Raw genomic sequence first — 58,938 nt, 5'->3', positions numbered from 1 at the left:
AGGAGCTGGGAGCGCCCTCCCCAGGTCTTCTCCAGTTGTCGCCTGGAAATCCTCAGCGGAGGAGAAAGATTCCACCCGCCACTCTCACCAACAGCCTTGGGGCTCGATTCCTTCCTTTACAAAAGGACACTGGGGCGAATAACAGCCCGGTTCTCTGGAGCTAAGGGGAAGTGAATTCTTTGGGAACGATTGCCCAGTGGGTATTTTCTGATGTCACTACAAAAGGAGTCAAGGTGGTCTTTTTCTGTGACCTCTAGAGCTCAACAACGACGTTTATGATGTTTCAATCCCCCAGCAGGTGTGTCCACCATCAGACAGATTTAGAGCATGTCATTCAGAACCCGCCATTTAATAAGTAACCATGTCCCCTGACCCAATACAATCTCGTATTACCAGAGCATCTGGGGAGGGTTTGAGCGGCTGTGGGCAGGGAGAGGGGGATACAGGGAGGAGAGAGTGTGAACCGCTCTAGAAAAATCCCAAGCCCTTGGGATCTTCATGCAGAGAGCGAGTTAATGTATCTGAATTTAAAAACAGCCCCCGGTGCACTGTGAATCAGGCACCTTCTAGGGAAAGGCAAGCCTCATTCAACAGACTTCAACATTCCAGTCCATTGAACATGACCTGCTTTCTTGGTCAATAGCCAAGACCAATAATCACCTAGTCCATCTAAAATTCATGCCCTTTGCTGGAGTCCAGGCTCACCTAGCAATGTTCTAGTCACGCACTGACCTCCCCTCTGGCTCCCCCTGTAGGGAGAGATGTGTTGACCTCATGTGGATTCAAGCTCCCAGCAGAGTTAAGAGTGCTCACTGCAAATTAATGAGTTAGCATTCTCGTCTAGACGTTAGGAAGCTAGACCTGAACGGGTGTTGCTGGGAGATGGTTGTACTCAAAAATCAGGTGATTGATTGAACTTGCAAGGGGGTCTTGGCAAATGCTCTAAGCGATGTTACTTTCTGGGATCTCTTGGAAGACAGCCGACTTGACCTCCATGGAGACACCCAAACATCACCGTTAGCTGTGTGCCCTTTCTATATATATACGCTTGCATAACTATTTATTTATCTGCTACCACAAGCGTAGGCATCCCTGTGGGCATGGAATATGGCCTTATTCATCACTGCACATCCAGAACCTGGCACAGGGTCTGCTGCAGAGCGAGGGGTCAACCAATGTCAGTAGGACGGATGGTTCAAAATGAATGAATGACTTGAGTATAAAGAGAGTGAATTAAAGAAATGCTTCTACTTTTGCTCTCATCTGAAATCCCAATAAAATAACAAGTTTTTAAACAGGCATTAACCCTTAAAGGTAAAAAGAACCAGACAGGAGACAATAAAAACAACATTTTTGAAAACCAGAAAACAGATACATTCTATGCTTGGATGGGAAAAAACCAGGACCAGCACAATTGACACGTCAGAATCCCCAGAGGTGTAGCTATTCGTAGCACAGTCTGCCTCTGGAGGTGGGGGATGAAGGAAGCAGTTAGAAGGAGGAAGATTGGTTGAGTCTGTTTAGGAAGGATCCTCTCCCTGACTTGGCCCAGGCAGGAAACCTCTCCCAGCCTCCCTGGCACAAGACTGGAGGTTTATTCTCTAGGGTAAAACAAAGGGCATCTGGATGGAGGGACGCACAGCACTATTAAGGATGGACTTTCATACCCTGAGAAAAACAAGGCTAAGTAAACATACCCATCACAGATGTCAAGGCCCCCAGATCTCGCCCCAACTTGATTCCAGAGGCTGGCAGTCAGGACTTGACCCTCCAAGCAGGAGACTGAGAGAGTTTTTCCCGAGGAATCTGAATATCCCCAAAGGAAAAATACTATCAGGGGGTGCCTGCAGTAAAATGGTCCAGACAGAGCATCTTTCAGAGTGCCTGACAGCTGTCAAGCCCCATCCTCGGGCCCAGAGCTTCCTCTTAGCAGGTTACCAGGTATCTGCGGAGCTAAAACAAACAGACATGAAAAATTGTCTTGGAGGAAACAGAGACTGCACAGGCGGAAGAAACCTTAAATGGAAAGGATGCTACCAAAATAATGAACCTTAAGAGAATAATAAAAGGAGGTTCTTGGAAATTAAAATATGGTAGCAAAACCAAAAATCTCAGTGGAACGGTTGAAAGAAAAAGTTGAGGAAATCTACTGGAACATAGAGCAAAACACAAAGAGATGAAATTGGGAGAAGATAAGGAAATGAGAGTTTTCTGAGTTCCAACATCTAAGTGACAGGAATTCCAGAGCAAGAGAATGAAGAAAATAGGAAAAGGAAACCATCGAAGAAACACAGCAAGAGAATTTCCCAGAATGGAAGGCAATGGTGAAAAGAGCTGCCTAGTGCCCAGCAACAGGTATCAATAGCCCCACACCAACCAGGTCCCATCACTGGGAAATTTCAGAACACTACGGACACACAGAGGGTCTCACTTGTTTTCAGAAAGTAAAAAGAGGACAGGTAAAAGTATCAGGCATGGAACTGGCTCTGGACATCTCAACAACATGATGGAAAGGTGGAAGAAAATGAAGACACCCCTTTAACATTCTGAAGGAAAATGATTTCCAATTTAGAATTCTATGCCTAGCCAAGCTGTCAATCAAGTAAAGTAGAGGTATTTTCAGATAAGCAAAGTCTCAGAAAATTTACCTTGAATGCTCTCTTTCCCATAAAACAACTATAGAATGTGTTCCTCCAAAGTGAGAGAGCGAACCAAGGAAGAAAAGTTCAGGAGACACAGGAAACAGAGGATGTGATACAGGAAGTGGGGGTGGTGGAGGGAAAAGAGATGCCAGAGGCCAGCTGTGCATCAGCAGAGGGCAACCTATCCAGACCAAAGGGAGTGGATGGCTCCTGGGGAGATTTCTCTAAGAGATGAAGTTAATAGGACACATTACGTACCTGGACATCTTGAGAGGAGATTGAAACCGTAGGTGGAGAATTTTCCTTGAGACTGGCGATAGAACAAAGAGAACCAAGAAAATTAGTGACTCCACGGAAAACTAAAAGTTGTGCAGGAAAGAAAAAGTAGTCTGGCTTACTGCACGGATCAGCTATGAGTAGCATTTTGTAGACTTGATAACATTAAACCTGAATATTATCCAAGGAGAATGGCGATACCTCTCCACTGGGAGAACAGAACGTGGGAAGAATGTGCACACGTGGTACGGATAGGGAAGGAAAAAGCTAAGTTCCATCTTCAGTGATAGCCTCTAAGAGCGAAGCATCTAAAAGTACGACTATAAACATGGTACTTAGACACAATGGGTAAAACCAAGGGGAAAAGATAACCGAAGAGGAAAGATGGTAGCCTCTGGAGATTGAGAGAAGGAGGAGGAGGAATTCTGACTTTTTCGCATCAAACTAGTTAGAACAATGTGACACTTTGAATAAAGGCATATGTTACTTTAATAAAACCAAAACTAAAGGTTAAGATGAATGAGTCAATAAGGTATTCTACCTACTGAGAAATCCTTTTCAGCCACTAGATGGTGCTATTGGTCACTTGTGGAAACTGCCAGAGCAAGGCCAGTGCTGGCTGGCCAGTAACGCTATGGTGTTTTCCATAAAACAGAATAAAGTGAGATTTGATCAATAAAGATAGGAAGGAAGTAAAGTTGTTTGTTTTCTTTTATCTTCAAATATTGTCCCTCTCATGGAGCAGGAAGAAAAAATTATTTGTTCCTAGTGTTGCAATAATTGAAAACTGGAATCTGGGGACAAAATCCAGAGTCCTCTGGCTGTTGGGTTTCCCCAGCCTCTAGGCGCACAGGCAGTGATTTAATAAAATCAACCGTGCAGTCGACTGTGGTTAATGTCTCCCTCCGGCACCTGGGCCCAGGCTCAGGAATAAGAGGAAACTCAGGAACGGGAAGCTGTTGTTAGAAAAGCTGAAGCTACAATTGTGCTACAGCCAGAATTCCATGAAAGTCCCTGAAAGGTGATCTGGGATCCTCTCCCAACAGGTAGATGCTTATCTACTCGGGGAAGCAGAGGCACCGGCTTGGCGATCAGGCATGAGCCCGAGGCACATTTAGCATGACCTGCGAAGTTACTAGTGACATCTGGAAAGCCGGAGCAGTGGCTTTTACCCTCAGCTCTACTGTCCCTGATTTTTCTGGCTCTGCGGGCAGCAGGAGCTGTGGGTACACGTTTCTTGCCTCCCTGCTGTGCTGAGCACAAGTCTTCGTGAGACAAGTACCATTTAGTAAATATTTTATTAGAGATGGAATCTGGTACACCACCCACTCTGAGGTCTTGCCACCTTCATCCTTTCAGGGTGGTGCCACCACACCGGTCATTCTGATCACAACACTCTGTCCCCTTCTGGACCTGCCTCCTCCTCCCTCCCCCAGGTGTGAGCATGGCCCCCAGCTCTGGCCACATCTCCTATCCCTCTCCGCCCTCCTCCGAATATCTAAACTGGCCTCAGAGTCCCAGTCTCCTCCTCTCCGTAGATGGCATCCCAAAGCCTACACCTCTGTCCCTGATTCCCTCAACCCCAGACCCCCACTCCCTCCTCTTAGACAATTCCATGTGGGCGACCCGCCCAACCTTTGGTTACCACATACTCTGTCTAAAATCACACTCTGCATCTCTGCTTTCCAAGCCCCCTGTTCCTCTTGCCTTTCGTATTCCCATCATCAGACATGCATGCATTCAGTAAGCATTTGCTGAATAAAAGAGACGGTGCCAGACTCTGCGAATTTCACAGATTTGAAAAAGCAAGGTCGTCTGCCTCAAGGAACTTAGAGATTCCAGGTAGAGGAAAGAGACAGGAAACAGACGCCCCAGCACGCGGTGATCAGAGCCGTAGTGCGGGGACAAGAAGGGGCTCCGTGTGCACAGGGGGAGGCCAGCCTCAGGGCCCCTGGGGATTCTGGGAAGCTTAGCCCAGCTCAGCAGCAAGCCCAGCTCTACTCCTCTTCTCCCTGTTCCCTGGGTGCTGTCAGGCACTGGCGTCTGCTGAGTCTCTCTCAGCTGTGTCTTCTCTCTCTCTTTCTCAAACCCCAGTGTGCGTGGGAATCACTCGGGGATCTTGTTAAAATGAAGCTTCTCTTTGAGCAGGACTAGGGCGGAGCCTGAGACTCTGCATTTCTCACAAGGGGCCTGGGATGGTGCTGACGCTGCTGGGCTGTGCCCCACACTGTGCGTCCTCAGGGTCTGTCCGCCCCCGCCCTTGTCACCGCAGGGCAGCACCAGTGCGCGGCCCACGAACACGCCCCCCTAATCCTAGACTGTGCCACATGGTGGCCACCAGCCGTCCCGCTTATTTCAATGAAAACGGAGTAAGATTTAAAATTCCGTTTGTTATCTGCAGCAGCCATAACTCAGACGTTCAAGAGCCACATGGGCCCCAGTCTACAGGACACATACCCAACGTCCCTTCATCGCCAAAGCTGTATTGGATGGTACTGCTTCATCGCGGCCCCACCTAAACTGATTAGTCTGTGGAACTAGTTATATACTCACTGCCACCCTCAGCAGACTGGGAGCTCTTTGAAGGCAAGCTCTGTGTATGCCTTTTCTCTCTCCTCAGAATCTAACCCTTCTTTCACTTGTCAAACATTTGTTTATCACCGTCTAGGTGCCAGAAGCTGTGCAAGCACCAGAGCCAGTGGTGCTCAGAGGGGGACCACACGGATACGGTCCCTGCGATGGCGGAGGTCACAAAATAGGTGCTCCTTAAAATAAGCAAATGGGTGAATAATATACAAACCACCTCCAGGAAAATCTTCAAAAATGACTTTCATAATTCTCCCCGACTCAGAAATCTTCAACATTTATTCCCATCTGTGGAAGAAAGTCTAAATTCCACAGCTTGGGGTGCAAGGTCCTTCTGAGAAGCAGAGTTCCATCCATCATGTTAGCACGTTGGTTTGCTAGAGCCCCTCTAACGAGATGGCCCAGATCTGGGGGCTTTAACAACAGAAATTTCCCACAGTTCTGGAGGCGGGAAGTCCAAGATCAAGGTGCGGGCAGGATCAGTTTCTCCTGAGGCCTCTCTCCCTGGCTTGCAGACAGCTGTCTTCTCCCTGAGTCTTCACATGGCCTTGACCCTGCGTGTGTGTCTCCCTGCTATCTCCCTGTGTGTCAATTTCCTCTCCTTAAAAAGACCCCAACCCGGTTGGATTAGGGCCTGTTACAACAGACTCATTTTAACTTAATCACTTCTCTAAAGGCCCTGTCTCTAAAGATAGTCACAGTCTGCAGGACTGGGGGTCAAGGGTTCAACATCTGAATCTGGAGCAGGGACACACCATTCAGCCCCTAGCAGTGAGGAATATGATTGTGCAATCTAACAAGACTGGGTTTGGAAATTCACTATTAATAACTGTGCCAATGAGAGGATACTTGCCTGAGCTTCCATTTTTCTCTCTGAGAAAGGGTGATGACATTACCCCCCTCACCAGGTTGCTAAGGAGCTTAAAAGCGTTGACTTCTGTGAAGCACCTGCCCAGCAGAGCTCAGCACATAGTAGGCACTGTCAGTTACAGCCACTTGTCATCACTTCTTACCCTTGACCTCCCCTTCGTCCCAGCAGCAACCCATCCCTCACTGCGGGTCCCTGAGGGCTTGCCTCCCCAAGGCTTTTTCATACAAGCCCACTCATATTCCAGTCCTAGTCTTCCTCACGCCCCACTTCTCTCTGCAGTCAGATGTCAGCCCTCGGCTCCCTCTCCAAGCTGTGTTAGCATTATTATCAACTCTGCACCACCATCCCATCAATTAGCACCTGGGAATTAAAATCCCAAGTTGTTAATTTGTCTGCTAACTTTTCTTGCACATAGGCTGACCCTCCCAATTAGACTGTTAGGGGTTTGAGATCAAAGCCCACCATTACACTTTTTAGTGCCCATCAGAGTGTCACAAACATAGCAGACCTTAACTTATATGTGGTCAATAGTCACTATTCAATATACACATTCAATATATACAAAATGTATATACATGTGGGGAGCGGTTTTAGCATAAAGAAACCATGAGAAAGAGAAGTACCACTGACTGAGACATATCTGCTGTTTACAGACGAGGTGATTAACACACACAACCAATGTATGAAGAATTCTCCTGACATGAAAAAAAATACTTAAAATATTTGTCTTAGAAGAGTTTCAGTTAGGACTTCAGAGTCTAACTCAACAAACTCTTTTAATTAATATTTTATCTGGCTCATTACCAGCCTCATAAATGCAAATGGAATTTCTATAAATAGGAGAAAAAATAATCTCCTGTGTGTCATATTCTGAAGAGAAAACTTTAATTGTGAATTCATCTCTTGCTCGATGAAGGAAGGTAAGAAGCAGGGGAGGGCGCACAGAGTCAGGGGTTCTGCGTGCTAATTACAGGTGATGACACACCTGAATTCTCCGTTGCTTTCGAGTCCCAGCCTCATCAATTTTCAGACAATGAAAGATGCACTTATACCTTCCAAGCCCCCTGAGTAGTTCTTCAATTGTGTCCCCCATGCTCAAATGTCACCTGTGATCTTTGAGGGATTTGGACATGAAAAAGTCAAGGCTCACCGAAATTTGCAAAAACCAGCCAAGAATAGAATCCTAGTTCTCATTTTTCAGGTCTAGGCGGGGAACTGGACCCAGGTTCTCTGCCTCCTGGTCCAAGGCCCAACACTGTGAGAATATTTACAGAATAACATTCTCTTACCCTACATTTTGCTTCAAAATCAGCCAGGCTCCCTCCATCACGGCAGAAGAAATGCCATGGTCTTTATACTGAACCCAAAGGCAGCTGCCACCCCAAGACAGAGCACCTCCTGGGCTCAGTAGATGCTTACAGCATGTGTCATGTGGTCCACAGACCTACACCGCCAAGGCCTCTCTGAGAACTAGGAAATGTAGGAGTCGGGAATTTTCTTCTCAGGGTGATAAACCCTAAGATCAGCCTGTGATGGATGAGCAGGAAGACAGACTACATCCCCTAAGGGGACCGAGAGATTTCCTGGTTAGTCAGAACCATTGCAGCCTCACTGGATAAAGACCCTCTGCAGAGGGAGAGGGGAGGGGCATCCAGGAGACCAACCCCGGCTGCTCTGAGCTCTATCCCCGGGGATGGTGCCTGGATGGTGGGCTGTGTACACGCTGGTCCACGGCAAGAGGAGCCCCCAGGTTGCCACCATGAGACTAAGCTGCTCGGTCACTGCCACGTTACTGTGCATGGAGGAGAGGACAGGTTTGGTGCATCTTAGCCCCAGTGACAAGCATTTGTCATCTCCTTCTAATTAATAAACCGGTTTTCTTGTTTTTGACAATGTTCACTTGATAAATATTCACTGAGCACCTGTGCTACGTGCTGAGGGCACAGCAGAGAACATGACAGCCAGGGTCCCTGCCCTGGCAGACACTGGTTTCACACGCCTGATCTGGTGTGCCTGCCCCTGAAGGGAGACAGGCTCGGGGCTTAGGGCAGGGTTGTGGATCCCCAAAGGCTGGGCAACAGGCAGAGACAGGCCAGGAAGGGCTCCCCTGATGGGCCAGTCCTCGGAGAAGCTTGCAGGCCCTGCCCAGACAGCAGCCCTCCCTTTGGAGGGGATGTGACGTTAGCAGCTGGCTTTCCTACAACTCACAGGAGTTACAGAATGAACGTAGGCACTCATCTTCCCCCAGGCAGGGAGGAGCTCAAAAAGGGAGGAAAGGGAGACGACTGCTAGGCGATGGCTCTGCATCTGGATTGCTCCGGGCTTCTCCTGGGGCAGAGGGGACACTTCCTGCTCTTCCTGCGCGGCCACAGGCCACACGCCTCTGGAGAGGATGGCCAGGGGTGAGCACAGAGCCTGGGAGCCGCAGGCCTGTTTCCTGTCTCTGGACCTGCCCCATCTCCAGCCCGTGAGTCAGGGCACCCCAGACCCTCACTCCACCCATGGGAGCAAGGTCCGTGGGGCTGGGGATGCAGCGCCAAGCCTGTGGCCCCTCCAACTTCCCAAGGAAAGCCTCTCACCTGCTGGGTTCCATCTAAGAAGCGCAACTAAATTTCGCCAACCGCCCCATCAACGCACGGCGGAGCGAAAGAGCAAGGCTCTGATCCAAGATTTCTGCTCGCCTAGTTTCTTCCTTCTTTCGGTCGGCTGCACCGCACCCCCTAAACACGCGTGCACACGCTCACACACACGCACAGGCGCGCGCGCACGGATCTCTGTCCTTGGCACCTGCACGACCAGAAGCAGCCCCGGCACCAGCGGCAGGTGCGGCAGGGAGGTGGCGGGAACCTGGGGGAGGGACGGAGGGGCGGGGCCCGCGGGGAAGGGAGCGCAGAGCCGCCGGCCCCCGCCCGCGGGGTGTCTCTCCGCCTTCCCCCTCGGATTCATTCAGAACTGACCTCGCCCCCATCACGTCGCACTGAACCCCCGCCCGGCCCCGGCCCCCTCCCCATCGCTTCGCCCGCGGTCCTTTACCTCGGTTATTACACATCAGTACACGGAGATTCATTGTACTGGGGGCAGAACGGGAGGAGAAGCAGGGGAGAGAAGAGGGCGGAGGGGAGGTAGGGAGGAGGGGACGGAGGGAGGGAGCGAGAGAGAGAGAGAGAGCGAGAGCGTGCGCCTCCTGCCACTGTCGCTGGAGAAAGGGAGTGACTAGTGGCTGGGACCGGAGGGGCTGGCGAGGGAAGGGAAAGAATGGCTTAGAAGCCTCTGCCCACCGGACCCCACGCAGGCAGAGGCTCCCGGCAGAGTCCGAGGCTGCCGTGATGGCTGGGGCTGGGATATCCCCTCCCGGGCCCTGAAAGCTCCTGCACCGCCTCGGAGGGGCACCCCAGAAGTTAGCATCAGTGTGGTGTGGAAGCTCCCATCTCAACAAGTAAGTTGTCTTCCTTCCTCCTCCGCTTCTCCCCAGCTCACCGGTTCTGGAAGGCAGGACGGGCGCTCTCAGGGTGCCCACTGCCCGAGCAGCTGGCTTTTCCCCGGCACCTGCCAGTTTGGGAGCCCTGGGGACAGGGAAGGGCTTAGGATGGGTCCAAAGTTCAGCCAGGAAATCTGAGCTCCCCGAAGCCGGTGCGCTGCCCTGGGCTGGGAGCTTAGGCTTCAGAGGGCTGTGAATGTGGCTCTTCTGTTCTAGAGCTGGGATCCTGTGGCACCAAAACCCGCATCAGGGTGGGCGAGGCCGGGGCAGTGGGGAGGGGGAATCCTTCCCCTGGGCAGCCGCTCTGCCTTCAAGTGTGGGCATGGAGAGCCGGGGCGGGCGGCCAGCCCTTTTAGCCTTAAATCCTCAGCTTAGTCTTGCTTCCTTTTAAGTCCGGCCAAATTGGCAACATGGCCTTGCTGATTCTGCCCTCCTGCCGCCCGGTCACCTCCTGCGTGCCTCCGTATCTCTTTTTAAACATCTTTCAAACTGTTCAGAAAGACCGGGGCGGGGGGGGGGCAAAGCTCCAAGGGCAGGGTTAGGGACTAGGGAATGGCACCGTTATTCCCGTGCTCCCCAAACCCACGTATCTCCCTGGAGAGCTGTGGTGCCTCCCCTCAACCAGGTCTCTCCTCCTCCCTGGACTGCGGGGCAGCCTGTGCACTGCCGGCTCCTTGGACCAGCTCTGGCCCCGAAGCTCCAGGGTTTGTGCCAAGCATCGGGTCGGACAAGGCCAGCTCAGCACCTGCTCTGAGAGTCCTTTCAAACACCAGCAGACCCACAGGCACATGAGTGGTTGTTTTGGGTCAAACCATGCCCAGCACTTTGCTGTCTTCTGAGCCTTTTAATGGAGCAGATATCACCGACCTCGTTCTACAGGGGAGAAGGTGCAGCTGAGCAAGGCGACGTCACTTGCTGGAGGTCCACAGCCTTCAAGTGAGATTCTCACCTGGGCCTGACTCCAAACCGTACCTCTTTTTCATCACTAAGCTATGCAGCGTAGGGCTTTCTGCTTCCCTAAGTACTTCTCCATGTGGGAGGGAGGCAGTGAAAAGAAGCTAATATTTATGAACCAAATACTGAGCTGGACACGCTCATGTGCGGTAATCTGGACTCCAGTCCTGTGACGTGGAGCTCATCCCACCCACGTTATAGATGAGGCTGAAGTTTGGAGAGCTCTGAGCGCTAGTAAGCAGCCATTAACTTCTAAATGCTTGTCCTCTGGCTTCAAATCCGGATTGTTTCCACTGTCAAACAGCAAGCCTGACAGGTGTTCTGGCCTTCCCATATCTATACCTTTCCTTAAAACCCAGGTGTAAATCCCATCAGCTGGCTGACAGAGGCCCTCGGGCTTCCTAAAATCTGGTGGGAGAATCTAGCAGAGCCATTGGTGTGGGCGTTAGAGAGACGGGCCCTTGGCTGGGCTCCGACATGAGAAGCCTGGTCGGCCTGTGATTTTCAGCTATTGATCCTGCCTGAGATGCCCTCACTCCAGGTAGAGGAAGGCAGGGCCCTCAGAGGAAGTGCTGGGGTGCAGGGCAGGGGTGCTTTTTGGCACTGATATCAGGGAATTGTCACTTATGAACGCTTCCTGTGTGACCTAAGGCATTTTACGTATGTAACGAGGTTGTGTTTTTCTTTTCCCATCCAGTGCTTTTCCCACCATTCCTCCCAGCCTCCCCTGACCTCACCTCATCCCGCCCCCCTACACTATCCTGTACCCACACAATCTGAAACTAAGTTCACAGAGTAGAGATTTGGAACCTAAGGCTAGAAAAAGACAAGCATCCTTTTACCTTGGAAGGAATATTTTGGGGCATTTATCGAGTGTTTACTACTTGTCAGGCTCCGTTCATTCACCACAAGATTGATAGTAAATTGTTAAAACAGCATCAATTATTAGAACAGCACCAGGGCCATCGCTGAAAGAGGAAACATCCCATAGAGAAACGGTCTGTGCTTTCCACGAAAGCACGGGGCTCCCAGTTTCCCCAAACCATATTCTAGACTCCCTGTCTAGCTCTCCAACAGGAAGGGCATCACTCAGACGCAGACTCTCCCGCAGCCTTCCTTGTTTAAGTAGCCCGCCGACAGTAAGCAGAGATGGGTGAGCTCCATGCAGCAAGCAGCGCGGCAGGAGGCAGAGGCGAGGGTGAAAAGGGAGGGGGGAGAAGGGCCCGCACCGCCCAGGGTCAGATCCCAGTGGGACTCCCCGACTTGGGTTCCCCGGAGTCTTCGGGCACATCCTGAGCCGGGCAGAGCTCTTCCCTCTATCTGTGGGTCCAGCAGAATCAGTGTGGCCCTGTCAACAGCATTCTTCCCACCCCACAGGCTGCGTAGCAAGATCCCCCTGGGACTCTCTGTCGGCACCCTCCGGGGTTTCCCATCCAGGAGACCCTAGAGGTGCCCCAGTGGCCCGTGAGAATGCTGACCAGCAGCACGAGGTGACAGCAGGGGTGCCACCCTCCCTCCTGTTTGCTCCAAATACGGCCAAGCTCTCGTTGCGTCCTGTGGTCAAAGCCACCAGCAGTGTCCTGTGCGTTCACGTACTCAAAAACTGCGTCTATGTCTGTTTTTTGTTTTTAAATCAATTCAGCAACCATCGATTTGATCTCCGAGCATGTGCCAGGAATAATTAATTTTTGAAAACCTTGGAACGTGATCATTCGGGCAGGGAGGGTTATGCTTTCCACTTAGGAGAACGTTAGCAGAAGTTTGCATTTTCTGAGCAATCCTGGTTGAATATTTAGGCTGCAGATGGGAGGATGATGGAGAGAAGGGAGTGGCCCAGGAATCCATTAGGTGGTTGGAAGGAGCCATTTTTAGATTAAATTTCCACCGTGTCTGAGCTACAGACGGGCCATTGGGAGCCGGACCTCATCATCAGTTGTCTGTAAGACCGTTGTCAGCCATGGAGGAATTGCTCTGTTTTTCCTAAAGACAAGACAAGAAGGATGGGAGAGCCAACACAAAGGACTGAAGGGAGACATTTGAAAAAAACAACAACACCTGAATGTATTTCTCTAAGAGACCTGTGGAGTGGCTTTCTCTGGAATAATTTTAAACCAGAGGGGACAGCTTCCCCTTCCGGAGCCCTGGCTGCCGAGGGACCGAGTGGTGGCCTCTGCCAGTGCAGCCCAGCTTATCTAGCGCCTCCTACCTTGACATTCTGATAAGTGAGCTATTCTAGTCCCCAGAGCCCAGGACGGCAGCTACACTGGCCAACGGCCCTGTTGAGCTAAATGTCAGAGCCAAACCTTTAACACATGACCCTGGAGATCCTGGCTTGTGCATCCATGTTAAGTTCCATCATCATTCCAGACCAGAGCAGGCTGAGGGGCAGAGGTCAGGGATATCTGACCAGTTTGGCAGGTGGCAACGGCACTTCCTGGTCACCAAGGGTCAACCCGTATGGTGGCCAGAGAAGCTGGTAGGGACACTGAAAAGGGAAGTGGAGGGGGGAGTCAGAGATCGATGGTGACAAGGACAAGCTTTTAGGTTCTCACTCTCATCTCCTGAGACTTGGTTGTTTGGGGCTGTGTGTGCCACCTGCCACTATGTCCTCTCTTACATTTCAGGCTCCCAGCGTTTAAAGTCAGGTAGGTCCTAGAGCCATCATCCTGTGTTATTTCTTGCTGCTCATAAAGGAAAAGAGGGAAAAAGGCAAGAGTGGAAACGTGTCATCCAGGGCTGAACCTGTGCCCCACGTCTTGCACTTGGAGTCTGCTCCCCCTCCCCCAAGACTGGGCTGTTGAGCATTAATCCCCAGAGCCTGGCTGGGGGGTCACAAGAGCAGCAGGGACGAGGGGCCACCCCTGCCCCAGGAAGCTGCTGTCCAGCTGGGGTAACAGGTCCACGGGGCCCAGGTCCAAGGCACCTCACAAGCAAGGCTATGACAGCCAGCGCTCCTGGGCTATCGCAGACGACCCCACTGGAGATCAGGGAACACAGTCCCGAGTCAGGTTGCCTCAGTCACTTTGGAAAGTGCCCTTTATTGGATGAACTTAAAAAGTCGCTCGCATATTCCTTCAAAAATGTGTATGGAGCTCCTACCACAGGCCAGACCTTGTGTAGGAACTTGTGATACAGGTTGGGTCATTTACACACCCTGTCTGTCCTGCCTGGAGCCTCTCCCAGGACTGACTAGGGGGAAGGCAGCCGTGCCACAGCGTCGGGGGGCGGGGAGCCTCGCCAGAGAGATGTGGGGGCCAAGGAGGTCCCACTGGACCGCAGAAGCCTTTCCAAGGGGCTTGAAAAACCACATGGTCTTGATCACTCTGCCTGTATAGTAAGTTGTGAAACTGAGTAAACTGGCTTCTTCCATCTTACTCTTTTGCAAAATTGTTTTCCCTAGTCTAGTTCCTTTGCCTTTCCATATAAATTTCAGAATAATCTTCCCTGTATCTACAAAAAAATCTTGTGGGAGGTTGATAAGAATGGCATTAAATCTATACATCAGCCTGGGGAGAGCTGACATCTTTTCTGTGTTGAGCCTTCCCATTCATGAACAGAGTATGTGTCTCCATTTTCTAGATGTTCTCTGGTTTCTTTCATTGGCATTTTGTACTTAACACGGTTCCTTTTGATCTGCCAGGAACTGTGTGACCTTGGGCGAATCACTTAGTTCCTCAGACCTTCATTTTACTTTCTGTAAAATGGGTATAATGGCATAGCAAAGGGCAAGTAAGATAGGCTTATTTCCCCTTGACTGATTCTCTTCTCTGTTCTTTCTTTTCTTTCTCCCAACTCACGTTCTGATGCCCTCACTCACTTCTCATCACTGTGTCGTTTCTTTTCATCTTGTGCTGCCTTAAGCGTCTTTCATGCTCAGCCCTTTACTCAGTCCTCTTTGCTTCCTGTTTCTCTTATATTCTCACTGCTTCTCCTGGTCACTCAGCCTCCCGTGATGTTCGTCTTCTTCCTCTTTACTGCATCACGTGGAGGCTCCCTTTTCCTCCTTTTCCGTAGATGTAGCGTGTGATGCTAGGGCCAGTCAGCCTGGGTTCAAGTCCAGACCCACGACACTAGCTTTGGGGCAGTTTACTCACTCTCTTTCTTCATCTATAAACAGGGAAAACAGTACCTATGTCACATCTTTTCTGAAATGATTAAATGAGTCAAGACATATAAATCATTTAAAACACAATCTGGGATAATAGTATTACTGTCACGCTCTGAGTCTCTGGTCCTTTCCCACTGGTTCTCTTACCTTCTTGTCACCATGCCATCTTTTCACTTGTATGTAAGTCTGTTTGTATTCACATGATCTTGCTTTCTTGCTACCATCTCTCTGCGCTACTGTATCTCATATTCTTTGATCGTCATTGATAAATTGGTACCAGCCCAGGAAATCTGTCCCTGGGGCTGTTGAGAGGAAACAAGTGGTTTTTCATTTTGATTTAATTATTAATCTGCTTTATTATTTAATGCAGGATACATACTCACAGTGGAGGGTTACAGTGAAGAGAATGTATTATAACGACTCTGCTCACTTTCAGAGAGCTAGCCGGCTTCAAAGGGAAAAGTACTGGCTGGACAGACACGAATGGGGTGAAAACGTAAAATGAATTAATTTGATTTTCATGCCCTTTTATTCGTGATTTTTTATACATCTCCTGCAGGGTGTTGGGAGGGTGCATCTGGATTGCGGCCAGTAAACCATGGCTGAGTATTAAGACGAATAGACGTAAGGACCCATGAGGGCCCGCAGCAGCCTGCCAAGGAGGGCAACAAATGTTCCATCTTAAGCAAATGGGAGCCAAACGAGTTGGGAACTTGAGTTGGGAAGTTGAGTCACAACTGCAGTTCCATAGATGCATTGCCCAACAATGAGGTGCTTACAAAACGTTAAATTGCTTGACAGGTACATGTGATTAAGCCTTTCAAATCCATAGTCCGTACCTCAAATTAAGCCTGATTTTCACCCTTTTAAAAAGTAGTGAATAGGGACTTCCCTGGTGGCACAGTGGATAAGAATCCACCTGCCAATGCAGGGGACACGGGTTCGAGTCCTGGTCAGGGAAGATCCCACATGCCGCGGAGCAACTAAGCCCATGTGCCACAACTACTGAGCCTGTGCTCTAGAGCCCGCGAGCCACAACTACTGAGCCTGCGTGACACAACTACTGAAGCCCGCACACCTAGAGCCCGAGCTCCGCAACAAGAGAAGCCACCGCAATGAGAAGCCCGCACACCGCAACGAAGAGTAGCCCCTGCTAGCCACAACTAGAAAAACCCCGCACGAAGCAATGAAGACCCAAAGCAGCCAAAAATAAATAAATAAATTTATTTTTAAAAAATTAGTGAACATATTTGGACTCACTCAGATATACTCAACTAGATCTTTTAAATACCATCAAAATGATCTTTTTGTCTGTGTTTCCTCCAAAGAATTGAACTCCACAAGCAAATGCCAGATCTGTCTGCTCTCATTTCAGATGAGAACTCTGTCTTCCTTTAAAAACCTTTCAGTGAAACACCATTTAATCCTTCTCTCTGCTTTTTATCTGTATCGCAAACTCCCCATGTTTTTGTGTCTTTAATGACAAAGTAAGCATAGGATTAGTCCACAGCACTTCAAATAAGGCTCATGTTCCTCTCCAGATACCAAAAAATAATGCAGAAGCTTTTATTCCTTCCTTGGAATCGTGGTGGAGACCCGTCCGAGGATGCAGTCTGAATGAGTGGCCTGGTCTGGGCTGCCCGAGGTTCTGAGGGCCCAGGTTCACCCTTTTGGCACTGACCAGCCCCTTCTCTGTGCGGCCAGGGGTCAAGGCCACCTGCTAGACCTATTGTTAAATCTTCCGGCATTTTTATTACCCAAAACCTCATAGTCTGTGTTTCCATGTCAAGTGTCATTGTCGTGGGAGTGATTTAACCAGCATGTGTGTGTCCTTGGACAGCTAGCCAACTACAAAGTGGGACTAAAATCATAGGATTCTCATGAGCCCAAGAGTTATGAATGGGCCCCACGGAGATGGCAATTACCATTATTATTCCATAATAATTCCATAGAGTAATAACACTGCTATTATTTCATACCTCATACCTGCCCTTATCCAGTAACAATTCGGATTAGGGGGCCAAGTGCCTTATACTGGTATTTGGTGGAGTAAAATTTTCCTGATAAAACAGCAGGTATTTCATTGACACTACGATTCCTGTGGATATTTCCATTTCTTATACAGGAAAGGGACCCAGGGTAGGGACCTGTGAAATGATGTGTAGTTCAGGGCAAGGTATGTGGCCAGGAGAGTTGGGATTATAATTCAGGATCAAGATTGCACTCTGTCTAGTGCTCCGGACTTGGGTGGATGTCAAGTGGGAGAATGGGAGAGCGTGGACCCTGTGGTCAGCCCAGTGTCAGTTCGAGCAGGTCCTGCGGCTTCCCAGCCCCGTGACCTTCCCTGAGTCTCAGTCTCCTTATCTGTATAATGGACGCATTGTGCTTTCTCCACAGTGTTGCGGAGCTGATTAGGTGAGTGAATACACATAAGGTTAATATACATCTGGTTCAGAGAAAAAAAACCACACACACACAGACATACACACATTTCACTTCCAGGGCTATTTAAATAAAAATAAGTCAGCATAACCCACTGCAGGAAGTAAACTGAACACATATTTAAAACAAAAACAAAATGAGTGCAGAGGGCATGGGGGAAGCAGCACACATGGGATAGACGCTCCCTAAAGAGCTGGCTCTGGTCAGGGCATGTCTGAGGCAAACCTAGGGACAGGTGACTTACCTAGGAGTGACCCCGGCCCTGCAGCCACACCCCTACCTTGACTTTGCTCAACAGTCCCACCCATGCTGAGGGACCAGATTCAAGGGCTCCCCTGGGAGGGACAGAGGCAGCCCCAGGAAGGAGACCCGGGAGGCCTGAGCAGGAGGGACCGGGCAGTCTGTGACAGCTCCCCAGGGAAGGTCATTCTGAGCAGTCGCAGGCAGCACAGGACGCCCATGCCCTGAGCCTCCCACACCTTACACAGCGGCCCCCCTGCCGCAGCCTCAGCAGCTCAGCAGTCAGGATGGTGGCGTGCAGGGACATCGCGGTGACCGGGGGTCCCACCCGGCAAGGCCTGTTCCTCCATCCACGTGGCCCCGGCTCCACGTTCCGCTGAAAGCCCCCCGCCCTTCTCCTGGTACATGCCCCCCTCATGCAGTCATGGGACTGTTTTATTTAATTTTTATTGAAGTATAATTGATTTACAATGTTGTGTTAGTTTCAGGTGTACAGCACAGTGGTTCAGTTATACGTATACATATATCCATTCTTTTTTTAGATTCTTTTCCCACATAGGTTATTACAGAGCATTGAGTAGAGTTCCCTGTGCTACTACAGTAGGTCCTTATTGGTTATCTTTTTTATATATAGCAGCGTGTATATGTTAATCCCAATCTCCTAATTTATCTCTCCCCACCTTTCCCCTTTAGTAACCATAAGTTTGTTTTCCACATCTGTGACTCTATTTCTGTTCTGTAAATAAGTTCATTTGTACCATTTTTTTAGATTCCACATATAAGCAATATCATATGATATCTGTTTTCCTTGTCACGGGACAGTTTTGCATCTGAGAGAGAGGGGTGCCAACGTTCAGTGTGCTGTAGCAGACCTCGGCAGAATCCCTTTCTTGGGCGTTGGTCCAGGAGCAGGGCTACAAGGAGCACACGCGTCCTGAGCCCTTGTGAGCCTGCGACAGCAAGGAGCCTCCTGGGCACAAGCCAGCACCTGGGGTCCACCCCGCTCCTCCCGCTGCGCTCTACAGCCCTCTTGGCTCAGGATCCCCTAATGACGGATGCTCAGCTTCCATTACGTCCCAGCCAGAGACAACTCCTGACCTGATGCACCTCCTGGCCCCACAGCCCACCACCCCGCCCCGGAGAGGGCGCTCCCTCAGTCCCCACCACTCCCTATAGTGTCTCAAAGCATTTCTAGTCAGAATCTCTTCTCACTGGGAACCACTTCTGCCATCAGTGAAGTGGATAACGTAATGCTTCCCAGAGACCCTGCTTCCTGCAGCATAACTGCAAGGGGTGTGATTGGGAGGAGAAGGCAGGTAGGCAGAGGATGCACGGTGAGAAGAGGGGGCCACGGCAGCCCTCTGCACAACGGAGGGGTCTGGGGAGGGGGGACAAGGCTATGGGCGGGGAGACAGGGCTGGTTGGGACCACGGTGGGAACCGAGCAGCAGCCCATTCTCTGTCTCTTTGCTATCGTGTGAGTCCTACGTTGGCCTCCCGGCTTCCTTTGTACTGAGGATTGACAGGCGGTGTACATGGCAGACTCATTAGTGCAAACAGGAGGCTCTGAGGAGAATTTATTGGCATGACCACAACCCTTAACACCACGCTCAGCGTAACTCAAAGTCCCAGCCAACATGTCCAGGTGGGGAAGGAGCCTCTCTCTGCCTCGGGAGCCCAGGAGTATAAATTGGCAGCTGACAGATTGAATCTGACTCACAGATAGATTTTTTTTTTTGGCTCGCTCGGTGTTTCAGAAATCGTTGAATTAGTTGTCAACATTGAAAAAACAAAATTTCCTGTTTAAAAGTCTTCATTTCTAGTTTTTCTAGAAGAAGAAAGTGGAAGATGTTGCAGCACCAGCTCCACATTCTTGCATGACAGTAATTAGCTGCAGCTGAGTAGCGCTGCCCCCTGTGGCGCCACACGTGTACTTTGCTCACCTCAGTCCCCACCACTCCCTATAGTGTCCCCAGGACCCAGAGCAAGTTTTGATTGCATTTACCATGGGTTTGCATAATTGCTTTTCCTAGAATAGGAATTATATCTTTTAAAATCTTTTTCTCTATCAAAAACGTGGAAAAGAAGGTCTGAGAAGTCTCATATTTGAATAAAAATAAGAGAAAGCACATTGTCTGGTCAGTACGCACGTGAGGTGTGTCTGTGTTCAGAGAAGCAGCAGCTCTGTTCGCTGGCCTCACTCATCTGCCTTTGGAGGCGGCCGAGTTGGGTACCAGCCTCCTGGGTTCTGGTCACTACAGCGTGCTCATCCCATTCGGGAGGGACAGGTATTGGCTCCACTCCTGGCAGAGGCAGACACACCTGACATGAAGGAAAGCCCAGCCAGAGTCATTCACAGTGAGATCAGTGGCCACCGGCTAGTGGTCTCTGACCTGGGAGAGCCCAGCGCATCCACACAGAGATGCTTCTGGGAGTGAAAGGGGCGCTTGGTGATTTACACCAAGACACCAGGTGTTGGCTGGGATATGCGGACACCCTGTCTCCTTGGAGCAACTGGGGACCTGTGTGAGCAAATACTGCTGTGGTGAGAAAAAGTCCAGGAGCAGATGTAAGCACGGGGAGCTTTCAGCTCAGGCGAAAAGCAGGAGGGTGGATGGAGGAGAGGGGGGATGGCCCCAGCTCTACTCTGCAGCCCAGGCAGAACGGACAGCACGGCAGTAAATCATGAATTGGTTTCCAAGCACAGATCGGAATGTGTCGTCTGCCGCCTCCTGGACCAGGTGTTTTAGAGCTGCATTTAGAGGTTTGGAGTCAAACATGTCTAGTCCTGCCTCTTAATAACTGAGTGGGCTTAAGCACGTTACTAAATCACTCTGCTTTTGTGATCTGTAAATGAAACTGCTAAGATGTTTGAGCACTAAATGAGACAATGCGTAAGAAGCACCCAGCACAGCGGTGGCACGTAGTGGGCATTAAGTGCCTGAGCTGTTATGAGGCTCCCGTGTCTCGTGTCACGAGGGCTCACCTCACCCCGCCCGCTGGGCATCCTCTTCACCAAGTCTTTCCTTACTCTTACTCACCCACTCAGGCCAAGCTGAATCAAGAACTGTGCCTTGGTCCCTCTGTCACTCTCTATTGCACCATCTGCCTGTGTGTCCCCACCATTCCGTGAGCTCCTTGAGGGCAGAAAATAGAGCAGGGGTCCTCCGTCTCCACTGCCATAAGAGTGGCCAGGGTCGGGCTTCTGGGCTGTGGGACCTGGGCCTCAGCATGGCGTCCAGCCCCCCAGCTGGTCACAGTGGGCACCCACAATGGGTGCAGACTGGCCTGAGGACCAGAGCATCGAGGTCCCTGGGAGCTCCTTGAGAAAATGCAGATCTTGGGAACCCCAGAGCTACTGCATCAGAATCTGCATTTTAACAAGACCCCTGGGAATGTGAATGGAAAGCGCAGGAAAGGGCTGAACTGCTGCGCCACCTCCTTCTACACCCCCCAGGTCTATCATGCACGTTTGCAGGGGACGTTCAGTGGGGGTCACAGACTCACTGAATGAAGGAATGAAGGAATGAATGAATCTTGTGTGCCACGGTCTCCAATGGGCTTTCACACGTGTGATGTCACCCAGATACTTTTTGAACTTGGGTTCAAGAAGGTAAACCACTGAACATCCAGGAAATAGAGAATAGACCCCCACCTAAGTTGATAGCTGCAAATAGCTGCAAAATGATGAGGCTTTTAAACAAAATATCTGCTGGGTTTTTAAAGATGTATTACTTCTGACTCGTTGCCATTAAACCTCAGAATGCACTACAAAGAGTTCTGGTTTTGTTTTCAAGGTTAGTAACCGTGAAAGCTGGGAAACCAGGGCTAGCCCCTGGGAGGAGCCAGCCCATCGTGCGGTTTGGGCCCAGGCTCTAGGGGGCTGGAGTTGCTGGCCGATTTCTCCTGGCTGAAGAGGGGCTTGCTCGGCCATCAGTTTCCGGGCCAGTCCCACCCATTCTGGGCCAGCCACTGGATCTCCCATGTCCATGGGCCCTGGCCTCTCTCTCTGCTGTTTCTACACCAGGCTCCAGGTGGGCGGCCTGTGGGCTGAGGCCAGGTGCCTGCTGCTTCTTCCCGGGCCTCTGAACTGTCCGGGGCCCAGAAGGCAGGAAGGAGGACAGAGCAGCCCTTTCCAAGCCCAGTGGGGGTATTTGGCCCGAGACAGGTGGCTGGGAGAAGAGGGGTCATGGTCAGGGAAAGCCAGGCTGGTGACCCCGATTCCATGCTCAGGCCACTGCACTCAGGGGTCCCCTGTCCCCCCAGCCCTGGTGGCTCCCATCCTCCTCTTCCCATGCCCCTGTGTGGAGAAGGCAGGTCACATGCAAGAGAAACGCCAGAACCGTCTCTGCCTCGGTGTGAAAAGAACCGAAAGTGAAGGTTCTTAGAAAGTTCTTCAGGCACGGCTTCTGGGGAAAGAGAGTGAGGGGTTCCCCACCAGGACCCCACAGAGACCAGAGCCATCTAAGACCTCTTCCTCTCCAAGCCGCAGGCGCCAGTCTGGTGCAGCCGCTGTGGAATCTAGACACTGCGTTGGGTCTTAGCTCCCAGCAGATGCTGTGTGACTCTGGGTGTGCTATTTAAGCTGCCTCCTAGCTCCCGCCTTTGTAAGATGAAGACGATGCCCTCCTCGCAGGAGTGAATGGAATGAAGCCACATGGCAGCACGATGCTGGCGCGGCAGGCACAGGGCCCTGGTGGTCCTCCTTCCTCGTCCTTGATGCTTGAAGCTCTCCTGCCCCCATCCAACTCCCACCCCCACCCCTAGACAGAGGATAACAGAGCTACCACTTAGGAGACCTCCCATCAGCCACGCACCGTGCACACGCCTTTCGTTTCATCGTCACAGCAATCCTCTTTGTGGCACTATTATTGTCCCCATTTTACAGATAAAGTAACTGAGGCTTACAGAGAAGTCACTTCCCCGGAAGTCCCTCAGCTCAAGGTAAAGTAGGAAGCTGGGCAATCTGGTGCCTAACTCGTCATTACCTGGTTTCCTCTTCTGTCGTCAACTAAACTAAACAACTAAAACGTTGTTTATTTCTGCCGTCACATCTGAGCACAGACGTACTGGTTTAAAACACCATTGGTCGGCTCACGGTTCTGAAGGTCAGAAGTCCAGACGCCACATGGTCACGTTCTCCACTCAGAGTCTCACGAGGCCAAAACCCAGGTGTCAGCCGCTGCACGGCGTCTGGCGCTCAGGCCCTCCTCCGGCTCCTGTGGTAGTGGCAGAATCTCGTTCTCTGCGGCTGTAGGACTGAGGTCCTCGTTCCCCTGCTGGCTGTCAATGAGCGGCTGCTCTCGGCTCCTGATGGTCACCCACATTCCTCGCCACAATGCCCCTCCGTCTTGAAAGCCAGCAAAGGAAACACCTGTCTCGTCAAATTCCTCTCGTGCCTCCAGTATCCTGCTTCAGGAGAAGCCCAGTCCTTTTAAGGGCTTCTCTGACTAGGTCTGGCTCACCCCCAAACGATCTGCCTTGCTTAGAGTCAACTGGGCCAGCACAAAACCCAGGCACGGGAGTGAGAACCCCATCCCCACGTCCGGGGGTGTACAGGGAGTGTATGGGGGCAGGAATCGTGGGGCCTCTCAGAATTCTTCCTACTCTCGGGACTTCCCTAGCGGGCCAGTGGTTAAGAATTCGCCCTCCAATGCAGGGGACACGGGTTCGATCCCTGGTCGGGGAACTAAGATCCCACCTGCCGCCGGGCAACTAAGCCCACGCACTCTAGAGCCCACGCACTGCAACTAGAGAGAAGCCCGAGCGCCACAATGAAGAGCCTGCTTGCCGTGACTAAGACCCGATGCAGCCAAATAAATAAATAAATATTTTTAAAAAAAGATGTAGGTAAGATTTAAAAAAAAACAAAACAAAAGAATTCTTCCTACTCTCATGTGCCCTCTCTGTTCCAAGTACATACTCTACTGGTAAGAACTTTTATACTTCCTGCTCACCTTGAGGGTCTTTGAGGGCATTGGAGCAACTTATTCATCAACCAGTTTGGAGTCTTTTCATATTTAACAAGCAGTACAGCCGTATAGACTCATATAGAACAGTCGACAAATATCTCAGTCTGAGAAATGGGTATATTCCTTCCATTACACTTCCTCCAATCTCACGCCAAATCCCAAATCTCAGGGAACTCAGACTTTGATCCAGTGTATCTAAGAGAGAAAGGAGGAAATTGCTAAGGGCGCCTGCTATGCCCATTTCACAGTAGGGGAACTGAGTCTGAGACAAGATTCCTGGGCCAGTGCTGTCTTCAGGAAGCCCTGCTGGCCCCCAAGTGCAGTTTCTATCAAGCTGCTGCGTCCATGACTTTCTAAAGCACCCCCATGACACAGAGTTTTCTTCACTGGGGACGTGAGAGGTGTTTTTGGAATTCTTAATGCAGAGGTGCATTTAAATGGATGTCAGATTCGCTAATGCATTATCTAAAATACAACTGCCTTTGATTTTGCCTCTTTTGATTCTTTCTCCACTTGTGTTTTTGTATCAAAGAGATTCAACCACTTTGCTGGACTTGAAGCTCTGCCTTTCCCAAGAGCTTTCATCGTGTCTCGGCACAGCTTTCCATTCAGGGACGCAGGAGAGAATGAAAGATGAAGAGCAGTGTTGGGCTTGATGAGATTGAATGGGATTTGCTCAAGTCAGGCCCTCTTCCTGGCTCTGCAGAGATCAGTGCCCACAAGCAGCTTGCCACGGCCAGCCAACACTTTCTCCCTGCCTCTGTCTCCACAGACCCCTGGGTTCGAAGAGGCAATGCTAGAATACAAACTATACAAGGCCTGGGTCTGCATTCATCTTACTGCTTTATCACCAGCTCTTAGCACACGAGTTGAACTATTAATAGTTCATCAATTAGTGTTTGCTCAATGGATGCATAAATTAATAGAATGGATCTTGAAAATCTGATTAAAGAATCTTCATTGTCCATGAAAACCCTTTGACTTGTTGGGCCACAGCACTGGAGACCAAGATTTCTAGGGTGGGCAATTTGCTTACTCTTAGAGGGAATCCAGGTAGTCAAGGGACCCTGCCTGATACCTGCCTTGCAGATTGCACACTGGGGCTTTAAATACTTGACTTAGATGCTCCCGGCCTCCGTCTTCTTTAGAATGGGGTTATTGGGAAATTGCATTAAATTTCAATTCAAGGAGAGTTTGTAACTATTTACATTTATACTTATGTTTATTTTCATATATCCTTTCCCTGGGTCCCCGTAATGGCTGCCAGGACTGGAGGGGTGGAGAATAGTATCCGAGGTTTATAGCAGATCAGACTGAAGCAAAGAAAGTTAAGACTTTTACTTTGGATCACAGAGCAGGTGTGTTGAAACCTGAGCTAGAGTCCAGATCTCACCCTGGGATGAATGAGTAATAACTCCTGCAGAGGATTCGAGCTCAAGTGGAGAACGGGTGCCAATATCAAATCAGAAGCCAACCTCTTTTCCTGTCTGCTGGAGACAAAACGTTTTCAGATGTGGGCTGAGGTGTCCCAGAAAGACTTTTTCTGTTTCCATCACAGAACAAGGCCTTCTTCTGCAAGAACGTATGAAAGTATGCTTAAAAGTAAAGAAGGAAATAGTGCAGAAAATCAGCAGAAAGCTCCTTTCCTGAAAGAGCTGAGGGCAGCTGATGTGCTTTCCAGGCGCCCTGGCCGGTGACTCATTCTTGCCGGTGCTGAGCCTGCCCTGCCCAACGTCAGAGTCTTGAGAAGTCACGGGCAGCACTCCTAACGGACCCCCGTCTGGGTTCCAGCAGCTGGGGTCCCCAGGGGCACCCAGAGCCTCAAGATCAGCAGCATTTCTCCCCATTTCTGGGCACTCTCTGGTCGAGTTTTCAGTAAACGGTCTCCTGGCTAAGGGGCAGAGCAAAATCGTGCTTGGGATTCTGCAAAGTAGCAGCAAGCATGCCCTCCTAGTTCCATTTATCTTTGTAACCACCATGTGAGGGGCAAGGAGCAGGTGGCCTGTGCAGAACGGGAAATGGCCAGTGGATGTCTGAGACAAACAGCACTTCCTATGACCCTTCACTATGATATTTTAAAGGTTACCCTGGAATTGCTGCAGCCACTCAGGCAGCAGAGGAAAGGTCTGCCTCTCTGTGATGGGTGAGATCTTCCTCACTCAGTCAATCAGGCGGTTGACTCGTGGTTTACAGAACATTCATCTAGGTTGTTCTACCAGGGACACAGTTTCCCGGGAAGGGGTGTAACTGTGAAGTCAAGAACTTGCTTATAAAGATGGAGAAGGGCTGAATGATAGTATCCCCAGGATCAGAAGCTCCTAGAACCTTCTGGAAGGAGCAGCTCACCAGTCTCAGTCTGCTCCTTGGAACCTCAAGGTCTGCAGGCCATTGGGTGTTGGGGGCTGTGAACCCCCTGGGCTGGAGCCAGGCAGACCTAGATCCCAAACCTAAGTCAGCCACTTACCACCTGAGCTTCATTTTCCTTGTCTGAAAATGGAGTGATGATACAGTACTAGTGTAAGAGCTCTGTTGGGAGGATTAAATGAGCTCATACGATATTAGCGTCTTAGCGAGGTGCCTGGCTCAGGACTGGGCAGACATTGAAGCTATTGCTGTTGCAGTCTCACGGTCCTGCCCAGCTTCATGTCTTGGGAACATTTTAAATGACTGTGAGCAGAATATCAGAAAAACAGTAGACTGAGTACTACAGGATTCTGGGTGTTTCTTTAAAGTGCAGCATATACTCCAAAAATATTTTATAGCCCTTTTGAAAACCTTGGGGCATTAACAGCCTGCCCATCTCAATTTCTTAGAGGGCAGGGAATTACTGTATCAGAATTTTTAATGGTGGGTCTACACAGCAATTTTTCATATTCGTAAGGGTTCAAACGGCCACAGACCTTCGGCTCAGACGGTAGGAGTGACCGCAAGGTGAATTAGACACATGTTGCCTTTTCCTTTCTGTCTGCTGCTAAGATCTCAGATAAAAAGAAAGAAGACAGGGAGGGATAAAGGAAACAGCATAGACTTTGGGCCTGACCAGCGAGAACCCAAATATCAGCTCTTCCACCTGGATGTCACTTATCCTCTTTGGGACTCATTTCTTATTTATTCATCCATTTATTCAATAGTAATTTCTGAGTACATAGTATGTGCCAGGCTATGCTCTGGGTACTTGGGATGTATCAGGGAACAAAACAGACCCCAAATTGAGCTGGGGGGTGGGGGGCTTATATTCTAAAGGAGGGAGAGAGACTGTTGGAAATAAGCCTGACGCCTGAGCAAACAGTGCAGTGTTGCTATAATGGAGATTACAGGCTCTCACTCCCACGGGTTGTTGTGGAGATAACAAGTGACTGTCCATGTATCAGGCATGGAATACAGTAGCCATTTAATAAAGTGTTGCAATTACTATTTTTTAAATTGCTCCCAGATTTCTTTAAAGCTTTTAAACACTAAATGTGGAGTTTGCACCTGGAATGTGTTCATTTATTCATTCAACAAACAACTATTGAGCTTCCATTATATGCTAGAACCTGTACTAGGCACCAGGGGTATAAGTGAATAATATAAGAAAACATGGTCCCTGCCCTGAGCATCTCCCAGCCTGCCGCTGGTCCACATCTATTGGTCCACTGTACACTAGAGGAGAGGCCTTTGAGGGCACAAAGGCAGAGTGACCTTGAAGTTCAGGGTTTCTGTGAATCAGAATGGTCCACCTCACTGATGATGATTTTTTTTTTCATTGACGTAGAGTTGATTTACAATGTTGTGTTAATTTCTTCTGTACATCAAAGTGACTCAGTTATACATACATATATATTCTTTTTCATATTCTTTTCCATTATGGTTTATCAAAGGATACTGAATATAGTTCCCTGTGCTATACAGTAGGGCCTTGTTGTTTATCCATTCTATATATGATAGCTTGCATCTACTAACCCCAAACTCCCATTCCTTCCCTCCCCCCAACCCCTGCTCCCCGTTGGCAACCACAAGTCTGTTCTCTATATTTTGAGTCTGTTTTTGTTTGGTAGATATGTTCATTTGTATCGTATTTTAGATTCCACATATAAGTGATACCATATGGTATTTGTCTTTCTCTTTCTGACTTACTCCCCTTAGTATGATAATCTCTAGGTCCAACCATGTTGCTGCAAATGACATTATTTCATTCTTTTTGATGGCTGAGTAATATTCCATTGTATATATATACCACATCTTCTTTATTCATTCATTTGTTGATGGACATTTAGGTTGCTTCCATGTCTTGGCTATTGTAAATAGTGCTGCTATGAACATAGGGGTGCATGTATCTTTTCAAATTAGAGTTTTCTGCAGATATATGCCCAGGAGTGGGATTGCTGGCTCATATGGCATCTCTATTTTTAGTTTTTTGAGGAACCTCCACACTGTTTTCCATAGTGGCTGCACCAACTTACATTCCCACCAACGGTGTGGGAGGGTTCCCTTTCCTCCACACCCTCTCCAGCATTTGTTATTCGTAGACTTTTTAATGATGGCCATTTTGACTGGTGTGAGGTGGTACCTCATAGTTTGATTTGCATTTCTCTAATAATTAGCCGATGTTGAGCATCTTTTCTTGTGCCTATTGGCCCTCTGATGATGTCTTCTTTAATTCAGCATAGCCCAGCTATGGCTGGCGATTCTAGGAATGCCATGAACCAGGATATGGAGATTGGGGTCACTCCCAGGGACCTTAAGAAGGTTCCCAAGCAGGCCCGCGACTATATCCCCATCGCCACCGACCGCACGCGCCTGCTGGCGGAGGGCAAGAAGCCCCGGCAGCGCTACATGGAGAAGAGCGGCAAGTGCAACGTCCACCACGGCAACGTCCAGGAGACCTACCGCTACCTGAGCGACCTCTTCACCACCCTGGTGGACCTCAAGTGGCGCTTCAACCTGCTCGTCTTCACCATGGTCTACACCGTCACCTGGCTGTTCTTCGGGTTCATCTGGTGGCTCATTGCTTACATCCGGGGTGACCTGGACCACATCGGGGACCGGGAGTGGATCCCCTGTGTCGAAAACCTCAGTGGCTTCGTGTCTGCCTTCCTGTTCTCCATCGAGACCGAGACCACCATCGGGTACGGCTTCCGGGTGATCACGGAGAAGTGTCCGGAGGGTATCCTCCTCCTCCTGGTCCAGGCCATCCTCGGCTCCATCGTCAACGCCTTCATGGTGGGCTGCATGTTCGTCAAGATCAGCCAGCCCAAGAAGAGGGCCGAGACCCTCATGTTCTCCAGCAACGCCGTCATCTCCCTGCGGGACGAGAAGCTCTGCCTCATGTTCCGCGTGGGCGACCTTCGCAACTCGCACATCGTGGAAGCCTCCATTCGCGCCAAGCTCATCAAGTCCCGGCAGACCAAGGAGGGGGAGTTCATCCCGCTGAACCAGACCGACATCAACGTGGGCTTCGACACGGGGGACGACCGCCTCTTCCTGGTGTCCCCGCTCATCATCTCTCACGAGATCAACGAGAAGAGCCCTTTCTGGGAGATGTCGCGGGCCCAACTGAATCAGGAGGAGTTTGAAATCGTGGTCATCCTGGAAGGGATGGTGGAGGCAACAGGTGAGACGCTTTCTCCTCCTCAGCCCCTCCCCTCAGGCCACTGCCAGGACTCCAGAAGGTGGAGTCTCCAGACGGCAGCTCAACCGGCCCGACCCCTGCATGGTGATCTGGGGGGGTACCGTTCCTCAAGATGGAGGAATGAGAGCAGCTAAGGTGTACAGAACCCGCCCAACGTCTGGGCCCATTCCAGACTCTAAACTTGCAGTAGCTCATCGAGTGAGATAGTTTTCCTTCAGTTGCAGATATGGAAACAGAGACACAGGCAAATTATTTGCCCAGGAGCAAGGGCTCCTAAGTCATGGAGCCAGGATGCAGGTCAAAGCCAGGTGACCCAAAGCCAGCACTGGTTTCCAACAGGCTACACCTAACTGCCATCATGGAGCAGGTGTCACCCAAAGAGCAAATAACTGTGAGCAAATAACTTTGGGAAACTCCGGGTTAAACAAAGGTGAACCGGCTTCTTACGGTAGGACTTGGCATTGCCTTTTTACGTGTGAATCACCTCCTGAGGAGAGGACAGGGTGCGGCATTTCCCAAACCCAAGGTTCCCAAAGTCACAGAATCCTCTTTGGGGAGAGACACCTGTGGGCCCCTGTGGGCCCCTGTGGAGCTGGCTGCCCCTCGTCTTCCCTGTGGAAAGGGCTCCATGAACACGAGGTGTGCAGAAAACAATGCATCACACCCACACGTGCCCGGCCAGCCCCTCCCTGCCCAGTGACGGACTCACGGGCAGCCGAGCACTTCCCAAGGCCAAGCTCTGTGCGGGGCTCGGGGAGCCCAAGGCCTGGGGGACCCCGTGTCCCCGCTGTATTTCCTGGGCCGAGGAGCCCCCCTTAACCTTGCACCCACCTCTGCTTCCTCCCCTTCTCCTGCCCCGCTTCTCTTCACTCACGAAGGAGTCTGAGCCACAGGTCTGACCCTAAGGATGACTTGCAGAAATCTCCCCCGGGCTCAGAATATACATATTTTTCTAATCTGGCAACAACATGGAGGGCTGACGTTAAGCTCCTGTTAAAGATGTGGTAGCAGCTTTGTGCAGACAGGAAGGGTTCATGCTCAGGTCTGTGACTACAGCTTGTCTGCCACGCCACATTCTCCCCCAAAACGTTGGGGGCCTGGCACAAAGGTGGCCAAACAAGCCTTCCTGGCGTCCTGAGAAGCTGGGTGCAGGGTGCGAGACTCGGACCGGGCAGCCACAGACCCTCCCGATCGGAGCCAGTGGAACCGGCTGGGGTGCAAACAGGCCCCAGAGACCTGGGCGGAGGGAGCTGCTCGGGGGCCGAGCCTGGCCAGGCGGCATATGGTGGCAGCCTAGGGAGCCCTTGGGGCCAGGACAGTTGGGATGCAGGGAGCCTCCTCCCACAGTGCCAGGGGCTTGCGGGTCACCCTGACCTTGGTGCCGGGCTCGGATCAGAACGTGGGCTGAGATTCTGGGAAAAGAGCTCCACTTGGAGGCCACAAAGGAAGGGTCAGGTCAGAGACGCGGGGACAAACAGGCAAGCGGTGCCTAAGCACGGCCCCTCTGCCCCACCCCCGCCCTCACTGCCACCCGCTGGCCTCGCCCTCACGATGCCTCAAAGTCAGGTCCTGAGGCTGGCCCCCCACCTGGTTGACCTCCTCTGCCCGCATGACCTGGGTAACCCTGGGTCTGCAGGGAGACGAGAAGGAGACCACCCACCCACACTGGCTCTGATCTCAGCATCGCTAAGAGCTTGCTGGCCACACCTATGGAGCCAAGTACGGGCTGTGAGCTCAAGCCGAGGTTTGACCAGCACGGCTCTGTGCAGCCTGCCTGTGTGAGTTTGGGCAGATTGCTCAACTTGTCAGCAAGATGAGGATAATAAACTTCACAGGCTCACTCGGGGTTAAATGACGAAATGGAGTAGCGTATGTGAAGCGCAGTGCCTGCCACCCCCCGCGCAGTGCCTGCCACCCCCCGCGCAGTGCCTGCCACCCCCCGCGCAGTGCCTGCCACCCAGAGGGGCTTCTGTCCTTTCCAAGTGCGTTGGAACATGGCTGCCAGACACACAGGTGGGTTTCCAGCCATGGGGCAGCCCCCTCCCAAGCGGTGGGACAGAAGAAGGGCAGGAAGACCCCAAGAGGGTTGGCCTAAAGCTTCCATGGAGGTCCTGTCCTGCAGTTTTTCCTGAGGCCCCCGAGCCTGCAGACACCTGGCCCATGTCTAGGCTGGTCAGTGCCCAGCTTGGGCCTCTGCACCTCTGCTGAGCTGAGGGGCTTGTCCAAGGACGGAGGGGAGGGGCCTGGTGCAGGCAGCACCCTGAGAGCAGACAGCAGGCTGCGAGCCGCAGCATGTGGGGTACACTGGAGTTGCCCAGCACCGAGCACCGAGTGGGGAGCAGCCTCTGCCCTGGGGCTGGTGTGTATGAGACCCCTGCCAGAGAACGTCCAAATTGGGGGGCTGGATCAGTCCCTGAAGAGCACAAGCTAGGACCTTCCTTGGCTGAAAGATTAAATATCAGAAAGCTGCTTCCACATGGCCCTGAGCTCAAAGGCGTCCTCATCCATAAACAAAGCTGCCCTCTCTGGAGAGAAAGCAGCACCTAAAAATAACACAGGCATGCCAGGGCTGAGCGGACAGGGAATGGAGACATTGGAGCATGCTCCAATCAAGGAGCCATGCTGTGAGTGTGTGTGTGTGTGTGTGTGTGTACGCGCATGTAGGCTTCTGCCCATGTGTATCCACCCAAAACAACCCCTGGGTGTTCTAAGTGCCTGTCAGTTTCTCTGGGTTCAGCCATGCTGAATTTATCTTTGTTCAAACACTTTTCCTGCCTCTTTTCTTGTCTCACTCTTCTAGAACTTAATGCATTTTCAGGAACCACGTCCATTTCTGAATCATCCACTCCAGTCTCTAGGAACCAACTCCAAAACCTTGCATTGTTAATTTCTAATTTTCTGCCTCCATCACTCCTTGAGCTCCTTCAGGGCAAGGACCGTGTCTTATTCAGCTTTCTATCTGCATCGTGCTTAGCACAAAGCAGACGTTCAACAAGCACTTGATGAATGATTGGATGGATGGAGGGATGGATGATAGGGTGGATGGATGGATGGATGGATGGATGGATAGATGGATGGATGGATGATGGATGGATGGATGGATGATGGATGGATGGATGACTGATTGGTGGATGATTGGATGGATAGGTGAATAGATGGATGGATGGGTGGATGGATGGATGGACAGATGACTGATTGGTGGGTGATTGGATGGATAGGTGAATAGATGGATGGATGGGTGGATGGATGGATGGACAGATGACTGATTGGTGGGTGATTGGATGGATAGGTGAATAGATGGATGGATGGGTGGATGGATGGATGGACAGATGACTGATTGGTGGGTGATTGGATGGATAGGTGGATAGATGGGTGGGTGGATGGATGGATGACTGATTGGTGGATGATTGGATGGATAGGTGAATAGATGGATGGATGGGTGGATGGATGGATGGACGGATGACTGATTGGTGGGTGATTGGATGGATAGGTGAATAGATGGATGGATGGGTGGATGGATGGATGGACAGATGACTGATTGGTGGGTGATTGGATGGATAGGTGAATAGATGGATGGATGGGTGGATGGATGGATGGACAGATGACTAATTGGTGGGTGATTGGATGGATAGGTGGATAGATGGGTGGGTGGATGGATGGATGACTGATTGGTGGATGATTGGATGGATAGGTGAATAGATGGATGGATGGGTGGATGGATGGATGGATGGACGGATGACTGATTGGTGGATGATTGGATGGATAGGTGAATAGATGGATGGATGGGTGGATGGATGGATGGACAGATGACTGATTGGTGGGTGATTGGATGGATAGGTGAATAGATGGATGGATAGATGGGCGGATGATGGATGGATAGCTGTGGCCACTCCTAACACGTGTGCCTTCTGTTCACCCAGGCATGACTTGCCAAGCACGGAGCTCCTACATGGATACGGAGGTGCTCTGGGGCCACCGATTCACTCCAGTCCTCACCTTGGAAAAGGGCTTCTATGAGGTGGACTACAACACCTTCCACGACACCTATGAAACCAACACGCCCAGCTGCTGTGCCAAGGAGCTGGCAGAAGTGAAGCGGGAAGGCCGGCTCCTGCAGTACCTCCCCAGGCCCCCACTGCCGGGAGTCTGTGCTGGAGCAGAGCTGGACGCGGAGGCTGAGCAGGATGGAGAGGAAGAGCCTGAGGGTCCGAGTGGGTCCCGGGAGACCAGGGGCTCGGTGTGAGGACGGCACTCTCCCCGCGACCTCCCCTCACTGGCTTCTCATGAACACAGATGCTGCAGGGCTGGGGGTGGAGGGGTGAACCAGCTGAGTGTGCTGGGGGTCAGCCAGGAGCCGTTAGGCTCTGTGGGGAGGAGAAGTAACCCAGTCCTGGCACCTGCCGGCTCTCGCCTGGGCCCCCGTGGCAGGGCTGCTTCTTCTCCCCTGGCCTCTGTCACACTGGCTAAGGGCCAGGCCAGGAGGGGTTGCCCCACAATGAAACACACAGGTGGCCTCTGTCCTCACACCCCTCTCTCTGCCGACTGGCCCGGATCACCTTTCTCTTTGGGTTTCACACCCCCACTGGCAGCAGCCCTCCAGGGGTGACACCTAGAGAGGGCTGTCGCCCCCTTCCCCTCATTCTGATCACCCTGGGGCTTGTTGTGGATTCAGGGCGGGGAGATTCTGCCTGCCCGGAAGCTCAAACCCCCGGTCCTCGGGGAAGCTCACAGACTTCGGGGTTAAGGTTGATCCAAGTCTGGCAGCAGTTCCTTGCAAATCTGTGACCAGTGACCACTTAGTGCGCTACAGAGTGCAAGGCCCTTGCTGGGCGATCCCTGCATTACCTGTGAAGTGTGTGTTTTCCCCTGCTGTGTTCTGTGTGTCTAATGTAGCCTACAGATCACTGCTTTCCTCTGGGTGACATTTAGTCGGGGCCCTGGGCCGCAGAGCACCTCGGGCACGTGCAGCGTCTCCGTCGGTCACCTCCTGGCCTTCCCAGCCACACCGTGCCTGCACCTCCCACCCGAGAGAGAACCCCGGCAGCGGGATCTTTGCTGGGACTGTTGGCCCAAGAATCTCAAAGTTCTTCTAAGCTTCACTGTGGTTTCACTCACAATCTCAGAAAGCCCACGGTGCGATCCAGGGAGAATGCTGAGGTCAGAGGACGGGGAGAGCCAGTGGGTGTGAAACAGGGAGGGGGAGGGACGAAGCACAGAGAAAGGCAGGCAACTCGAACTTTAAAATCAGCAGCAGCAGCAACTGTCGCCGAGATCGCTGACTTCAACCTCTGTTACCAGGCGACGTACGGACATGAAGCAACGGGAGAGGGGCCCGCAGAGGCGGCGTCGCCTTTGAGCCCAGGCTGGCGACCCTCAGCTGGTGCCTAGGCCTGGGCCCTGGGCCTCCCCTCCGGCAGGCGGGAGTGTAACACGGCAGCTGGGCCTGGAGAGCAGAGATGATGGCCAGGGGAGGGGGTGGCGTCACCCTCACCCTGCAGACACGGAGAATCAGGAAGGGGGTGAACGTTAAGAGAGAGTTGAGCGGACAACGGCATGGGACTTCCCTGCGGTCCAGTGGTTAGGACTTGGCACTTTCACTGCCGAGGGCCCGGGTTCAATCCCTGGTCAGGGAACTGAGATCCCACGAGCCATGTGGCACCACCAAAAAAAAAAAAAAAAATGACAATGGCAGAGGTTTTTCCTTTCCAGTCTAGAGGCGCAGGAAGAGGACGGGCAGACGGTGCAGCTGTCACAGCGATGGGGCACGTCTGGCATGGGTAGAGGCCGACCGGTTCCTCATTAGCTCACCTAGACCTGGAGAGAGCTGTCAGATGTTCTGGCCACAGAACTAGGGAGGCCTCAGCACCACTGCACAGTTCTCAGCCGGCCTTTGAAAATGGAAGCATCTTCCTGCCCCAGACACAAAGGGCCTTCCCTAGGAGGAAGAGCAGGCAGTTAAGGCAGAGCCAAGGGAACCGGGCTTGGATCTCAGGCCCAGTCCCCCTGGGGCTGGGTTTTCCAGGTCCTGGGGCTGCAGAGAAGAGAAGCAGGCATCCACACGTGGGGGGAGAGGGACCCCGGTGCTTGGGCCCGGGGGCTGGATCTGGACAGGCGGGCGCCGGAAATCAGTGAGCGGTGGGGTCTTCCCGACAGAGGCGCGGTGCTGAGTCCTGGCTCCTGGCATCCTTCTGCGATGAAGCAGGGCTTGGAGGGAACGGGAATGGGCTGGAATGCTGCCCTCCAGGAAAAGGGGAACAGGCAGGCTGGCGCACCGCAGTGGGGAACTGCTCACAATCAGGAATCTAAGGCAGGGAGCCCGTTACTAAGACCGGATGCCTTGGGGGTGGAGGAGCTACAGCTGGAACTGTCAGACAGGAGGGCCCGTCCTCAGCCCAGGCCCGCCAGATCCAAGGCTTGCACTGCAGGACTGTTCCCGCGCCCCTCCCACCCCCAGCAGATCTAAATGCTGCTTTTGTCAAAACCGATCATCAGTGCCTGCAGGTTTAGCGCCCTCGGTGAGGCAGCTAAGCAAGCACGGGGAAACCACGGGAGAAGCTAGCCTTGCAGCTGGACTGGGTCCTGGGCCTGTTTCACACCTGCCTCTTCAGCATCCCCAGGTGGCCACGTGAGCCACTCTCCTGTTCCCTAGCTCGGCAGTGGCCTCCAGGGACCTCGGCCACATCACGTCCGTCAGCCACCCACAGACGCTGTGGAGGCAACAGAAGAGGAAGAAATGAGCACAGTCCTATTCGAAAGCCCTCTGAGGGCCAGAGCTGACTCTACTGGGATGAAGCAGGTAGTAATCCCAGTGTACACATTAGCTGCTTTGTCCCAAGAAAATTCAAATGCAAGACAACTGCCCTTTGTATCCCAAGGCAAGCCTTATCTTGATTACCAATTGATCTAACTAAAGTTTTGAAACATTCTTCAAATCATTTCCTGGAAGTTCTTGTATAAACATGGACTCACTCGATGTAAAGTCTGACGAAGGTTGGAACCTCAGTGGAGATCACTTTAAAAACATTGCATCTGCCCACAAGCCACCTGTGGGTCCCAGCCCTTAGCTGCACGGCTCTGAGATCACCCATCGCCTCTGATGGGCCACAGAGAGGTGAGCCAGGCTGTAAGGGGGGCTTCCCACAGGCCTCAGCATCTCCAAGATCCCAAAGAATGTTCTCATGGGTCAGACCCTAAAAGCCTTGGGAGCTAACTTCCTGCCTCAGCTTCCACGTCCTTCCTCTCTGGAACCGTTCCCTGTAAGGGAGAAGCCCCCAGGAGCTCAGAAGAAGGTAAGTCCCCCCTAGTCATCCTCTCCCCATCATTCTGACACCTGCTAGGTCTCCACAGCCTTGCCCAAAGGCCCCTGGTCCTGGGCCAGGCTGAATGGGTTTTGCCCGTGACTCTCCCCTCCAGATGCCACCCTTGCTGTGCAGTCAGCCCACTTTCTGTCATTTCCTCGTGCTGCTTGAGGCCCTGGCCGGAGCAGCTGGCCTTGACGGAGGGGAAGGAGCCCTGGTCTGTCTGGGGGAGCCCTCCTGCTCGTGATCGGTAACAGCTGGGCACCTTCTGGCACATGCCGGTCCCACGCCTGCCTCCCAGCGTGCCTCCGCCCTGTGTCTCCCGTGAGCTGAGAGCCACAGAAACTCGAAGTTTTTGTACGGAAGTTGCCAGAAACTAAAACGAAACCCCCACCAAAAGTTGCCTGTTGTTGTCTAAGAATATGCCCTGAACACATCTCTGCACAAACACCATTTACTGCGCACCTACTACGCGCCCAGCGATGGGTTAGGCCCTTGCCCGGAAGATGGCACTGAATTCTCAAAACACTGCAGAGAAGCTCTTAGGAACCCCTTGCTACCACAGAGATAACTGAGGTTCAGCAAGGTTAGTTCGTTGGCTCAAGGCCACAGGTAATCAGAGGAGGCAGGGCCTCTGGGCCCAGCAGAGTCTCCCAAACACAGATGTGCCCTCATCCTACATAACCCCCGCCCCCAGGGCAGCTCCTGAGCTCGGCTGCAGAGGTAAGGCCGCCCCAACTCTTCCGGTCGCCCCTGTGCCGTGGTGTGGACCGTCAGCTTCCAGCCCCCAGCAACGTTCTCCTGTGGCAGGATAATTGGGAAACGCCTCTTTTCTGATCCTGAGAGAATTAATGAGCTGTGAAAAGAGATTAGATGGGGAGTCATTGCTTTGGGGAAGAAGCCACTTATTCTGCTCAACTTGATTTTTGCTAATGACATCCTCTTAAACTCCTGTGTCAAATCCCTTCCTCCCAGTGTAGGATTTGTCAGTCTTCTTATTAAAAAGAACACCATTACACTGCTAAAAAAAATCATCCAATAAAGTGGATTTGATCTTACAGAACTCTTTCTCGTTTTAAGTAGATGGCCATTGGTTTCCCATTCGAATTCACTGCCAGTTTAAGCAAACTTGTCCTTCTTGTTTTCACCAGTCTAAAAACACAGTATCAATATCTAAACTAGAGTGGAGGTGGAGTCTGGGTGAGGAAACTGGAGGTGGAGAGCTGGACCAGGGGTCAGGGTTCAGCCTCCAGGCAAAGGGCGGGGTGAGGGCACCATCGCCCAGAGGATGTGAGAGATGTGCTTCTCCTGATCATTCATTCCCTCCCCCAGATCATTCTCACACGTTCTTTCATGTTAAATATTCAGAATCTGGGACTTCCTTGGTTGTCCAGTGGTTAAGACTTCACGCTTCCACTGCAGGGGGTGTAGGTTCTATCCCTGGTTGGGGAACTAAGATCCTGCATGCCATATGGACCAAAAGAAAAATAAAAAAATTAATAAATATTCAGAATCTACACTACCTAAATAATGAGGGTCTCAAAAATAAACTCAAAATGGATTAAAGACCTAAATGTAAAGCCAGACACTATAAAACTCTTACAGGGAAACGTAGGCAGAACACTCTATGACATAAATCATAGCAAGATCCTTTTTTGACCCACCTCCTAGAGAAATGGAAATAAAAACAAAAATAAACAAATGGGACCTAATGAAACTTAAAAGCTTTTACACAGCAAAGGAAACCTTAAACAAGATGAAAAGACAACCCTCAGAATGGGAGAAAATATTTGCAAATGAAGCAACTGACAAAGGATTAATCTCCAAAATATACAAGCAGCTCATGCAGCTCAATATCAAAAAAACAAACAATCCAATCCAAAAATGGGCGGAAGACCTAAACAGACATTTCTCCAAAGAAGATATACAGATTGCCAACAAACACATGAAAGGATGCTCAACATCACTAATCATTAGAGAAATGCAAATCAAAACTACAATGAGGTGTCACCTCACACCGGTCAGAATGGTCATCATCAAAAAATCTACAAACAGCAAATGCTGGAGAGGGTGTGGAGGAAAGGGAACCCTCTTGCACTGTTGGTGGGAATGTAAATTGATACAGCCACTATGGAGAACAGTATGGAGGTTCCTTAGAAAACTAAAAGTAAAACTACCATATGACCCAGCAATCCCACTACTGGGCATATACCCTGAGAAAACCATAATTCAAAAAGTGTCATGTACCACAATGTTCACTGCAGCTGTATTTACAATAGCCGGGACATGGAAGCAACCTAAGTGTCCATCGACAGATGAATGGATAAAGAAGATGTGGCACATATATACAATGGAATATTACTCAGCCATAAAAAGAAACGAAACTGAGTTATTTGTAGTGAGGTAGATGGACTTAGAGACTGTCATACAGAGTGAAGTAAGTCAGAAAGAGAAAAACAAATACCGTATGCTAACACAAATATATGGAATTTAAAAAAAAAAAAAAACGGTTCTGAAAAACCTAGGGGTAGGACAGGAATAAAGACGCAGACGTAGAGAATGGACTTGAGGAAACAGGGAAGGGGAAGGGGAAGCTGGGACGAAGTGAGAGAGTGGCATGGACATATATACACTACCAAATGTAAAATAGATAGCTAGTGGGAAGCAGCCGCATAGCACAGGGAGATCAGCTCAGTGCTCTGTGACCACCTAGAGGGGTGGGATAGGGAGGGTGGGAGGGAGACGCAAGAGGGAGGAGATATGGGGATATGTGTATATGTATAACTGATTCACTTTGTCATACAGCAGAGACTAACACAACATCATAAAGCAATTATACTCCAATAAAGATGTTAAAATAATAATAATAATAATGAGTGTCTAAAAGCACCCAGTGCAGCGAGACCTGCACTGGCGTCTGCATTCATCACATTAATTAGCAAAAGGATTGATTTTACTGAACTATGGGGGAGGGGCAGAGGAGGCTGGGCTGTGTCATATGGGCACCGGACTTCAGGATTTTCAAGCGAAGGCCAACAGTTTCTGCCGAGGTTGTCATTAGAGGATTTACAATCGGCTTCCCTTCTGCTCCAGTCCACCGATGGGAATTGAACAGTTCAGATCTACGAAATAGGTTAACGAAAGGTCCCTCGCTGACACCATTCTGAAAGGATAAAACAGCTCTCCCGGGCTTTGATTTAGGACGGGACGCGGTATTTTCAGTTGTGGAGGAAATGCAGCACAGGTGTGTGGCCCCATGTGACCAGGCATGGCTTAGTCTGGTCCAGCTGCTATGACAAAAATACCACAGACTGGGTGGCTTACACAACAAACATTTATTTCTCACAGTTTGGTAGGCTGGGAAGTCCAAGATCAAGGCTCTGGCAGATTTGGTGTCTGATGAGAGCCTGCTTCCTGGTTCATAGACGGCTGTCTTCTCACTGTATCTTCTCACAGTGGAAGGGGGGAGGGAGCTCTCCAGGGTCTCTTTTACAAGGGCACAGATGCCATTCGTGAGGGCTCCACCCTCATCACCTAGTCAGCTCCAAAGACCCCACTTCCTCGTACCATCACATTAGGGGTCAGGACTGCAACATATGAATCTGGAGGGGACACAATCATTCAGTCCATATGTAAGCACAAGCAGATCAGTGCATGTGAGCAAGGCCATAGCAGGTAAATTAGCCTTGGGCAAAAGCACCTGGTAATACTGAGGGTGAAATGGGCTTCATGGTGGTGGTGGTGATGTGGAATACAAAACACGCACAAAGGCCAGGAAGTTCTGGGAACGGTTGGCTGTTGGCCTGCTGGGACGCCTCTTTGCTGGGGATTGTACTGCAAAGACTGTTCAGCATCAGAAGGGAAACTCCAAGTCAGGGGGCAAGAAATGGCCCCTCAACAGACACATTTGCCACTCAAGCCTGCATTACAATTTGGGGAAGGAGAACGACACACAGGTTTCTAGTAAAATGCAAAAATCTGGACATTTTCCTCAGAAAACCGACCTTGCCCAGTAGGTCCAGTCTTCGCTTGTGCCAGTCAGAGAAGCAGGGTGAGACGCATGCCCTGGGCATCCCTTTGGACCCTTAGGTGCAGCTGTAAAGCGTGCTGGCTTCTGTACGGCAGATAAATGTCTAGGAAGGAGTTTCAGAAACAGAAATGTTGCGGACTTTTTTCTCTAAGGAACTATTTACCTTTACTCAGAAACTGCTACTAAAATAACCTCGACTCTCTTAGTGAAGGCAAACATCCTAAATCACAGGGGAGGAATTAATGAGAATGTGGGCACATGGTACTTTGAACATCATTCTTCTATCCCGTGGCAACAATGTAAGTGGAGAAATCCAGGGCTGAGGTTGCGAGGCTGCTGGTAGTAAGAACGTGGTTGATAAGTACGTGCATTAAGGAGCCCTTTGTGTGCACACACCGAATGTCATGGTCACATTCCAAATTGCCTCTTAAATAACCATGCTCACGGATCATATGCTAGTTCTATATTTAGTTTTTTAAGGAACCTCCATACTGTTCTCCATAGTGGCTTTGCCAAGTTACATTCCCACCAACAGTGTAGGAGGGTTCCCTTTTCTCCACACCCTCTCCAACATTTACTGTCTTTTCACTTTTTTTTTTTGGCCACCGAGCTGCGTGGCTTACGGAATCTCAGTTCCCCAACCAGGGATGGAACCTGGGGCCACAGCAGTGAAAGTCTGGAATCCTAACTACTAGGCCACTTGTTGGTAGATTTTTTTTTTTTTTTTTTTTTGGCTGCGTTGGGTCTTCGTTGCTGCGCGTGGGCTTTCTCTAGTTGCGGCGAGCGGGGGCTACTCTTCGTTGCAGTACACAGGCTACTCATTGTGGTGGCTTCTCTTGTTGTGGAGCATGGGCTCTAGGCGCGTGGGCTTCAATAGTTGTGGCAAGCAGGCTCAGTAGTTGTGGCTCGTGGGCTCTAGAGCGCAGGCTCAGTAGGTGTGGCACACGGGCTTAGTTGCTCCGTGGCATGTGGGCTCTTCCTGGACCAGGGCTTGAACCCGTGTCTCCTGCGTTGGCAGGTGGATTCTTAACCACTGCACCACCAGGGAAGTCCAGTAGATTTCTTGATGATGGCCATTCTGACCCATGTGAGATGATACATCATTGTAGTTTTGATTTGCGTTTCTCTAATAATTAGCGATGTTGAGCATCTTTCGACATATACACATTACTAGATATAAAATACATAACTAATAAGGACCTACTGTATAGCACAGGGAACTCTACTCAATACTCTGTAATGAACTATATGGGAAGAGAATCTAAAAAAGAGTGGCTATATGTGTATGTATAACTGATTCCGTTTGCTGTACACCTGAAACTAACACAACAATGTAAATCAACTATATGCCAATACAAATTTTTTAAAAATAGGAAAACTAAAAAAATTCAAAAATAAAAAAATCTAACCATGCTCATGGATAGACTACAGTCAGCCCTGTGTGATTTGACCCTTCTCAGCAGTGACCGTTTTCTCTCCTAACCTGAGGAAGCCATCAGCCATGGTTACTGAGGAATTCACCCATCTGTCTGCTCACAGAGGAAAAGTCCAGCTGGATCTGGCCCATGGAGACAGATGGGAAGGAGGGGAGGGGTGTTTGCTGAATCCAGATGCACCTGATGGGTAGAAACCTAGCTGTTCACCTGCCTGTCGTTCCCATCGGGACCAGCCTGGGTGCAGCCCTCACCTGCCTCCTCTCCAGGGTGAGCGCCAGACGAGAACTCTGCCCAGTGGACAGACCCCCACCTTCAGGGGTCCTTGTGGCCTTTTCATATATAAGGAGAGAATCCCGTGGGGTAGCTGCTCTTCACGAGCGTCCCAGGATCCCAGTGGGTCCACGGTAGCAGGAGAACCTGGACCCTGGTTCATCCTGACCTTTCCTGCAGGCTCGGCGGAGGTGTGCTCGGCATTCCAACGCCATCTCATCCGCTAAAGGTTAAAAACTACTCATCAGAAAACATGGCACCAACTCTGCACGCATCCAAAGGATCTCTGATTTCATTGCCCCAAGCTTCCCACACATTCCTCAGTCAATGTTCACAGAGCACCTTCTAGGCGCCAGAAGCAGGAACAGGCACTGTGGATTCAGCAGCGATGGAGACCGATATGTCTCTGCCCCCCCTGGAATTTCCCATCTGGTGGGGATCACGGAGGGAGAACGAGAAAGTCCCAAACGAATGAAAGGATGAGAGTTTGCAAGAAGGGCTGTGGAGGAAACACGCAGGGGCCTGAGGTGGAGAACGGCGGGGCTGGGACGAGCTCGTGAGGAGGGATGGGCTGCCAGGTGCGGTGGTGGCGCCGAGTGATTCTGAAAGGCCTGCAGTGGAAGATACTGGGAGGAAAGGCCAGGAGGCTGCAGCCCTGGGGGCGGGGCAAGTAGAGTTCAGACCTGCCTGACGGGGAGACAGGGCTGTGAGTGTGGCTTTTATTCCAATGACAGCGGAAAGCAATGCAGAGAGTTTATCAGATAGGCGGCCAGGCACGCTTCTCTTTGAGATGCTGTGGGCTCAGGAGGGGGGCCCCTTTTCCCCCCCCGGGGGCTCACAGGTTCTCGGTCACATGGCAAGGTTTTGAACTGCTCAGTCTGGCTCTTCTCAACCTTGGACCTTAAGGTCTAAAAGCCACAGATAATTCTAAATACTTCATCATAAACATTAATAAGTTGTAAACTCAGGAGCCATTCTGAGCAAATTCATTCCAAGTATGACTGCCCATCCCATACATGTCAGACCTGATCAGATTGTGCGAGGACCCTTATAAGTGCCACAAACCACACCCATGTCTACCTGCTGCATTTCTCACCTGTGCCTGGGCTGCAGCTTCACGAGCCACCTACGAGGGCTGCGCTCTGGCTACTTAAGAATGTGGAAACAGGCTTCCTCCTGTGTGGCCCTGACCTTGAGCTCTTCCCATTCATCTCACACAGACAGCAGGCTCTCTTCACGGCAACACTTCCAGGCAGCATCCGAAAGAGAAAACTAGTCTCTTTTCAAAGCCTTTCAAGTTTCCACTTTAAAAAAGGAAATTTCATTCTGTAAAGCACTGCTCGTGTGTATGACATGTGCATGACACCTCGAAAACTGGCGTTGCTTTGTGTGACGCCCAGGGAAATCCGGCTCTCACTCTGCTCCTGACACTTCTCCCCTGCAGGATCTCCCTCCCCAGTTTCATTCATGAGCCCCCGAGATGCCCACACTCGGCCCTCCTTCCCCACCCACTTTCCGCCACTTAACGCCTCATTGCTCTCTAGATTTTTTTCTCTAAAGGCTACTCCAAGGATATTAGCCCCCAAGTTAAACTTACTTCTCCTTCCTCATCTGCATAAGCAATAAGGTTGTATTTAAGACAACAACAGCAAAACCAAAACATTTTCAGGATGAAAGCGTTCAGGAGACGGTTCTTTAGGAGTGGAATTAGGATGTCCCCAGAAGTCTTTTCAGGCATCCTTTCAGGCCAGACTTGACTTGCAATCACTTCCTCAGCAAACATTTGATGAGTACCTCCTATGATTTGAACATCCTGCCAGGAGCTGGGGGCACAGAATTGACTAAGACGTGGTCCCTGCCCTTAGGGAGCCCACAGCAGAACTGGGCAGAGGTTGCTCTGATTCATCTCATTGACCAGTCATCTCAATCTGTTTTATAGACACAGAAACGCCCATGTTGTTGGCGACTAGAGGAAAGAACGAGGTAAAATACATGAACACGTTCATGAAGAATTATTGAAAGACCCAAAATGCAAGTGTTGTCTATAAAATCAGTAATTGGCCATCAAATCAGTATTAATGATTTAGCACACGTAGAATGTGCTATTAAAAGGCATTCCAGGCCAAACCTTCATACCCTCCACACCTACCACTTTCAGATCATGTTCATCGTCTTCAGCTTAGTCTGTGGAGAACTGGTCGACCAGCAGCACTTAACCCTACGTTCCATCAGCCATTTACCATCTGCAATGTGTACAGAGCTCACAGTATGCAGAGAACAAGTCTGAGTATTAGGATTTTTCCTGGTTTCCTCCCGGCTAAAACATAGGCATGGATTGGATCCATGCATCACTTTTTCTGATGTAACAATTGCGAACACAGTTTCCGGGATGTTTTTCATGCTCCAGGTAAAAACAAAGGAATCACAGCCTTTCCTCTACAGACCTGGAAAAACTCTGGCCATCCTGCCCCCTGCCCTGCCGCCCTGTCTCATTCATATCCCTGAAGACAGCCAGAGAGAGGAAGTGTTTCCCAACTGGAAACTCAAGGCCCACAGAGGGAACCAGCCCTCTCACTCACACACCCATCCTTGAGCAAACTCCACAGAGTGCCTGTACCGGGGGTGGGGAGGACACCACGAACCTGGTACAGCCCTCAAGACTGGAGTCTCCACACTGGACAAAAGAGACACAGCTCTTGTCATTGAGGAGCTTATATTCCAGGGGGGAGCCAGGCATTCATTTAATAAAGTCACATGTAGTGTAAACTTTTGGTCTGTCCTGTGTATATGGTGCAATGAAAGTACAAAAAGCGTATAACAGGGGATCTTCTCTGGTCTGGAGAAGCAGCATTTGAGCTGAGATCTGAAGCATGAGAAGGGCTTAATCAGGAAGAGTCGGGGTGAAGGAAAGCCCTCCAGATGCAGGTATTGCTTTGAGAAACACTCACATTGGGTGAGGGGGGAAAGATATTCTGGAGGATCTAAAAGGGAGGTGGGGGGCACAGCATGGGGGCAGAGGGAAAGTGTGGGAGCCAGGGTCTGCTGGGTGGCAGGAGCTGGGCTGTACAAGGTTACCGTGGTGGTGGAGATTTTGATTATCTTAAGAGCCATAGAACACTACCAAAAGATTATCATTTTTAAAAAATAATTACCCTTGATTAAGAGTGGAGAATGGCAAGAGGATGTGTTAGGAGGCCAGTTGGGTGAGAAATGACGGCAACTTGAACTAAGAAGGCAGCAGAGGAGCTGAAAAGATATAAGTAGGTTTGAGAAAATACAAGCGGAATAATGAACAGAACGATGGGACCCTGGGGAGAGGGGAGTGTTAGGGACAACCCCCAGGCCTTTGGTTTGCAGAACCAACTGGACAGCTGGGTCATCCCCTGAGCCTGGCTGCCCTGGAGGAGAATCTAATCTAGGCGGTGGTGGGAAGGGAGAGACTAGTATGAGCTTGGTTTCAGACCAAACCACTGCATTTGCGTGTTTGCCTTTGAGGTATGGTTGAGGACACTCAAAATTAACCATTTGAATATATAAGTTTGGAGCCCACAGGACAGAACAGTAGATTCTATCAGCATAAAAGTGGGAATTGGGGGCTTCTCCGGTGGCGCAGTGGTTGAGAACCTGCCTGCCAATGCAGGGGACACGGGTTCAAGCCCTGGTCTGGGAAGATCCCACATGCCGCGGAGCAACTGGGCCCGTGAGCCACAATTACTGAGCCTGCGCGTCTGGAGCCTGTGCTCCGCAACAAGAGAGGCCGCGACAGTGAGAGGTCCACGCACCACAATGAAGAGTGGCCCCCGCTCACCGCAACTAGAGAAAGCCCTCGCACAGAAACGAAGACCCAACGCAGACAAAAATAAATAAATAAATAAATTAATTAATTAAAAAAAAATTTTTTTAAATGGGAATTGGAGCGGAGTTCACAGATGAAATTGTCCTTGAAGAAAGTAGAAGCGGAAAGAGAAGCAGGTGTAGCGCTGATCCTTGAGGTCCTGCAGGACATTTGGTCCTGCCGAAAACACCCATAAGCCATTTGGTCCATGCCAAAAGGTACTTGAAATTCAGTTCAATCCAAAAGTTCATGAGCATATTTGGTCCATGCCGAGCGGTTTTGGATGGGACCAAATATCAAGGACTTTTGGCATGGACCAAATGTTTCCATGGATGTTTGAGACAGGACCAAATGTGACCAAATATCAAGGGTCTTTTGGCTTGGACCAAATGGCTTATGGACCAAATGTCTAATGGATGTTTTGGACAGGATTAAACACCTGCTAAGCGCTTGAGGAACTCCTTCATTTAATGGACACACTGGAAAGGAGGAGTCTGAAAAGGAACTAGAGAAGATCTTGAGGGCCCCTTGCCTCCAGCACTCCACGGGATGATAGCTTCAGGGAACCCTCCCACAGACATGCACAAATACTGCTTCTAGAGCCCACAGGATTCCATGGAGACGCTGAGCAAGGAACCCATGGAAGAGCCATGAGGTGAGAACACAAAAGGACCCAACATTTATCCACCCGTAAGCAGAGCACATTCTTCAGAGTTCCCACCACAGAGACCTGCTTGTTCCCAAGCACGCCAGCTCCCGGGAAGGCCAAACAAGAGAGGACCCATCTTCAAACAAGAGGATCCCTGGGTTTCACGCGGATAACCTCTTCTCTTCCCTCTGAATCAGGCCTATTTTGCTTTCTTTCTTGCATGTTGCCTGGTCTAGATTGCTCTGAATTTCTCTCCTAATTAGTTCTTTTTTACATTGTAGCTTTGCAACTTCTTTTGATTTCCACTGCCCATTTAAATGCCTTATTTTCATTTTTGAAGCATTCTTTTAAACTCATGTCACCTCGTTGGTTTTTATTGTGATGTCTGACAGGTAGCTCATTAAAAGAGTGAAATTTCCATAGTCTCCTTACAGATTTGCATTTTCACATCAACTGGAGAACAGACTGTTGAATTCTTTGAAATAGCTGGTGGGCAGAAAGGTGTACTGAATCAAACAATGGGCTTCTTTTGCAGTATGAGACTCAGGGAAGAAAACGTAAGGAATTAACCAGGGGCGAAGAACTTGATCAATAGATAATATAAGATTTGATTCCTACGTTACTGCCTCTCACTCTACCCCGTCTCTCTTAATTTATATTCACTATGCCTAGAATAGCCTGTTCTGGAAGGTAATCCAGAAGCAGCCTCCGTTGCAGTTCAATGAACTGTCCCAAATAGTTCCACTTTATTCGTTTTATTCACGTAAAGATGGCCTTCGTGTGTTATGAGTCATGCCTTTCTTCTCCAGGGTGACCACCCATCATTACTCTTCATTGGCAGGACAGTTGTGCTTCAAGTTTCTGTAGCAAAATCCTTCAGCCACGTTTTAGAAAAAGCCCAATAGATGGTGATTTTTTTCATTCACCCATTTACAACACAGATGCACAAGACACACACCCCTCCAAGATGTGCAGTCACCATTAGTTCATGATTCTTTAGCTCACTTTTTCCTTACTGACCTTTGAATTGATTATAATAACCATTGCCTTATGCACTGATTTCAATGAGAGTTATAAATAGAAAACCATGCACAAACATTAATATCCTATGGCTGCATTAACATCTCCCCAGTATCTAAATGCCACACAGCCGAGGAGCAAGAGGTGCTAATGCAGGAAGTGTCTCTGCCTGAACTCGGAGTGTGCACACCATCTTGGAAAGAGAAAAGCCTTTTCAGCCACATTAAACCTCCACATCTCTTTCCCTGCTGGAGAACAGCGATAACTACCTCACAGAATGTCATAGAATTATATGAGATTTCATGGGAAGTGCCCCATTCAAAGTGGCATCTCTGTAAATATTAGCTCCTCTCCTTTGAAACTGCTGGCCACCTGCAGAGAAAGGAACCTTCATTTTCCACCCTCCCCTCTCCTCAGATCCCCCCTCGGTTTAACCAGCCTCTAAAGGAGGCATCCTAGCCCCTCCCACCTTTCCCACAGTCCCTCCTGTTCTCTTGTCCTTTACTTCCCCATACCAGAGTTTTCCACCCAATTACTGGGCTTCCGAGAAACTCCTGGACCTCCTACCTACGTTTTATGCACCCGACAGCCTTGCTCCTGGGCTGGTCCTCTAAGCAGGACCCTCTGCTCCCTGACTGCGAGGGCCTCCTGCACCACCCCCCCCGCTACCTCCTCCCCCCACACCTGCTTCCTCCTCCCCTCCCCCCACACCTGCTTCCTCCTGCCTTCCCCCCACACCTGCTTCCTCCTGCCCTCCCCCCACACCTGCTTCCTCCTGCCCTCCCCCCACACCTGCTTCCTCCTCCCCTCCCCCCACACCTGCTTCCTCCTCCCCTCCCCCACACCTGCTTCCTCCTGCCCTCCCCCCACACCTGCTTCCTCCTGCCCTCCCCCCACACCTGCTTCCTCCTCCCCTCCCCCCACACCTGCTTCCTCCTCCCCCTCCCCCCACACCTGCTTGCTCCTCCCCTCTCCCCACACCTGCTTCCTCCTCCCCTCCCCCCACACCTGCTTCCTCCTCCCCCTCCCCCCACTCCTGCTTGCTCCTCCTCGGCAAAGGCATCTCGGCCTTTCTTTCACTCCCTGATTCTTCCCTGATGTACAGAGCACGTACCCGGCTCTGTGCGAGGCCCTTGCTCAGGGTTTGGGATCGGGATTTGCGGGACAACCCAGCCATCCTCCACACCTACGCTCTGGTGCAGGGCAGCCAGGCATTGGCCCCTCCTGGCCAACATGGTTCAGATCCCCTTTGCTCCTTCACACAGGGCAACAGTTCTGAGGGAGGGCTCAGCTTCCGCAGACTGGAGTCATCCAGAGGCCGGCTGTGCTCAGAGACCCACCAGGTCCCTCCGACCTCCTTGCTCACTCAGCTGCCACCATCTGTTGACCCTGGAGGGGTGGGGGTCCCCGTCCTGTCACTCAGGGCAGTGGCGGGCGAAGGCACAGGGGGCAGCCCTGGGGGCACGTGCTGCCTTTGGGGTGGGGCTGATTGGGACATAGTGCTCTAGGGCTGCAGCAGCGCTGGGGAGCCTGCCCTTCTGAACTGTCCGTGGTCACCGATGTGAGCAGAGGCCCTGGGAGATCCACCGGGGCTCCGAGGGCTCTGAAATGCCCGGATGCTGATGGCCTCGGGCTGCCCGCCGCACGTGCACCGTGGGGCTGCCACCTCCTGTGGTTCCCAATCCTGCTGTTTGCTCAGCATACTGGAAGGCATGACCGCTTCTCCAAGGCCTCACAGGTTCGTGATTAAGCGCACGGACCCTGGGGGAAAGTGGGGGAAGGAAAAATTGGGAGATTGGGATTGACTTACACACACTACTATATATAAAATAGGTAACCAACAAGGACCTACTGTATAGCGTGGGAACTCTACCCAATACTCTGTAATGACCTATATGGGAAAAGAATCTAAAAAGGAGTGGATAAATATATATGTAATTGATTCACTTTGCTGTACACCTGAAACTAACACTACATTGTAAGTCAACTACACTACAATAAATATTAATTAAAAAATAATAAAAGCATACGGACCCTGGAGCCAGAGAACCTGGAGTTAAGCCCTGGATCTACAGCTTGCCCATGTTCTAGAGCCAGTTACTTAATCTCCTCTGCAAAAGGACATAATCATTTCCCTTCGTGACAGACCGGCTGGAGGAATGCAGTTAGCTCACATCCTGCAGCTGCAGGTGACTCGAGGCTCTGCCTCAGCTTTCAAACCCAAAACCAGGAGATCCGCAGGCAGGCAATCAGTTGCTGTGTCCGTGAGGCTCCCCTGTGGGCACCACTCCCACACCCCGCTCCCCGGGGCCCCCAAGAATTTCTCCAAGCCACACCGCCGCAGCCTGGGGGTCTTCCTGCCCCCTCCTCCTTCCTTCTCCCCCTCCTTTCATAGACTGCAGACCCACACAGTGACCTGGGGGCCCTCTGCCCGCTTCTGCTTAGCCTCCCCTTTCTCAGGACCATCCCTCCCCGCACATCTCCTGGACATTCTTCCTGGAAGATGCTACTTGCTCACGACTGGCCCACGGAGAGAAGCTGGCGAGGCGAGTCACACACCAACGCTCTTCCCTCATCACCTGAGGGTGGCCCTGGGGTTTTTCAATCCCCAGACTTTCAGGGTTGGGCTGCCCTGCACACTGGCTGAGCAAGCTCTTATTGCACTGGAAAAAAAAAAAAATACTCTCAGGCAGAGAAGCAGAGAGAAGCAAGAACTTGTGGGCAGGAGTAGAGATTGTCCGCTGCATCTGTGGAAAACCCAGAAGTGGACCACGGGCATAGGGCTGGGCCTCAACATCATCTGTGATGAATGACATCAGAGCAGCAATTCTCAGACTTAGGGACTCATATTTCTGGGAGTGCACGGTGGTCATGGTGGTTTGTGAAGGCCCCATGGTCAGTGCGAGGCAAGTGCTTGGAGCTTCCATTTTCTTGCAGGTTTTTGTAGGGAAGCACAATTTTTTTTTTTTTTTTTTTCGCAAATGGATACTATAGATTGAAATGCAGACCTCACATGCATTTTTAAACAACAACATGAAACTTCAAGAAAATGTCATGCTTGACACTGGCGGCCTTATGGGGCCTCCTAGTCCCCCGTCATCCAAGTGGAAAGACTGACAAGTAGAGCTGTGGGTCACTGAAGCCACTGAAGAGTTTTAGGTGAGAAAGTGCAGTGGGCAGATCCGTGGTTTGGAGGGTGAAGCTAGCAGCAGAGAGAGGTCGGGTGCCCTAGGGGTCACCGAGGGCCTGGTGTGTGCAAGACCAGCCAAAGTTCTCATTCTGGGGCGACGGGGGGGACTCCAAAAAGGAATTCTACAATGAGTGTTGAATAAGCATTTTGAGGTCCGCTCTGGACCGAGGGCTGCGAGAGAACGTATAGCAGGAGAATGAGGGCTGCTGGGCACGGCGGTCACTGACCAATTCCTCAAGGTCACAACACTGGACTTGCGCTCCAAAGGACCAGCAGGAATGAGTTAGGTAAAGGTTGAGAAGAAAACGTCCCAGGGAATAGCTTGCGCAAAAGCCAGGAAGAGGGGGAGCCTGGGATGTTGGAGGAACGGGCAGGTGTGAGCCCCAGTGTCACGTGGGTTGTGCCTGGGGAGGTTCTCGGGAGTGGCCCCGCCAGGCCTCCAGGCCACGTTCAGGGCTCTGGTCAGAGCAAGAAGAGCCTGCTGGCAGGTTTTGCACAGGGGAGCAAAAAATTATATTTGTAACTTTTAAAAGATCAGTTTGACTGCAGTGTGGAGAATAAGAGGGAGGAAGGGCAGGAGCAGACGTGGGGAAGTTGGTCAGGAAGAGACGTACTTGTCCAGGGAGGAGATGCTGGTAGCTTGGACTAGGGCAGTAGAAGTAAATCAGTAGATGTGTGTATCAGTCAGGGTTCTCCAGAGGAACAGAAGCCATAGGAGGTTCTGCCGTGTGAATTGTGTGTGTGTATATATGGGGGGTTGGTTTGCAGGAAGAGAATCAGTATTGTCTTGCAAGACAGTTGCCTCAGGGGAGGCCATCACAGTTTCTCCAGGCAATGCAGGGTTAATCCCCTCAGACGGGGGTCAGGATGCCACTGCCTCTGGGGTGGCGAGTCCTCTTCCACTGGTAAAGATGACATTATCAGAATTCAGGAGCTTAATGTCCCCAGCCTCATCATGATCTTCCCACAGGTCCCCGTCTCAACTCAGGATCCCATTCTTCCCCAACCAATGCCCTCACTTTAACAGCAGACACCCTAGGAGGCTGGGAGTTCAACTTCCATAGTAAGTCAGCCACTTGCATTGTAAGTCAACTTGCATCACTTCGCGTAGTAAGTCAGCAGGAAGAGATCTGCATTTGACTTTCAGCCGTCTCAGCCCTGCAGCTCCAGGAGCTGAGGGTGTCGTGAGGGCACACCCCGATACTCTCAGGTCCTACATGTGGCACTGGAGCTGGGAATTCCAATCCCTGAGCTCATCCTTTTCTTTTGCCACTTTGTCCAGTGACATTAGGAGCAACCGCCTAAGGTCATTATATGCATTTCCAAAAATGGTTTCCAGATCAAAAGTATCATATACACGGTCACTCAGCATCTTGCTTCTTCCTCAACTAGGAGTATCTTGGTCACCTTACTTCTTAATCGACTAGGAGTATCCAGTGCAGATATTTTGCACATCTCCATAAACAGTTCACGTCATGGACTATCAGTGCTCTCTTTACTACTGGAAATAGAGTGATTAGCATTTTTAAATCTAATCGAATTAGAGAACCAACTCCAGAAACCCCACAACCAATTCAGAAAACTCATCCTTCAAATTCTGTTCCTTTCCAACCACTGTCAGTACCCACATCTGTATTAGTCAGGGCTCTCCAGAGAAACAGAACCAACAGGAGAGTGTGTATGTATGAATGTATATATGTAGGTATGTATGTAAGTATGTATGATGGGGAATTGGCTCATGTGATTATGGAAGCTGAGAAGCCCCATAATCTGCCATTTTGCTGGTGGTATAATTCAGTCTGAGTCCAACGTTTGGGAAACCAAGGGAGCCAGCGGTTTAGATCCCAGCCCCAGAGCAGGAGGGGATGATACAAGGTGTCCCAGCTCAGCAGTGAGGCAGGAAAAAGGGGTAAATTCCCCCCGCCTCTGCCTTTTGCTCTATTCAGGCCCGTCATGGAATGGAGGATGTCCGCTCGCATTGGGAAGGGCAGTCTACTTTATAGAGTCCAATAATTCACATGCTAATTTCATACCTAGAAACAGCGTTTAATCTAGATATTCTGTGGCCAGCCAAGTGAACACACAAAATTAACCTTCACTATAAAAAGAAGTGGACAGCTTCAGGTGATATTCAAGAGTTAAACTTGGCAGGACCTAGTAAGGAATGAGAGAAGCGGACAGAGTAGGGTGAGAGATGTAAAGACTGACTCCCTCATTTTGGGCTTGAGCCACTGGATGACCGTGATAAGTAGGGCAGTGGGCGTCTGGAGAGAAATGAATTGGGGGAAGACAGTTTTAGAGTTTTGATCGTGTGCTGCTGTTTGAAGATGCTACAGACTTAGTGTATTTAAATGCTGATGGGAAACCTCAACCAAAGAGGAGAAGCAGACAACGCCCGGCAGTGAAGGGATCATCAACAGACAATCCCAGAGAGAAAGGGAGGGTGGGATGCGCAGCACAGTGGAGAACCCCTCGCCGAGAGACGTTCACTCTTCCCGGGCTTTTCCCATCACCTCCTTCTCCCTTCCCTTCACACCTTTAAAATCCTGTTCATCCTTGATTGCCCAGATGAAGTTAGCACCCCTTTTTCTTCTTCCCCACCCCGACCTCCGTCCTCCTCGTCCCACTGAATGCCCAGGGGCTTTGTGGCACTCATCACTTACACCAAATGATGACCCACGTCCTCTGGATGTGCCGAACACCTGCCGGCTAGCCTGTCCATCAAGGTAGCATTTCCTTTCTTCTATTGATTCCCTCAACACCAACCTCTGATCTAACATGAAAGATAAAGGGGATTTTTACTGCCAAAATGAACCCATACAGGAGTCAAGGTAAGGAGAAAACCTCATAGCTCCCCTATGCACATCAGGACTCCAGCCCTCAAGCGATGCTCAGAGACAGACGGATGTCCTGCTAACAAGGTCCTCATCTCTCAGGAGGATGGTAGGGCTGAGCTACTGGCAGTTAAGAAGACGTGCAAAACAAGAGCGCAGGACGGTGGAGCTCGGAGAGCCTGTGGCGTTGACAGCATCCCTGGCTCCTGTCTATGTTCCCCGGCCTCATCAAACGTGGCAAACTAAGATAGGCGCTAATCTCAGAAGCCATTAGAAGGCGCTAAGAACTGACGAGGTGAGAACACCATGGCGTGGGCATGTCCACCCCGCACAGACATTAACCAGTTGCTCAGTGAAAATAGCAGGGAAGAAGCTTGGCCGGAGAGAGAGAGCGATAACTAGCCCCAGGCAGCAAAGAGCCCTGCCCATGGCCACGCTCAGGCAATGTCCGCTGCAGGCACTTCTCACCTTCAGATGGCTTGTTTGTCACATCTGTCTTCGGAATTCTAGGGGCAGGTTAGGAAATTGAGTTAATTAAGAAAGTCAATCTATGTAAAGTGCTTAGAATAGGGCCCGAAACACAGTAAGCATCAGTGTTTAATATAATAATGAAATAGCAACAGTAAAAACTATTAGTATCCTTGACAAGCAAGAGCTAAAGTCAGAGAAACCTGGATTTGAATAAGGCACCTTCTAGTTTCCCAGAGTTATCCACTATTAATAATAAGACATATAGACTCAGATTTTTTTTGTCTTCATTTGAAAAATGAAGTTATTCCTGCCTAGGGTGCAGGACTGCAGTGGGGACAACAGAAGATACTACCGTAAAGTCCAGCCGAGCCCTTCAGGATTTCCCAAGGGAGGAGGGGTGGGCTCTCCAAGACAAAGATGGTCTTAACAAATGCACACCCTTCACACCAGGAATCTCCCCTATAAGTCACTGCGATGGTGAATTTATGCGTCAACTTGGTTGGGCCAACGTGCCCAGATATTGGGTCAAACATAATTCTGGAGGTTTCTGTGAGGGTGTTTGTGATGAAATTAACATTTAAACCAGTGGACTTTGAGTAAAGCAGATTGCCTCTTATAATGTGAGTGGGCCTCTCCAATCAGCTGAAGGCCTGAACAGAAGACTGACCACCCCCAAGCAAGAAGGAATTCTGCAGCAAACCTGAACTGGAACATCGGCTCCTTCCTGGGGCTCCAGCCTGCTAAGCTACTCTGCAGATCTTGAACTTGCCAGCCACGTAATCTCATGAGCCAATTCCTTAAAATAAACCTAAATACACATCGTATTGATTCTGTTTCTCTAGAGAACTCTGTCTAAAACAGACACAAAACTCCCTCTGGTTGTCAGAATGATGCAGATTGAGATCCCCTACCTCCCCAACACTGCAGGACCAGCTAGAACGTCTGTCCTGATGGCTAAGGAGAAGAAAAGGAAAGGACTGCACCTCTAGTATCAGTGCTGTTTGTCTGCCTGATTCAGCTGAGCCCACACTGATGATCACAATGGCAAACCTTTCATTACTAGGACTCCAGGAGGGGAAGACCTAGAGAGAATTTATTTAGTCTTTGCAAAAGTATATGGTGCCCGTTATTGACCAGAGACTGTGCTAGAGATGGAATAATAACAACAACAATAATAATGAGTTTAATTGAATCTGAAACACAATCCATTTTAAGGCACACCATATTTTATGTTCCCAGAAGACAGAAAAAAAAAACCAAAAACTTCAGATTTCAGAGATGTCAAAATGGGGAAAAAATGCATCTCAGAATGAATAAAATAGGATAATAAAGATAATAATAAGATGTCTAGGACTTGCTATGCACAGGTACTGTTCTGAGCACTTTACGTGTATTAATTCTTTTAATACAGCAAACTTATGAGATAGAATCCATTATTGTCCCATTTTATGGATGAGGACACTGAGACTCAGACAGGCTAAGTGCCCTGCCCAGGTTCACTCAGCTCCTAAGTAGCAGAGCCGGGATTTGAACCCAGGCAGACTGGCTCCAGAGTCCATGCTCTCAACAGCTCTGTAAGAACCACGGTTAGGAGACAGCTCATTCCGAATCTGTCCCATTGTCCAAGGACCTGCTGAGCAGCCCACGGCCCATTCTAGAAAGTCCAGGGGCTGTCAGTCGGCTTGACTGTAAGTGACCACTCTTTAATGTACCACCAGCTTTTTTGAGAAGTTCCAATAAAATATATCTACAGCAGTTCATGACTCTGTCATGAAGTCACTTTGTCAGATGGCAAATTTGGGGAGAGGACAGAACTCAAGGAGCCACATGTGGTTATCTGGATTTATTGAGAGGACATCACATTACTTCATCTTATCACGGCCCTCACCCATGAATTCACTAAGTAAGTAATTATCACACCAACCAGGTGCAGGACAGCTGCTAAGAACCAAAGATCCAGATGAAATGGAAGCGAATGCCCATTCCCCGCGGCCTCCCTGAAGTTGAGGACGCAAAACGAAAGACCTAACTCAGGAGAAGACGGAAGCAGAATATAAGGAAGGGCCCTGCAGGGTAATTTCTGAGATGGTTTATTCTTCTCTGATAGTTTTCTCCTGGGTATTCATGGCATCCTGGGGGCATCTCACCTCAGCAGAGAGATGACGCTGCCACTCCGGTTCCCATGGAAACCGAACTGGGACAGAAGGAACAGAAGGCTCTTCAAGGTCATCAGAGCACAGGAGAGAGGAGACAAGGACAGCAAGGAAAGGGAGCGCTTCCTCCCTCTCATCGCTGAAGCACGTGGCTCCATCAGCAACACGACCCTGGGGCCCCAGGCGGGGAGTTCTGGGGGAGGAGCCTGTGCGTCTCCGCCTCACCCGCCACCCCCGCCCCCCCCGCCGGAAGTGCAGGGGCGGCCCAGGGCCAGGCTGGGGGTGCGGGCTGCTCCTCCGGCCTCCCGGCCCAGCGCTGAGTCCGGTTTCCAGGAGACGTGCCCTGCAAGTTTGGAGATGAATGCCTGTCCCCGTGTGCCCTCCCCCGTCCTCAGAGCCACTAAGCTTCCAGCGCCGTCTTCGTTACCAGCTTGCGGAAGATGTCCCGGAGTCGAGGACTGCCACCCTGAGGATCCTCTGATCAGAAAGCCGCGTGTGGGAGGGGCCAGCTCAGGGCCAGGGCCGCGGGGATGCTGAAACGGCTTCATCTCGCTCTGGCTGTCCTCACCGCGCGTCCCGGTGCGTGTGTCTGTCTGCTGCAGACCCTCTCCTTTCAGCCCTTCCTTGTTTAACACCCCGGCCGTGAACTTCTCCTTCCTTCCAGAAGCCTCAAGAAAAGACCTTTCTGCCTCCCAGGCGCCCAGGCTTCAGAGCAGGGCTGGCTGTTCCCTTGGAACTGTTTATCAGGCCTGTACATCCCCAGCGCTGTCCGGGCCCAGAGCTGGGGGGGTGGGGGGAAAGGTCACCAAACCTGAGGACCCTGCCACCAAGTCACGTGAGGCTGGGAGTCCAGCTATCGGACTCAGAGACTGAACGACTTAACGAGGACAGAGTCTTCTGGCAGTGACTGGCAAAGACAAGTCCACGAGGTCGCTTCTGGTTTTCATTAGGCTCCAAATTGTGCCAGGCACCTGCAGCATCACCATGGGGCTCTGGGTCTCCCAGCAGCCCAGGCCCTGCCTCCGGACCCCATTGCCTGAAGCCTGAGCATCTCTGAGCTCCCTGGGGAGACCCTGTCTGCTGAAATTGGCTTCTCCTCATTTGTCATTAGGGCCAGTACTTAAGAGGTTAAAAAAAGTGCAGGATACAAACAGAAGCGGTGGTGACAGCACTGGGGTAATAACGATTATTAATATTGTTAGGGTTGGTTTATTCCTTCTACAGTTTTCCTTGGATCACCAGGGGAGAGGTCTATCCACCCAGAGTGATATTGCAGGGCTGGGCTATACTCACGCATCTAGGCGATGCTTTTACAAACTCAAAAGCTTGGACTGGGTTTGGGGGAAGGGCGTGGGGTAGGGGGGCCCACAGCATAGTCAGCTACTAGCCTACTAGCCCTGTGACTTTAGGGACGGCAACAGCCCTCTGTTTCCACAGTGTAACACGTGGGCTATAATGATTCTCTAAGGCCGCTTCCAGCTGTAAAATCTTATGATTCTCCGGAAAGAAATTATATTAATGATTAACATTCACTTCATCAGGGCCCAGGCTTAGAGCTGAAAGCTGCCTGCCCCGAAGCTGAACTCCCTGCACCATCTACCTGGAGACCACGTGCCAGCTGTCCAAATGGAGAGCTGTGGACCGAGCCTGTGGGAGCTGGAGGGGGGGTGGGGGGTAAGTTCAGGAGGAGGAGGAGGGGAAGGAGGGGAAGGTGGGGAACGAGATGAGGAAGGAGGAGGGGGAGGAGGGGGGAGGGAGGAAGAGGAGGAGGGGAGGGAGGGGAGGGGGGAGAGGAGATGGAGGAGACAGAATGACAATTTTTGTGCCCATTTCACAGGTGGGGAAAGTGAGGCTTAGAGAAGTGATAGGTGGGGCCCAGAGTCCCAGCTGGGAGGGTGGAGACGCGATTTTGATGCCAACGGTCTGGCTTCAGAGTCCACACTAAGAGGGCCTGGCCCCGCGGAGTCCCAGCGGGAAACAGATGGTACCTTCCAACACAACGACTGAGGGATGTGAGTGACGGGGGAGCCCGGGGGACGGCGCAGTCTCTGGAGCTGGGGTCAGGGCGAGGGCAAGTTACCTGACCCGGCGGGGCCGGAGCCCAGGCCTGTGTGCGGGACGCAGCCAGCCAGCCCGAGCTCGGCGAGGACGCCCCGCTCCCGCCGCCGCGCGCCTCTCCGGGCCGGGCGGGCGCGCCCTCCGCGGGGGACCGTCCCCGGAAGCGGCCGTTCTCGGGGTCGCCGCCGCGCGGGCGTGGGGAGGGGGCGGCGGCAGCACTGCTCCCCGCTGCCGGGACACGGCCCTGAGGAGGGGACTCCCGGCGAGGCCCTCGTCCCTGACGCCGCGGCTGAAACTACGCCCGAGAGCCGGCGGGGCCCGGGGAGGAGCGAGGATGCGCGCCCCGCGGGTGAGGCCGGGACGCGGCCCAGCCCCTCCGCCCTCCCGCCGCCCGCGCCGCCCGCGCCGCGCCTCCGGACCACGGCCCCCGCGCCTCCCGCGCCCCGACCCGTGTCCTCCCCCTCGGGGCGCGCGGCCCGTCCTCCCCGGGAAGAGCCTGGTGCGGAGCCGGCGCC

General features: G+C 51.0%; 1 protein-coding gene across 1 annotated transcript; it reads left to right on the top strand.

Annotated features, from left to right (window-relative positions):
- Positions 1 to 9,754: 9,754 nt before the first annotated feature.
- KCNJ5 (potassium inwardly rectifying channel subfamily J member 5) lies at positions 9,755 to 33,422 on the top strand. The gene is made up of 3 exons (XM_068555521.1): positions 9,755 to 9,811; positions 28,213 to 29,161; positions 33,100 to 33,422. Exons 2-3 carry the CDS (start codon positions 28,225 to 28,227, stop codon positions 33,420 to 33,422), a joined length of 1,260 nt encoding a protein of 419 aa, XP_068411622.1. The 5' UTR covers positions 9,755 to 9,811; positions 28,213 to 28,224.
- The last annotated feature ends 25,516 nt before the right edge of the window (positions 33,423 to 58,938 follow it).

The sequence above is a fragment of the Eschrichtius robustus genome, chromosome 11 (genome assembly GCF_028021215.1).
Source record: "Eschrichtius robustus isolate mEscRob2 chromosome 11, mEscRob2.pri, whole genome shotgun sequence".
In the NCBI taxonomy this organism is placed as follows: Eukaryota; Metazoa; Chordata; class Mammalia; order Artiodactyla; family Eschrichtiidae; genus Eschrichtius; species Eschrichtius robustus.
The sequence above is the reverse complement of the archived record's forward strand: the minus strand, read 5'-3'. Positions and strand labels throughout refer to the sequence as shown.

What these genes read in the sequence shown, in the direction of transcription:
- KCNJ5 (XM_068555521.1), top strand. Translation starts at nt 28,225, where the DNA reads ATGGCTGGCGATTCTAGGAATGCCATGAACCAGGATATGGAGATTGGG. An exon ending in AGGGATGGTGGAGGCAACAG is followed by an intron (nt 29,162 to 33,099) that starts GTGAGACGCTTT and finishes CTGTTCACCCAG; the next exon opens with GCATGACTTGCCAAGCACGG.